Source organism: Polypterus senegalus, chromosome 5 (genome assembly GCF_016835505.1).
Source record: "Polypterus senegalus isolate Bchr_013 chromosome 5, ASM1683550v1, whole genome shotgun sequence".
In the NCBI taxonomy this organism is placed as follows: domain Eukaryota; kingdom Metazoa; phylum Chordata; class Cladistia; order Polypteriformes; family Polypteridae; genus Polypterus; species Polypterus senegalus.
This window is the reverse complement of record NC_053158.1, coordinates 45,531,081-45,603,169: the sequence shown is the minus strand read 5'-3', so window position 1 is coordinate 45,603,169 and position 72,089 is coordinate 45,531,081. Positions and strand designations below refer to the sequence as shown.

The following is a 72,089-nucleotide window of genomic DNA, read 5'->3' as shown; positions in this document are numbered from 1 at the left end:
TGAGGCTCAGTTCGTCTCATTGCTGCGCCTCACGTTTCTCCCCTGTATTTGAACAGGAAATGTGCAAATTGAGCAATTTTTACTATAAAAATGATCAAAATTATTGGAATCATACAGAAAACAAATTTATAGCACAGACCAGTGGACACATGTATTTTATGTTATCATTATGAGTTTTTTACGCCTCCCATCTGCTCTGCCATGGTAATTCACAGTGCCTTTTCCAGTGCATGCACTCAGGTCCCAATCTAGGTGCTTTGTTGAGTGGCGAGTGCAGCAACACACTATCAGCACATGCTCCCAACCTCCTCCTCCTCCTCCTCCTTTAAAGTTATGAGCTGGTATGGTTTTGTCCGAGTTCCTTCCCATGCATTTTCCATTGTGTCTCTGACCTCTTCTATAAGTAGGTTTAAGAGTGCAAGTTGGTTAAATTATAGGAATGTCTGAGTTTGTGTGCAACACTTCAATGTAGTATACAGTGTGTGCCCATGACACTACTACAAGCAACTGGCGCCTCTGTGGGGTCCCAGATACAGTCTGAAAGAGAAACTCCCCAAGTAGGTTGATTTAAATCTACAAGTATTTATTTGGCTGATGCTTTTATCTGAAGTGACTTACAAATCATTGCTGCTTCTATACTTTTGTTGTTAGGGTGCTGGCAACTGGCTTACTCAGTGTCACACAAAGACTCAATGGTGTGGATTAACCAGACACCATCCTCAGCAGTTCACAGTTCATTGCCTTAACTGTTACGTTGCACTCCCTTCAAACTAACTGCTTTACCTTTCTGCATTAAAAAAATGACCTTGAACTAATAATGTGCTGTGAGGATGTATTATTTGACTTACACAGGCCTATTAGGCTTTTGCGCTAATGTATTCCTGGACTGTCCTGAGTTACCAGGGATACTGCTAATCATGTTAATATATAGTGCAATCTATTCCTCTAAATAAATATTGGCAAAGCTAAATGAAAGAAGGTCAAGACAAGAAGCAATATGACTCCAGCAGGAAGAGCATAAATATTTTTCCATATGACCTTATTTCACAAGCACAATTTCTAGCCCTCTCTTCACTGTAGCTATTGTGTACACCCACTTTGTTGGAAGATAATCATCAGACTGTATTCAAAGAGCTCACTGAGGCATTGCTTTATGTGTTCAGACCTCAATTGTGCACAGCAAGAATAGGGAGGAATGACATTTAGTGCAGTGATGGGTGACTAGTTGCTTCCCAGAGGGAGGGTCTCACAGGAGCCAGTCAGCTTCCAACTGTTATGCCAAGAGCTGAGACCTGATTGACATGCATCCATAAGAGCTTTTTTGTTCTTTTTTCTTCCCACGCTGATGCAGCAACTCTTTTATTTCTGGTGAGTGATGAGGTAGCCACTACCTCCCAATACGTAAAGCCCCACATGACCCTGGAAAAAACAGAATAGGCAAAGTTTTAATCTCAAAAGAGTTAGGAGCAAATTCTATTTATATTACAGTATATTTATGGCAGACTCGTCCCTTAGAAATCTGAACACTATAATTTCACAACTGTGCCTCTAATCCATCCATCCATCATTCAGTGACCATACTTTATTCTTTTCAGGGCTGGTGGGAGCTGGCGTCTGTTACATAAACTTTGTCCACAAAATAAGAATCAAAGGTGGAGGAGACACCAGTCCACCCACTTAGACACCCCACCTTAGAGAAGGAGCCTAACCAAATAGGAAGAAAAAATGTTCAACCAGCAAAGAGAACAATGCAAACAGTATTTATTGTTAGGTAGCATTACTTCAAACAGATAACTAGGAATAAACTTTTAACCAGTGGTGCAAGGGTTGATTGTCCATAAACTACTAACTTACTCCCACAAGAACAGAAGACCTAGTTTTCCTCAGACCCCTGAAGTTTGGGCCATAGGACATCTTCTCACATGTCATTGTCCAAACTTCGGGCAGGAGATGTTTCTTGTGTAGTTTCTGCATAGACTGTTACCTAACATCCAGTATGATCTGCTACTGGCAATGAGGAGGACAGCGAGGAATTATTCTTCCCAATCAATAAAAAGCACAATCTGGAATTCTAGTTTTCAGTAGACAATTGAGGAAGCCATGCAGCTTTATTGCATAAATTGAAATCCCTGGGAATTTCATGTAGGCTTCTACAATGACTTTACCAATTTAATCATTTGTCTGTGCCCAGTTTGAGCTCTCTTGTGGCCGTTATCTATAATTTTGGCTGTTGGAATAGAGATGTTACATTTGTTTTTAAATATCCATCCATGTATCCATTATCCAAACTGCTATATCCTAAATACAGGGTCACGTGAGTCTGCTTGAGCCAATCACCAGCCCACCGCAGGGCGCACACACACAGACCCACACAAAAAGCACACATTAGGGGCAATTTAGAATCTCCAATGCACCTAACCTGCATGTCTGTAGACTGTGGGAGGAAACCCACACAGACACGGGGAGAACATGCAAACTCCACATGGGGAGGACCCGGGAAGCGAACCTGGGACTCCTAACTGCGAGGCAGCAGCGCTACCCACTGTGCCACCATGCCACCTGTTTTTTAATATATTAAATCTAAAAAAATTAAAATGATGTTAGGATTTCAGATTTCTTGTCTTCTATAACATGTGTATTTGTTTTTCTTATTTTTTTTCCTATTCCCATGCTTTTGATTTATCTTTTGGTTTTCCAAGGTCTTGTTTTTAATACCCACTCCCTTCCCCAAGCTTCAGGTGCTCCATTAATTCATTTAGGAATGATACAGGAGTCTGGATGTGTATCCAGCAGAGGGCGATAGCTCCCTGGGAATGAATTCTTTTGTAATTGCAGCATGCTACATAACCTGAATTTATATAAATATAATATAAACAGGCAATACCCCTCCCTTAGTGATATGGCGGTATAAAAAAATCACATAGGAGAAATAACTTAGCTTTGTATAACAGACGAAGGAAGCCAATGGAAAGAACCCAGTTCGGGAGTGGGGGCCCAAGTGTAGAGTCCGCCATTTTTGCCATTGCAATGAAAGGATGTTCAGGATCAGATGACGTTATCTTCCATCCGTCCGTTGCCTTCAAAGGTGTGTTGGTCAATGTTCCAAGGCTTTATACTCTTTCTTCATGTGCAGGCCCCCACTTAGGTGAATCATGCCATTCCAAACAAGGCAAAGAGACGATACAGTTTCATGCTGAATTTGACACACAGAAATAGCATACAACAGTTATCAGTCTGACTGCCTGTTTCCCAGTTGTTCCTAACTGTCTCGTCTTATAATGCTTGACTAGCAGTTCTTATATGATGAACCCCCGTGCTAAATCTGGCTCTGTGTCAACTGTGCATGTGAGTAGAAAAAGGTAGATTTATAAAATATATTAGCAAAGAGCACAGTGACATATTAAATTTATAAATTTATTACAAGATGTAGCTGTGTCTTTAGTTTGCTTTGAGCAACTGTGCTTCTGCTTTTGTAAGGTTTGTGGTTTTTAACTATTTTTTTACCTTTTTTGGATTTTTCTGTCTTTCAGTTTTCTGTTAGGTATTGCTTTGGGGATGCAAAGGGCTGAGGACTTTTGTGATCTCTGACTGAGAAATGAGAAATTGTGGTCAAAAGACAAGCAAGAGTCAGAATCCTGGAGGAAATGAAACCAGAACAAGTAACCAAAATTAAAGAGCAAAACAAAAATCAAAGGTAGGATCATGAAATGCTGAGAGCAAGTAGAGTCCTGTGCATCTTTTTTGATGTCATCTCTAATCTGCCACAGTAAAAGCATAAAGCTCTAAGGTGCTTACCTGGTCCATCCCACCCCACTAATTTTCTCTTCACTCTCCTTCCTTCAGTTTAGTTCCACTGACAGTAGGACTACCAGCTTTCATAATGATATTTACCCCCAGTATCTGACATACAATAACTTATCATCTTGACTGTGTTGAAATGTTTTTGTTAGAATGGTTGTTTTCGGGCTGACGGGGTTAGTGCTGATGTTCTCGTTTTGTGTATTTGCATTGATGTTATATTTTTATAGGCTCAGTACACACTAACATGGGCTTATTTGAAAATTGATCTTTTTTAATTGTTTTGGCCTTCCACGCACACTAAAATGACATTTATGACTGCTGAAAACTAATCTTTTATAAAATGCTCTCTAAAGTGTATATGTTTGAAAACACTGGGTATCATGTAGCAGTGCGGATGAGAAAACGGAGCATGACTTCAGTTTTGTCTTGATAATCACCTTTGTCATTTTATTTTTACAGTGGGGATTGTCCTTTCCTAACTTCCCTACATCAGTCGACCTGCACTATGCCTTGAAATATTCAACTATTTTGCTGTGTTCATTTTGGCGGGAGTCCCAGTCATTATTGTCCATTATCTCTGGCAACTTTACACTTATTTATAGCCTTTAAAAGCAGTTATAAGTCATCTTCCCCTACACAGAAATCAGATTTAGCACTTTCGTCAGGTGCTTTTGTTTTCCTCATAAATTCAGCGTTCTTATTTATTTTATTTTTGCTACATTTCAAACATTGCCCTTGGATGAGAATCCATTGTCACACACGTGCGCTTGGGAGGCAGGCTTTGACAAAGTGCACCAACCTTTCTTCTCCCTCTTGTGCCAATCACCCGAGGAGAAACCAGCATAAAAAGCTTCCTCCAGTTTCTGTACCTCTTTCCTTGCCACACCTCCCATCGACATCACTTCCTGTTCTTTGATTTTGGACCCACCTCTTCCTCCCCTGCCTCTATAAGAACCCAGCACCTTCCCTCTTTCGTTTGTCCCTTTTTGGACACAGAACCAAAGAGTACTCTGGAGCCATCATTTTTCTGTACTGTGTGTTATAATTTATTGGGTGGATCACCAAATGTTTTTCTGCTCTCCCTTTTTGCTTTGACACCATACATGCTGAATAGAAAACATTTATGAAGAGTAGCGCCCTAATATACAATATAATGTTGTCTAAGTCTCTAAAGATGAGTCTGGTGATAAGGCCAGACGGTGGGGAGGACAAAAAAAATTCAGTTAAGCTGGAGAAAACCAAAATCTACAGGGGTACCAAGGCCAAAAGACCACCCAGCCATCACTAGGCATTCTACCTAACTTAAATGTTCTTACGTCATTCCTCTTGGTTTCCAATGTATAGCCAAGTATAGCAAAGCCATGTATAGCAAAGCTTTCTATGAGATTATTCGATGAAGTCGGTCTTGTGGACAGCCAGGGCACCCACCTTCATTCCATCATCACAGGAGGCGGCATGGTGCCTTGATCAGATGGTGGTGGTGGCACAAATCGCCACCACAGAAAATCCGGAAAGGACAGCAGAGAAAAAGAGAGATTAGTAAAGACTGAAGATCCATGAAGAATATAGCAATTCTATGCCTATGTAGTCTATTAGGAATACAACTAAAATATACTGTAGCTACGAAAAAGCCAAATTAAGGTAATGTTTTTAAAAGTTTTTTTAAAATGTACCACAGTATTAGCCATATTTTAGTTGCATAATAGCAAAAGGCCGCCTCACCTTTATTTTAAGCCTGGCTCTTGGAATTCTATGCAGACCTCCATTAGAAGATCAGAGTTTATGACTTGGAGTGTAGGAGAGGCAGGCATTCCAGAGCAAGATTATTTAAGGCTTTGTAAACCATTAGTAGTATTTTAAAGTCAATTCTGAATGACATGAGTAACCAATGTAACAACACTAAAACTGGTGAGATGTGCTCAGATTTTCTTTTTCTAGTTAAGATTCTGGCTGCTGTATTCTGCACTATTTGCAGTCGATTGATGTTTTTCTTATGCGGTCCTGCTATAGTAATCTAGTCAACTAAAAACAACAGCATGAACCAAGCGTTTTTTAACATTATAAGAGGTCTCATTTATGTCATATTTCTAAAGTGAAAAAATGCAGTCCTAGTAATCTGGTTAATATGTGATTTAAAGTTTACATCAGAGTCAACCTCATTTTAACATCAATTGATCAATCTCTCCGTCTGATAGTGTCTGTCTCAGAATGTGTTATTACCACGTGTTTTGTCAAGTTTGTCACGTGTACTCAGTACAATGAAATCCGTACTTAATTTCTCAGCTGAACAGATAAATAAAAAAGTACAATGTAACCACCAAGCAATAAACACGCACAATTAAATGTAATATGTACAGTGGATTTAGAAAGTATTCTAACCGCTTCACTTTCTACACACTTTATTGTGTTGTAGACTTCATTTGAAGTTAACACATTTGCCATTTTTACCCATTAATGTACAATGATTAAGCCACATTGAAAATGTGAAAACATGTTTTCACAAAGGTGTACAAATTTATTAAAAATCAAAAACTGAAATCTCGCATTAATAGATGTATTCAGACCCTTAATTCAGTACTTTGTAGAAGCCTATTTGTCAGCAATTTTAGCTTTGAGTCATCTTTACAAGTTTTGCATGGCTTCACCTATCTGGCAAATCTTCTCAAGCTCTATAAATTTGGATGGGATGCACCTGTAAACTGCCATCTTTAGGTTCACCACAGGTGTCCTATGGGATTTAAGCCTGGGCTTTGACTGGGGTACTTAAGGACAGTCCGAGACTTGTCCGAAAACCACTCCAGTGTTGTCTTGGCTGTATGTTTTTGGTCATTGTTGTGCTGAAAGTGAACCGTCATTCCAGTCTGAGGTCACACGAACTCTGGAGCAGATTATCTTTAAGAACTTCTCTATATTTGGCTGCATTCATCCTTCCCTCACTCCTGAACAGTCTCCCTGTCCTCAACATTGAGGAGCACCCTCAAAGCATGATGTTCTCACCACCATGCTTCACCATAAGGAAGGTATATTAGGCATTGGATGAGAAGTATCTGGTCTTTGCCCGACATAGTGCTTGTAGCTTTGCCCAAAGAGTTCAATTGTTCTGTTATCAGACCAGAGGATATTTTCCCTCCCTTATTTAAACTGACACAGGCCTTTAACTCAAGAGTGACTGCCGTTTTGCTACTCTACCATAAATGCCAGATTGATAGATTGTTGCTGAGATGGCCATCCTTTAGACAGGATGCTATCTTAACAGACAATTAAAGTGACCAATGTTTTCTTGGTGCGGAATGCAGAAAGTACAGGTTTTCCTCTATTCTCTTCTTTTCAAAGAACCAATCTTGTAAACCTTTCGCAAACTCAAAAACTTTAATAGGAACAACGGTTAAGCTCTTACTCTGGATAGTCTCAAAGGCTCATCATTAATGGAGTCACCAAAGACAGGTTACTAGCCATGGCACACCTGTTAGATACACAGATATACTCAAGCGCAACTCACCACTCATTCACGGTGGCTTCATCAATTAAAAACCTTACATTTTATTTTATTTTTTTGGGCAATATTTTTGAGAATTATTTCCTCTTTGCAACTAGCTAAGTAAAAATATACTCTTAGAGTATTATTTACCTGGCTTTGTCATGACTCCTCTTCCCGCATCTCGATTCTCACAACCTGTTTTGCTCTCGTAGCACCACGGGGTGATATTCTGCTCTCCATCCCTGAAAGCCTTCCTTTCATTGCATGGTCAGTGTAGACCAATATCTACTGCACCTAATGAAGGATTTTTTGTAATCTTATCTAATCTTTGGTTAAGAACACCAGATCTTTCACTTAAGACAACCCTGTGGTGCAGTAGTCAGTGCTGTAGTCTCACAGATGCAGTGCTCTAGGTTTGAATCCTGTGCATCACTGACAGACTGAGGAGATCGTTCCTCCCCCACAATATGCGACTCTTCAATTCCACCCTGGGAGTAAACGTTAACATTATACAAAGTTATTGTCTGTTATACCTGCACTTTTATCACACTTTAATTTATTATTATTTTTTTTTATCAGTATGCTGCTGCTAGAGTATGTGAATTTCCCCTTGGGTTTAATAAAGTATCTATCTATCTATCTATCTATCTATCTATCTATCTATCTATCTATCTATCTATCTCATTTATAGGGCCAATATTGTGACTTATACCTTGATTTCTATGCCTCGTAAAACTCAGAAATGGCCAGTAGTACAGAATTTGTGACCTAATCCACTAAATGAGCCAAGGCTTTCTTGCTTGCTGGCTCCAAGCTCTAAAAAGATTGAGATTGAAAATGAGGCACAACTATTCATATCAATGACATATCCATCCTATTCCTGTCCTAGGCCTGCGTGAAAACCACCAGTTTGCCAATATGAACTGCTACCACCATGGGACTTGCTATGTCAATGTAGACAACGTCAAGTCAGCTACAGAAGAATGGGTCCATAAGAAAGACAAAATATTACGGTATATTGGATTGGAAGAGAAAGGTTTCAGATTGTTATGACAAGTATATTAGTGTTCATGAGAATTATGTTGAAAAACAAAACAGGTTTCATTTTACTGATGTTTCTCCTAGTAGGTCAGGCTTTAAGGCTTCTGAGTACCCCTTGGAAATATATATGTACAATACCCATCAAAAACTTTAGGACACCCCCATTTTTCCAGCTTTTTAGTGAATTTAAGCAGTTCATATCCAGTAAATAACCTAAAATGATGCAAATCTAAGTGGTAAACTGCAGGGGCTAAAAAATATGTTAAAAAAAAAAGAAAATTGATACAATTTTTAGAGTTATACAAAAGTCCTTTTCAGGAAACAAGTAATGAGTTTACAACGTACAGCTTTTCTCCAGCAGTGGAAGTCAGTTAAGCCTTGAAAGGTGATACAAACAATTCCTAGAGGTGTCCCAACTTGTGTTGATTACTTACAAACCCACTGTCTTTATGAAAGAAGTGTTGGAACAATCTGTGCTGCTATACCTTCTGAATCATTATTTGCATGATATGGTACCTTATATTGATATCATAATGGTGAGAAAAAGGCAACTAACAATTGAAGGCTGACAAACCATTGTAAACCTTAAAAGTTTATGTCTTTCCTTTAAAGAGATTGTGAGTACAGTGTCAGTGAGTACAGCTTCCTATACGATGAAAAAGAACTTGAAAACTGGAGGAACAGGTCTGGCAGACCCAAAGCCACAACAGAATCACAAGATTCTGAGAGTCAAGAGTTTGTGTGATAGGCACCTCATATGACAACAGCTTCACAACAGTCGAAGAAGGCAAGTCTGACTTTCTGTGCTTTAACTGCAGAACACATTATGACATTAAACTCTGTAATTTCAAAAAACAAAAGGAAAAATGGGGGTGTTCTAAAACTTTTAACCATGGTTTGTTACTGCCACCAGACTTGTCAAACCTATAGCTCAATGTCTTCTCTTCACAGTCTAAAGTGAGAGTGTTGTCCCCACACTGCTAAAGTATCTTAAAGCCTTTGTTTCTCATGTATCTTTATGGGTTTTTCTCCTCACACTCTGTTTATCCTTAAACAATCCAAAAATCTAGTGGTCTGATCTTAGTGAATGCTCTCTACAATATCAATTCCTGCCATGTACCCTATGATGGAAGAATTGTTTCTGCCCACTTCCTAATCCTTCTTCACAGTGTGAAGCCCAAGGGCATGTACAGCCGCCTTAACCCCGACATAGATGGGCAGGATACTAATTGCCACAGAGCACACGGTTTATTTACAGTTGTATACTCCACAACACACAAGGCAAAGTACAGAGCACAACACAGTCAGTCCCATCTCTTTCTACGGCCAGTCCTTCCGCCTCCACTCCTCCTTCCTGAGCTTCATTCACTTCCTCCCAATTCAGGCCATTGTGTGGTGGTGACTGGCTGCTTTTATAGAGCACCCAGAAGGAGTCCAGGTGCCCAATGAGCTTCTTCCGGCAGCACTTCCGGGTGTGGCAGAAGTGCTTCCAAATAGGGCCCTGCAAGCATCCAAGTGCCCTCTGGCGGTGGCCACAGGCCCTAGCAGGGTTGAGCTTCCATGCTCATGACCCGTGGTCCTTCCTGTTGGAAGCCAAAGGGGCTGCCCTCTGCCAGTCCGGAAAGGAAATGTCCTGGAAATGCTGTCTCCCCCAGTCCTTCCACATTCAGGGCAACCCTGCCAGGTATAAGCCCCTGCCTTTCGCCACAATAGTGATTATTCAATATAAGACATCTAAGCTGAATTCAAACCACTGTTCTCTATACTATTAGGACAAGAAGTTGAAAATACTCAGATATAAAAGTAAAATTCACAAGCATACCCTTCTATAAAAACACTTTCTAAACTCCCTTTTAATATTTTACTGTCATGAAGTGCACTGAGAAAGGCAAGGACCGGATTTGGATGGGACAACAAGGCAACACAGGGCACACTCTCTCAGACCAGGCCTATTTAGAGATGCCAGTCAAAGTCACCAGCTTGTCTTTAGGATGTAGGAGGAAACGGGGTGTCCACTGAAAACCCACACAAACACCATGTGAATGTATGCACTCCACACAGTCATTAGGCAGCAATTTGAACCCAGGACATGTAAGGCAGTTGAATCACCACTAATGAGCTATGCCATCCGATAACTTCTCTATACAGAAAAGCTATGCACTTTGAGGGTTTCCTTAATCCATCATGAAGCTATTCTTCTTGAAGAATTAACTCTCGTTTTTTGTTTGGAAATTCTACTGTGCATTTGTGAAAGCAAAAAAGATTATGTGCTTCACAGAATAATTTGCAGTTTACGGAAAAGACGCACTAACCTGCTGTGCTCTACTAATATGCCCTTTATAGATGAAAAATCATGCGCTACTTATTTTGCAAAATGGTTTGAAAGCCAAAAGCAGTCATCATCTTGGCAAGGCAAATGTATGATGACAGGTTGCTAGGCAGACCTCCCAGATGGGATATGTGTGCTTCTGCTTTTTTTTGGAATAGGGCCTATGTTTTGATTTGGCTGTAACTGCATGTGTCTGTCTTGCATTTCATGAGAGCTCTTTCTTATGGAACTGGGTCATTACCTTTTCTTATTTATTTTATGCATGGGCTCTTTAGTAAGGACGCTTTCAACTGCCCTTCCCAAGTCTTGTGGATTGTGTCTTTGGCAGTTATACAATCAATGTAAAATTATGGCTGCGCTTTTACTCATGGCATACTATTATTATTCCACAAATCAAAACGCAACATGTAAAAGGGTGATAGACTGAGGCTTGCACAACATATCTAGTTCTACTATTGAGATGTCATGTTAAAATACCCTTGCTGTGATATTCAGATATAAATAATTTTCAGATAGTAAGATACATTTGACTGACACTTGCATAGTAAGAATTTCAGGAAAGCTGTGCTGCTTTCTTATTTTATTTCTATCCAGATTCAAAAATATATCACATGATAAAATGGAGTCCATCTTCAGCTGCCCGCTTAATATCTGCACAGTGTATACATTTTAGCTCACAAAGTGAAGGATTGTGAACAAAGAGAATGTTTTTTTAGTCAAATATCAGGAGTGCAGAGGTTAGCCCTGCCAGATCATGGCTGTGCAAAACCCAAACTAGTCACTTTGTTTTGTTAATTGCCCTCCCTATGTTGGCGTGGAAGTTCCTCTGGTTGATCTAATTCTCCAAACACATAGAGGTGTATTGAATGTTCTAAATTAGACTGGTGTGTATGTGTGGGTAAGAGTGTCCTGTAATGGACAGACACCCCACTCAGAGCTGATTCACGGTTTGCTCCCAATGTTGTGACTTGGCCCTACGAGAGGGGGAGAAAGCAAAACATCTGCTTGAAGTCGGGGTGCAAGGCATCTTTGTAATGTGTCAAGAAGGACATCACCATGAATCCTTATAAAAAGGTTTTAGAACTTATTGTGGACTCTGTATGAGAAGGATTTAGGAGTCATACTTACTGCCAGACAGTGTTCAGAAGCCATTAAGAAGGCTAACAGAATGTCAGGTTATATAGTACGATGTGTGGAGTACAACAAGTCCAAGGAGTTTCTGCTCAAGCTTTATAACACACTGGTGAGGTCTCATCTGGAGTACTGTTTACAGGTTTGGTCTCCAGGCTACAAAAAGAACATAGCAGTGCTAGAAAAGGTCCAGAGAAGAGCGACTAGGCTAAATCTAGGGCTACAAGGGTATGAATTAGATTAAAAGATCTGAGCCTTTAAAGTTTAAGCAAAAAGAGATTAAGAGGAGACATGATTGTAGTGTTTAAATTATGAAGGGAAATAGTACAGTGGATCGAGATTGTTATTTTAAAATGAGTTCATCAAGAACAAGGATAGTCAGTTGGAAACTTGTTGCGGATAAATTTCGCAAAATATTTACAAAGTTTTTCTTCATACAGAGAACCATAGATAGTTGGAATAAGTTCCCAAGTAGTGTGGTAGACAGTAGGACTTCAGGGACTTTCAAAACTCGCCTCAATGTTATTTTAGAAGATGTAAGAGGACAGAACTGTCAAGCTCTGATGGGCTCAATGGCCTGTTCTCTTCTAGATTGTTCTAACATTAAAATGAAGTTCACTGTACTCTGTAAGCATGACAATAAAGCGTGATTTGACTTGACTAGACCATTAAACATAGGCTCTAATTATTTACTGGAAAATACTCTTATAGAGGCCACCTAGCAGAGAGACAAACACTGTCATCATTAGAGAAAAGAGCAATGTTGCTACATAAAGCAAGAGGACAACCAACCCAGTCCATGCCAAGTGTGTCTGACATTTTAACAGAAGAATAATACAGAGGGCAAAATAACATCAAACAAAAAGGGGGTAGCATATGGTCCCAAGTTGGGGGAGAGTTGAGACCATGTTATTCATTTAATAATGAGGACTGGCAGGAGGTCTATTATTACTCTTATGCCCATAAGTGGCAGCATGTGGGTGCTAACTGGGAGGAGGACCATCTAGCCATTTAAGGACTTGACCCGTTAGTGAGAACTGAGGGTTAAGGAGTGCAGTGATATTAGAGGAACACTGGGGCAAAGTTTTAGCCTGGTCACATTGTAACCAGAAAAGGGGACGACTCTGAGCTCAGAAGGGATTCCATTGATTAGCAAATTAACTAAAGCTATTTACTTTAAATATTTCCTTAATCCATTATGAAGCTAATCTTCATAAAATATATATATATTTTTTTTTTACATTCTATTGTACTTGTGAAATCAAAAAAGTTACTGTATGTACTCGCAGATAAGTCGGGGCTTGATTTTACCGTATAGTTTCTGGTATTTTATAATGTTGGTCGTATAAGTCGAATGTGGAAAACTCACACTATCTGTACAAGAGATTATGATATGTTAACACCTACCTGAGAGAGAAACCATGGAGCACACTTGTGCCTACATGACCACACGGCAATACCCATTTACACTGATTTGTGTTTTTTGTATCTCACATCCTCATACACCTTTATCGTAAGAGTATCCCTTATCTACGATGGAGCATTTAATCAGAAGAAAATATGGTTATAAATTAAAAGTCGATGAAGTGCCGAAAGAAATTGGTAACTGTGCTGCTGCAACAAAATGCAATGTGTAAGATAAACTAGTGTGAGACTGGAGGAAGCAGGAAGATGTAAAAAAAAATGAAGTGTCACATTTTTGAATGGGTGTATAAGTCGGAGTCTAATGTTATGATCGATTTTTTGGATTTTAAGACCCCACTTATATGCGAGTATATACAAGTATGTGCTTTACAGAATTATGTGCAATTTAGGAAAAGGTTTACTAACTTCAACCTAGAGGTGGCAGCATTTAGTTTAGAGCCAGGTGAACAAGAAAGAAAAGAAAGAAAGAAAGAAAGAAAGAAAGAAAGAAAGATGAGAGCTGAGTAAGTGCACATACTCTGTAGCAGGAGGAGGAGAAACAGTATTATCTTGTGTACAGACGACAGTGAAATTCTTATTGGCATGTCAGACCAACATTCAACATGTAAAACCAGAAGGTGTTAGGATACATAACGTTATAATGAATAAACTTTGAATGCCTCTATTGGTAGATAGCATTTTCAGAAGCTTTGAGGTAAGGTAGTTCTGCTCACATTATCCAACCCGCTACATCCTAATTACAGGGTCACGGGGGTCTGCTGGAGCCAATCCCAGCCAACACAGGGCGCAGGGCAGGAAACACACACACACACACACACACACCAAGCACACACTAGGGACAATTTAGGATCGGCAATGCACCTAACCTGCATGTCTTTGGACTGTGGGAGGAAACCAGGAGTACCTGGAGGAAACCCATGCAGACACAGGGAGAATGCACAAACGCCACGCAGGGAGGACCCGTGCATGTTGATTAGCACATTCAAAAAGAATTTCACTGTGCTCCCTACATGTCACGGTAATGACTGTAAAATTTATTTAATAGAAAAAACAAATCAGCCTAACTCATCTTCACCTTGCCCTGTATACATATCACTTGTCCAATTGTACTGAGCCCTGAATAGTATGGTTTTATATTAAAAAAGAAAAAACTCCCTACCCCAGACTTACCTCACACAAAAAGGCCACAAATGTACAATACACAATCAAAGAAAGAAGTAATCTTTAGTGAAATGGTGGAAAATGTTGAGAAAAAGCCCAGTAATGCCAGATAACCATAATAATTGAAAAGGCGATTGTATGGAATAGCGGAGAAGTCTATGCAGATGAATGAAAATTTTCCATTTAATAATGTATTAAAAAACATTTTGCCCTACCAGTTGGATTTACTAAGGTTTTCAAGTTTTCTTCCAAGCAACCAAAAAATCCTAGAGAACTACACTTTAACTGGCATAAGTTATAATTCTTTCTTGTTTTATTTTTTCCTTTTTTATCTTTTGTGAAATAAACAGAAACAGACCATGATAAAGAGTTGGGGTATGCCAATATGGTACCACCATATACTTGAAAACAGGTAAAAAAAAAAAAAACAGCAGATTGGCAGATATGTCTTTACAGATGGAGCTCACGAATGAACTGATGAGGTTATACAAAGAGGTGAGGTCAGAAGGGGCGGGTCCAGGAAGTGAGGTCATCAGGTGGAAATTCCTTCTGTGGGTTTGCAGAGAAAGGAAAGGAGAAACTATTAGATGACAGCACCACCCCCAGGTCTGGCAGATCATTACAGTTATCTAAGCCCACAGCTGCCCCCCATGAGCACGTGTGTTTACTGCCGAAGCTCTTCTTTTCTAAATAAGTGCCTGTTTTGTTTACTTACCTCCAGTGTACTTAACAATTCCATTCCTGCCTAAACTCCTGCCCTTACTGCCAAGATATACCACATATCATTTCAACATATCAGGAAATTGTTTTGAGATATCTTAAAATACTGTACATCTCAGATATCATGAAATAGAGGTGTATTCAGATTACTTAAATGCATTTCCATAATCTTAAAATGCATTTTGAGATATCTCTAAATGTTATTTTGTGCATACATACTATCGTATAATCAAAGATAACCTTTCAGCTGTTCGCTTTTGGACCATTCAGTGACTGCATCGCTTACTGTATATTTAAATAAATTACAGATCTGGTGATGCTTATTATTGCAGTTTCCAAACCAGACTCTTCATACCAAACAAAGTCCCACAACCCACTACACAGATTACCGTATTTACTCGTGTACCACACGCCCTCGTGTAAGACGCACACCCTAATTTTTACAAAGAAAATTGCAAAAATCATTTTTCCCCGTGTACGACACACGTTGTGATTATATAGAAAGCGTTTAGAGAGAGAGAGAGCACGAGTGCGCAAGCAAGCGAGCGAGCGAGCGAGAGAGAAAGAGTGCAAGTGCGCAAGCAAGCGAGCGAGAGAGAAAAAGAGTGCAAGTGTGCGAGCAAGCAAGCCCAAGCAGAAGAAGTAAATATTACAGAATTACATTTCCTCGTGTATGACGCGCACCTGATTTTCTAATGCTAATTTTCGGGAAAAAATGTGCACGTGGTACATGAATAAATACGGTATCTGTGGTGGAACATCCGTGCCTGAGAAAGCAAGTATTTCTTCATACCGCAATTCCAGAGCAAATGCCCATTCAACTTTTTTGTTCTTCCCAATCGAGAACAGAGAAACAGGGAGAAAGGGACCCCAACTGTAGGGTTCCTTTCTGCCTCCTGGCGGTAGGCCGCAGCACCATATTAACTGTAAAATGAAGGCCCAAAACTTTTATTAGCATTGCCTTTATAGGAAATTATGATATTTGTGAGCAGTCTGTGTGAGTGCATAATAATACTCTTCTGCTGCTTTGGAGAGAATATCATTGATTCAACTTCTTTCATGTTAAAATTTAGGTCATCCACCCATAGATCAATTCATTCATTCATCCATGCAATTATACTTTATTGAACTCTTTCTTAGAGGCCCTAGGCCATGTCATAGCCTGTTTTGTGGATTGTTCCACTTTTAACAATCAGTAACCACCAAGAAGAAAATAAAGCTGGGTCTGCCTGAAAGAAATCAAAGGCAAACATCTTTCTGTTTTATTTCTGTTCTGTGTTTCCCTGTGTTGTCTCGATGATGCTGTTCTTTTTTTTATTTTTGCTAAAGCAACTTCTTCCAGTTATGGCTTAACAACAGATGGGAGAACTGGCATCATTACAGTTTGATTCTAGAGTTGGGTCTGCTTTACCGCTTCATATGTCACCTCCAAAGCATTGGACACCTGCCTGGACTGTCTTGTCTGTCTACTACAAAAATGGTCCTGAAGGACTTGGATGGTGAGCTGGCTTAAGTCTGTCACATGTTTATTTTACACAAGAAAGTTATATTTAGTTTTGTGAGATGGATTTTAAATTTTCGTTTATATTTCATTCATCCTGGCTTAGTCATTGTCTGTGGTGAGTTTGCATATTCTCCTCATGTGTACATAGGCTTTCCTTTTATCTTTCCTCACACATGCATGTTAAGTTATTGTTGAATCTAAATTGGCCTGATATAAGTGAATGTGGGTACGTGAGTGTGCCTAATAATAAATGGTAAGTAAAACAATTCACATGAAATTGAATCTTTTCACTTTGCAAAACATTTGTAAAAACAAACTGAGTGTTGCCACATGTAAAATTCATTTAATTAGCACATTTATTTTCATCTCATCTATAACCTTCTTTGTTAATGTAAAAAGCACATCAAAATTCATTCTGGTGAAGGCAAAGCCCAGCAGCCACAATCCACTTGCCACTGGAACTATGGACCCGAGATACGCCCAGAATTGGCTGCCACTGCACTTCACTTCTTTTTTAATGAGAAGACATCTCCTCTTGATTCATTTCCACCCCTAATTGCAACAGAGAGCAAATACTAAAAGCAAACAAGGGGGATAGATAATAAACTTGTATTCAGTCATTTTAGTCTTTAACATTGTGAAATATTTATAATGCGCCAAAAGCAAATAAAAGCAAATTGTGTGGCAAATTCAAACTGTACAACCTGGATATTTCAGGAGCTGCTATTGACGATGCTGGCCGATACACCCAATGTCTGTGGAGTTTCAGTCTCTTCAGCTTACATTGCTTCGTCTCAGTGCAAGGGTCTTCTTGGTGACTGTGTTCTTCCTGGTTTTCTTTCTCTCTCTTTCAAGCCTTTCACTATAAACTGTTGAATATTTAAAGCTTTTTTAAGGTAGACAACCCAAGTCTCACTCTGTCTAATGTCATTTTCACAGAATACAGTGGTGTGAAAAACTATTTGCCCCCTTCTTGATTTCTTATTCTTTTGCATGTTTGTCACACAAAATGTTTCTGATCATCAAACACATTTAACCATTAGTCAAATATAACACAAGTAAACACAAAATGCAGTTTTTAAATGATGGTTTTTATTATTTAGGGAGAAACAAAAATCCAAACCTACATGGCCCTGTGTGAAAAAGAATTTTTGCCCCCAGAACCTAATAACTGGTTGGGCCACCCTTAGCAGCAATAACTGCAATCAAGCGTTTGCGATAACTTGCAATGAGTCTTTTACAGCGCTCTGGAGGAATTTTGGCCCACTCATCTTTGCAGAATTGTTGTAATTCAGCTTTATTTGAGGGTTTTCTAGCATGAACCGCCTTTTTAAGGTCATGCCATAGCATCTCAATTGGATTCAGGTCAGGACTTTGACTAGGCCACTCCTAAGTCTTCATTTTGTTTTTCTTCAGCCATTCAGAGGTGGATTTGCTGGTGTGTTTTGGGTCATTGTCCTGATGCAGCAACCAAGATCGCTTCAGCTTGAGTTGACGAACAGATGGCCGAACATTCTCCTTCAGGATTTTTTGGTAGACAGTAGAATTCATGGTTCCATCTATCACAGCAAGTCTTCCAGGTCCTGAAGCAGCAAAACAACCCCAGACCATCACACTACCACCACCATATTTTACTGTTGGTATTATGTTCTTTTTCTGAAATGCTGTGTTCCTTTTACGCCAGATGTAATGGGACATTTGCCTTCCAAAAAGTTCAACTTTTGTCTCATCAGTCCACAAGATATTTTCCCATAGGTCTTGGCAATCATTGAGATGTTTCTTAGCAAAATTGAGACGAGCCCTAATGTTCTTTTTGCTTAACAGTGATTTGCGTCTTGGAAATCTGCCATGCAGGCCGTTTTTGCCCAGTCTCTTTCTTATGGTGGAGTTGTGAACACTGACCTTAATTGAGGCAAGTGAGGCCTGCAGTTCTTTAGACGTTGTCCTGGGGTCTTTTGTGACCTCTCGGATGAGTCGTCTCTGCGCTCTTGGGGTCATTTTGGTTGGCCGGCCACTCCTGGGAAGGTTCACCACTGTTCCATGTTTTTGCCATTTGTGGATAATGGCTCTCACTGTGGTTCGCTGGAGTCCCAAAGCTTTAGAAATGGCTTTATAACCTTTCCCAGACTGATAGATCTCAATTACTTCTGTTCTCATTTGTTCCTGAATTTCTTTGGATCTTGGCATGATGTCTAGCTTTTGAGGTGCTTTTGGTCTACTTCTCTGTGTCAGGCAGCTCCTATTTAAGTGATTTCTTGATTGAAACAGGTGTGGCAGTAATCAGGCCTGGGGGTGGCTACGGAAATTGAACTCAGGTGTGATACACCACAGTTAGGTTATTTTTAACAAGGGGCAATTACTTTTTCACACAGGGCCATGTAGGTTTGGATTTTTTTTTCTCCCTAAATAATAAAAACCATCATTTAAAAACTGCATTTTGTGTTTACTTGTGTTATATTTGACTAATGGTTAAATGTGTTTGATGATCAGAAACATTTTGTGTGACAAACATGCAAAAGAATAAGAAACCAGGAAGGGGGCAAATAGTTTTTCACACCACTGTATATCAGTACACCTTCACAAGGTATGCCTGCATAACAATATCCAATCGTTTCACTTCGCTTTTACGCAAGTGTAAGTCTAGACAATGATCATTTTACCGTTTAAAATTTTGAACTTTCATCTTGCTAAGCTGGCCATTTTTACAGCAGTATGTTTTATTTTTGCTAGGTTAGCATTTGGTCTACTCTCCCCACTAACTCATCCTCTTTCTGCGCTTCAAACTTGCTGCTTTAACAAAAGGTCAAATGTTCTAGAAAAAGAAAAAAACTTACAGTTTTAACACCAAGAAAAATTGTCTATTATCATTCTTAACACTTTAAAGCACAAGAAATATAACACATTTTAATAAAACCAACATTTACCTGCAAGCAATTTGGAAGCACTTCTAACTGCTAAATCCCATTGGCTGGAGTGTGTTACACCGGTGAGCTTATAGAAGGATACTGGCTTATGGTGATGGGGAAAGTGAGTGCAGCTGGTGTTTCCTTTGACCTCAAATGACAACATGAGTGTGTAGGTAGGCAATGCTCGGTGCAGATGAGGGTGCATGGTGCTGCATGGAAGGACGTGTGGAAGATCAGGACAGTGCTTACGAGCAGCTGATGAAGGAGACAGCAGTTTTGGCTGCTAAATGACCCTCATCGAGCAGCATTCCTTGCTTTCCACCCCAAAAAATTTTCAAAATCCCAAATGCCTTTTGAGTTTTGCAGATGTTAAGTCACAAGTGAAGTGAATTTTAGTGGAAATTTCATGAAAGCGTATGCAAGACTAAAATTGGCTGTTTTGTTCATCACTACTTGTAGTAGACTGTCATCCATATGGTCATACATCTGCTGCCGCACGATTGGGCTTTGGCTCCCCAATATCCCTAAATTTGATGGAGTGATTAGAGTAATGTTTGTTAAGATATGCCCTTGAAGCACAATAGTTGCAGTATGAAGTTTGCACATTCTCTCTCTGCATTGGCTGGATTCCTTTATTTACATTGCTTTCCTGTTATATTGCAAACATGTGCATCTTATGATTGCTTGCTTGGTTTTGAAAGTAGATTGTTAAAATGACAGATCAAAAAGAAAGCACACAAAATGCGAGCATGTTTTATTTAGCTTCCACCAAAATGGCTAGAATTTGTCACTATCTTAATTAAACCTAGGACATCGATATTCTCAGGGTGGCGCTGGGTGGCCAGTTGACCCAAGTCTGACAGAGGTATACTTTATGTTGTTTTCTTTGCTTTGGGGTTTGCCAGAGCCTTTATTCTGTATGTTCCTCTGTCTATACTGAGGTGGAGGAGCTGGCATAGTCCCATGTCCTCAACCCAACATGAACTGGAAGATAAGGCAGAGGATGGAATTAGAGGCCTTTCATTATTCGTGATGCAGTAAACAAATAACAAAACACTTTAGCTATGAAGGTTTGGGATCCCAGTGGTCCCTTCACCTATCTTCACCTATCACCATCTCCTCCTTTCCCTCTTCCTTACATTCATACCTAGGAAGCCCACGATACTCCTTTTGGTCTATGCTATTTAGCAATATGAAAAAAAAAAAAAACTCTCATTGGTCCATTCCTTTTGGAGTAGGTAAAAACTAACATGTTATGTCACATTGAACAAGCACTGGAAAATGGGCATCCTCGGCTTGATGCTGAAATATCTATTTGTGTTTGAACTGCTTTTGCAGTTGATTTCCTCTGGACTTCTGAAACTCTGTAATACTATCATTCTCTTCCAAAAGTGTGAATGGACCCTCTTATATAGCTATCAATGCTGTGAGATCTTTTTAAAGTTGTGGATCATGGCCTCCATTCCTCCACTGTCTTTTAGCTTTTGAACTGATATAAGAAACAAAGTTCTGCTTTGCAAAATTAAATAAGCTGCTTACATGGGTTAAAGGTAAGGAATGTACAACACTTACTACATATGTTGTGACCTGTAGGGGGCATTGCAGTACCCCAAACACAACTCCACAGAAATAACTCCCAGTCCAATTTAGAGGTTTATTTTATCCAATACCTTACAAAAGCCTTCTCAACACCTTTTGCACAACCACAATTTTCTCTTCTCTCTCTTTCTTCCCTTTTTCTTTCTTCTCCTCCACTCCTTCCAGAAAAGCTTTGTTTGTCTTCCACACTTGACTCCACTTCGTCTGGATGAGGCTGAGTGGCTTTTTTTTTTATCGATAACCTAAGAGCACCCAGTGCCAAGGCATAGCCTACTGGAAGTGCTATGGGGTCAAACATAAATCGCTGAAAGTAGGGATTACTAATCTCAGCAGCACTCCCTGGTGGCTTGCACGAAATCCAACAGTAATGCCCCATGGGACTACAGGTCCCAGCATGCTTTGCAGGTGTTCACGTGGGAATCCTAACTAAGGAATGCTGCCTTTTAGTGTATCGGGGGAGCCAATGATCCAAATTGATCGTCTCCCCCGTCTATCTTTTATACTGGCCTCCATGCCAGTTAAGGAACTTCAGTCCGTCCATGCTGGGACACCAGCATATTCACTTTGAAGTTGGCACCTCCTGGCAAAGGCAGGGAACAGCCCTGCCTTTCTTCTTGGCCATTCAATACACTGGCATCCCGTCCAGGTAATGAATCATGCGCCGTCCCAATCAGGACGGCAGCCCACACCTGCTTTCCATCAGTACAGCACAGTAAATAGAAATTACTTACATGCAGAATATAGAGAAAAGGGCAGAAATATAGCATAAATGTACTGGAACTTTAAACACGGTGTTAAGATGGACGTTCCTCCTCTCCACAGAGCTGCCATCCTCCTTCAAATCTGAATTTAAAGTTTGTATTTTTTTGAAGAAAAAGTTTTTGTTTTTTTTTTGCAGTTGTGATATACATTAATTTACCTTTACTAAGTAAAGCTGTATTTACAAATTTAAATAAAGTCTCCCCAGTGGCGTATAAAGTACAGCACTAGAAGCAATCTGAAACAAAAGTTATGTTGTTTTTTTCTCCTTTACTGAAAATGCTCATGATAATTTAATTCTTATGACCGCACTTATATTAATATATAACCATTTTTAAATTATTCTAGCAAAAATATCATTTATTTTTTTGACGCCTCCAGAGTTAAAGAACAGGCTTCCCTATTTACTTCGTTTTTCCTTAAGATGTGCATCCACTTTTCACCCTTAGGTGCATCGTTGTTAGTAGAGTTTTAAGAGTGCTCAAGTAGCACTCATTTGATGACATCTACAAATATTCTTTTTGTTTTCACTTCCTGAGCGTACGCATTCCCAGCATACCGTATTTTAGCTTAAACTGGCTCCAATTCTATAGCTTCCTTCAGACGGGTTGCTGTTTGCTTTGTCACTCCATGTGCTTCACTCCCTGTAGGCAGAGAAGAGAACACGTAACAGAATCCTTTCCTCAAAAAACACAGTGCCAAGACTCTGAGCTAAAAATGTATTACTTCCAGCTATGTTCTAAGCATAGCTGCACAACGTGGAAGACATGTCTTGTAAAACCAGAATGGCTGCCAGTTCAAAGTGAATATATTTGGTAAGTTTTAAGGCTTTTGTTTCTGATTTTTCCTGTTACTGCACTGACTGTGGGTGAGAGTTTAACTTAACAATGCAAGTTTGCTATGATTATTTAAAAACAAACACACACAGACTTTACCTTGAAATGGGTCTAGCAGGGTATGATTGTTCTATGCCTTAACTGAAGTGCACTACCTGGCTGTAGAATTACATTTTAGATCGATGTTGACCCTTCAAGTATATAGGACCATTGGGTCATAGCACTTTCTGTTGAATCTATACCACTCAGCTCAAATGTCATTTTAAACAGCAAATATGTAGGATCAGAAATCCCCAAGAGTTTCTTCCTATGACTACCTGATACCATTTATAATTTTTCAGGAAATGTTTGGGTCTGTCTGTAAATCCCCAGGATGCTCCACACTGTGAGTTGCCTAACATGACCAAAGTCTTGGGGACCAGATTATAAATGGCCCTCTGGTGACAGAGAGATCTACCTACCCTGGACTAAGCCACTACACAGAACACTACCCCTAACTCAGCTCTGCCATTCAGGCAAATAACCAGGACATCCTTCTTCTGCGCTGGATTCTGTTTTTGTCTCTTTCTCCTCTTTCTGGGCTTTTTCTTTTCTTGAGAACAGAAAATTAATTCTTGGGATCTAACCATACCTCGTAAAACTTGAAAACTGCTGAAAATGAGTATTGTATATATAAAAATAATGAATAAATGTGTAATATAAAAAACAATAATTACAGTGATCCCTCGCCATATCGCACTTCGACTTTCACGGCTTCACTCCATTGCGGATCTTAAATGTAAGCATATCTAACTGTATATCACGGATTTTTCGCTGGTTCGCGGATTTCTGTGGACAATGGGTCTTTTAATTTATGCTACATGCTTTCTCAGTTTGTTTGCCCAGTTGATTTCATACAAGAGACGCTATTGGCGGATGGCTTAGAAGCTACCCAATCAGAGCATGTATTACGTATTAACTAAAACTCCTCAATGATATACGATATGTTTCCCGCGCAGTGCTCGATTGTTTGCTTTTCTCTCTCTCTCACTCTCTCTGACATTCTCTGCGCCTGACGGAGGGGGTGTGAGCAGAGGGGCTGTTTGCACAGAGGCTGTTTGCCTAGAGGATACGGACGCTCCTCTAAAACATGCCGCTTTATTGCGGTGCTTTGGCATATTTAAAAGCCCAAAAGCACGTATTGATTTTTTGATTGTTTGCTTTTCTCTCGCGCTCTCTCTCTCTCTCTGACATTCTCTGCTCCTGACACGCATTCCTTTGAAGAGAAGATATGTTTGCGTTCTTTTAATTGTGAGAAAGAACTGTCATCTCTGTCTTGTCATGAAGCACAGTTTAAACTTTTGACTAAAAGGTGTTATTTCATGTCTAGAGGGCTCTAATAATGTTAACAGTGTGGGAGAGTTTATAATGGCTTAAAATATATAAAAATAACCATACAAACATATGGTTTCTACTTCGCGGATTTTCATCTATCGCGGAGGTTGCGTTCCAGAACCAGATCCAGGAGGGATTACTGTATACACAGTACAATAAGTTAAATATTTTGTGTTTGTTTGACTTATCTGTGCTAACTATGCCATAGAATAGGTGGACAGACATAACAAACACATTCTACTTGTGAGAAGGCCAGTGGGTATTGTTTTTGCATTTTATTGCACAATAATATATAGCAAAGGAATAAAATGGTTATAAAGATAGTGACCCGTTTTCAACCCTTAACAAACACATCTACATTATATGTCATAAGGATACTGCACCAACCAGAGTTTTGCTAACTATATAGCGCATATGCCACTTGTATGGTGCATTACAAAACATTATCATTAGTGAATCAGTATGTCCTCTGCGTAACACCATCAACACAGAAGTCTCTAAACAGCTTTTAACTAAAATGCAGTCACAGAATTTAACCGTGCAGATTAGTTGGCTAAGTCTGATGGTTCTGTCTCCACTTTCTATGTGATTCTTGGCAAGTCGCTTGACTTGCCTGGGCTCTGGTCATAAAAATATGTGGAAAAATAATCAAAGTTTAGTACCTGTGATGGCATTCACTATATATAAGTGTATTTCTTATTTTTGCTTGGACTAAATTTGCCTATATATTTATTGTATATTCCTAAAAGAGTTACTGAGTAATACATGAAGGCAAACAACCTCACATGAATGACTGAATGATGGCAAATGTTCTACAACAAAAAAGAAAAATACAGTTCCTTCTTATGTGTTGCCCAGTTCAAATTCCCATCTCAGCCTTCCTGTCTTGTGAGACTTGGACCCTAAACACATGTTTGTACCAATTGATATGTTGTAATATAATGAAGACTCTGGGCAGTCCCTTGGGGTGACACCTGGCCGCAGAAGTAGACCAGGACACGATGAAAGCCGAGGTATTCTAAACAGAATAGCATGGATAGCACAGCCAACAAGAAACAGTAGTGGAGGACATCAAAGATGATTGTGGGCACAACACATCAGACAGGACCTTCATCATTTATTGATGTTAATGTTCTTTTAGGTAGCCCATGAAAAACAGAAATAGAAATTGAAATGCCCTGTGAGTACATTCTTATGGATTTATATGTGTGTAGAGGGTCTAGCTTCTCTGGCAAAAAAGGGCTACCGCTGACATCAGTAGATGACCCTAGCATGGCATTTATGGTCACCTCAGGCTAGATAGATAGATAGATAGATAGATAGATAGATAGATAGATAGATAGATAGATAGATAGATAGATAGGTGACAAAAATAGTGGTCTTAGACAGTTATTTTGTGCCTTCTAGATTAGTGTGTAAATAAAAAAGAGCATATTTTAGACTGCCAAACTCCTTTTTTGCAAAAACATGAGGCAATACAATAAGATATTTAAATGTCCTTAAAAAAAGAAACCTCACATATTAATAGACCTATTTTCTCTACAGCCCAGATCTAGGTTAAACACATGTAACACACAGGGGCTAATGATCAATGACATCATATGTGAGTTGAACCAAAGTGATTAACTGAAATAGAAACATGAAAAGGGACAATCTTACTAATAAGCTATGGGTGCAGTAAATGTGGCAGTTTAACCTGCAAATCATACACAGTGGCAAAAGTGAGGATAGCGACATGATACAAGGTAGTCATCCTGCATTACCTCTCCTCAAAAGCAAAAAACTTTGCAAAAGATAGATGTTTCCAGATGTGCTGTCCATGCTCTTCTGTAGAAGCACAAACAAACAGCCAAATTTAAAGACGGCAGATACATTGGTCGGCCACGGAAACAGATTGCATCAAACAAGAAGCTTACCTCCATTCAAAATCAGAAGATGTCAAGCACCGTTATCAGTTCAGAACTGGCAGAAATCACAGGGACCCAGGTTCACCCATCAACAGCCTAGAGAAGTTTTATCAGAAGCGGTCAAACAAACCAAAAAGCCATTCCTCCAAGGTGGAAATAAAGCCAAATAACTCACCTACATACAAAAACATAAGGTCTGGGGTGCAAAAAATGGCAGCAAGTGCTCTGGACTGATGAGTTCAAATTTAAAATGTTTTGACACTAACAGAAGGCAGATTGTCCAATGAAAGGCTGGAGAACTTTACTTGGATGACTGTCTGCAGGCGACACTAAGTTAACAATAGAGGTTCACTGCTGATTTGGGGCTGCATTTTCAGAAACACAGCCAAAATCATAAAAACAAATTCTCTGCAGTGAACAGAAGAACAGAGTATCCTGCAAGAGATGGCATGGCCTCTTCAGGGCCCTGGTCTCAATATCAACAAGCCAGTCTAGGATAATTGGAGAGACAGAAGGAACTAAGACAACCGAAGATGGCAGTGGAACTGTGGCAAGTTCTCCAAGAGGCCTGGAACAATCTACCAAGTGAATACCATCAGAAACTTTGTGCAAGTGTAACTAAGAGAATCACTGCTGCTTTAAAGGCAAAAGAGGCGGTTACATCAAATGTTGATGTCATTTTTTTAGTTTACTACAATTTTTATTAAGATTATTGATTGATAAAAACTTATTATGCCATTAGGATTAAAAGTACTTCCACTTTACAGCATTTTTTCACAAGATGTTTGTACAGTACTGTATATATATTGTAGACAATAGGGGGTATCCTGCACCCTCAGCCCGGACCACAACTACAGTGCACAGGGCTCTGATTCACATCACTCTTTTATTTTTACAAGGATATCTTTAAACAGGCTGTATTCACAGTTCATGATATCTTTTCCTCTCACACATTCCCAATATTTTTTCCTTGTCCGACTCTGACTCTCTTTGCTGGGGCAGAGGAGCTCCTGTTTAAGCTGCAGTATGTCTGGTACAACGGTACTGTATCTGGAAAGCACTTCTAGGTCAGTAGAACATCTACAGGACAGGGGGCAGCTCTCTCCAGTGGCACCCAAAGATCCAGCCAGGCTGCCTCTTGGAACTACAACTCCCATAATGCTCTGCAAGTGTCCAAGTGAGAACCCAATCAGAATTATGCTGCCACCCAGAGTACTGACGGAACACAAGGCTGTGGGAGCCATCCATTATAAAGGCCTCCTGGCCAGAATGCCATCCCTGTCTTCTATGATAATAAGCATATGATGAAGCCATTATGGTTACTCTTTATATCTAAAATAATGTCAAGCAAAAAGTGTATGAAATAATGTCTTTGTTAACTAAATAAAGCACACAAAAGGACACAAAATACATCTGAGCAGATAAAACAGCCTCTTTAGGTCTGCCTATGTCTTTCAGTTGAAGTAGCTCACCTACTTTCCCACCAAAAAGCCACCTAGCCCACCATTTCCCCATCTCTTTCTCTCTCATGTTGTTTAGCCACTGATCTCATACCCCAGCTGAACCTTTGTCCCAGCTCTCACCCCAATGTATTTGGATCTCTGGCTCGAGGCAACTTTCAAATTTCTGCCAGTCAATCCCAAGAACCAAGAACTCAGTAGCCATTCCACCTGCACAGAACAGGTAATCCACAAAGCTAAGCATGTCTGGGCCCGGTCGGTGTTTGGATGGGAAACCGACTATGGAAAGCTGGGTTGCTTCTTGAAGAGGTAATGATGAGGCCATCGGGGGCACTTAACATAGTGACTGTGTCTGACCACCCAATTCACCATTGAAATGATGGAAGGCTGTGCTCTAAAAATTGGCACCTCCTTCAGATGAGGTGTAAAATTGAGGTCCTGACTCTTTTTGGTCATAAAAAATCCCGGGGCATCCTTCCAAAAAAAAGTAAATTGCACCCCCATGTCCTGGCTAAATTGCACACCAGGGCTTGGTTCATTCTGGTCCCCTAATTATCCCCTGTCCCTTATTGGCCAACTATCTTTCTCACACTTTCACCACCTAATAACTAATGTGTGGTGAACCTACTGGTGCAAAAATGGCTGCTGTTGCATCATCCAGGAGGATGCTGCAAATTGATGGTTTGAAGTGGGTTCCCACTGTCTATGTAAAGTGCTTTGAGTGTCTAAAAACTGTAATATAAATGTAACAGTCTCTTCTGGGGTTCATCTTGCCCTAGTTTTGCTCTAAGAGCATCAAGCTAGAGTTCCCTCTAGTGGCCTCTGCTGTTCCTACACCCCAGAACCTTCAATTTCCCACACATCCTCCATGTTTATTCCCTTAAAAGGAGAGTGGTGTCCCTTAGTAGTTGAATAGGAGAGTTCTACTCTTGTGACAGTCATCCCCGGACTTACCTACATTTTGCTACATACTCCATGCTCCTATGTTGGAGGGTTTGGCCTCCCTGACACATGCTGGACTGTCTGCCCTCATCCTTAGGGACCTTTCTACATTTAAACTCAGGCCACAGCTCTCTCTCTCTCTGTCACTCTCTGTCTTCTGTGACTAGCACAGGGTGATCAAGTGAGTCAGAAGTGGTGACAGAGCCAGCTGCCTTGTGACTAAAAGTCTAGAGCCTTAGCCACCGGGTTACGTCATCTACCACCAGAATGAAAACACTGGCAGATTTTTTTGTGAGCCAATCAGCTCTTGTTTCGTCCATCAAGTATGATGAGTCAAAGCAACACCTGCTTATTTTTAAAAAACTGGAAAGCTACAAACTACTGAAGTCTGACACACGATGTGTGAAACTAACAAAGAGCTCATACTCCCTGCTGCCTTTTAATCTCTGAAGAATTAAAAGAAATAGCACGCTGCTCAATGCAATGTCACTTCTGCTGCTTTTATTGTGGCGTGTTTATGTGAGGAATGTATTAAACTGGGCTGAGGCAGCAGCTACTAAATAACTACATAAATATCAAAAAGAAAACGTTCTACCAATGCTGTTGTTTGAAATCATTTATTACTGCTAAAGTGTAAGATAAAGTCATCTAATTTGTTATACCATACAGTTTGAAAAATGGAATTACCAGATCAAATGCCACTTTGCAGACTTAGAATTTGCGTAACATATTGTGGTTTGTGCACCCTAGTGCATACTACAGAAATAAAAATAGCACAATACTGCATGAACCTGCCAGTTGTCTCAGGACACTATGTAGCATAACTCAGCATTTTAAAACTTGGCCACTAGGTGTCTCCCTTCTATTGCAAAGAACATGGCTGAGGGTTAAAGAAAGGACACAAAATGTAAAGGCGCCGGCGTTTAACTGACATTCAAAAACATTCATCTATAATAGCACACTTCAGTATATTATAAAAATATTATTTTGGAACTGACATTCAAAAGCATTCATATATAATAGCACACTTCAATATATTATAAAAACATTATTTTGGCTAAAGAGAATCAAGTCGTATTCTAAATAATTGTTTATTCACCAAAATATTTTTTTGATGTTAATAAGTATGTTTTTTATCTACTGAGTAAGGATGCATGATAGAGCAGTTGTCAGTGCCAATGCTTCACAGGTTCTCCATGCTGAGTTTGCATGCACCCCCTGTGTCTGTGTAAATTTTGCTCAGTAAGAGAAGGTTTATGGATGTGGTGAGAGAGAGGACATGCAGGTGATGTGTGTAACAGAACAAGATGTAGAGAACAGAAAGATATGGGAGCAGCCGAGAGAAGAAGAAGAAGAAGTACTCCAGTTTCCCTCACATTCCCAAAGATGCTTGTATTAGGTTAATTTTTAATTGTAAATTGTCCCTGTGTTGAGTGTGGGTGTGTGTGCCATGTGGGCCCTGCAATGGACTGGCACTGAACCCCATGACCCCGAATTGGATTAAGTGGTTTTGAGAATGCTATGTTTTGTTATATACCGTAGGTACTATGTGTTCTTTCATATATTGTGATTTGGTGTCCAGCAATTGCTAGAGGAAAGGCTATCAAGAAAATGGAATCTTTGCAGGGGTGGGAGAGAATCATGTTGATGATCATGGAACACCTCTGCATATCATATGTGAGAATACTAGGTTTGCTAGCAGGTGGTAGACACAGTTACACAGCAGAGAGACCTCCAGGAACACCTGATTAAGAGAACTGTTCATTTGAAGAGCAAAACACAGGTCACCATTCGTCCTAATAGCCAAGAAACACAGCATACAAGTAGCAATACAAGATCCCTACCTGGCAAAGCTGCGATCAAGTGATACATTTAAGAGGAAGGCCAGCAAGGACATATAGGAAGCCAATACTTTACCATAAAGCTGCTAGGTGGCAGCATAATGTCTCTTATTGGGAAGAGTATGCTCTGTTGCCCCTTTGTGGAAATGGGCAGTTAGGAGCTCAGCTGGGTGACTCTTTAATGGCTGTATTGGGTTTAGAGACCGCTAGAGGGTCTAGCCTCTTGGGCAAAGAAGAGCTACCGCTGACACTTGTAGTGGAGATTGACATAAAGATGACCCAAGAATGGGGTTTATGGTTACTTGATAGATAGATAGATAGATAGATAGATAGATAGATAGATAGATAGATAGATAGATAGATAGATAGATAGATAGATAGATAACAATATTACAGTAATTTAGACTTGAACCTGTTAGTCTTATTACAGCGGGTCATTTATCGCTGTTAAACATATTATGTATTATGGCACTGTGCCTCAGTGTGCTGCTGGGGTTGCTAGGTCATATTATAAAATGAATAAACTGCTAACTGATGAATATAGCCTGGTCCCTTTTTTTCTTTGCACTAAAGCTGTCGGCACTCCAGACAATACAGACAGTAACATCAGCTGCAGATTCTGGCTGCATTCCAGCCACGGAAAACATAGTGAGATTACCGGCTAAATGCCAACAAGAGACAGGGTGGCTAATGGGGTGCAGACATTGCCTCTAATTTAAAAACAAAAAAAAAAAAGGATGAAAAAAAGGTCATATGATAGGGATAAGGGAGCTCTGTACTTTTTATACAGCTGGATTTTAGAAACACTCATTATTATTTACTTATTCAATTTACAATACAACAGACTTCTGGGTGCATGTGGCATCTGGTGAATGGGCAGACCTCCAGGACGGCTGCTACACAGGAGGTAAAGTTGGCCTTTTACAGTACATAAATTAAATACTCCTGCAGGATCCTATTTTGCACAAACGCAGCCTCCTCCTCCTCCACCAAACAGCAAAACTTATGACTCCATCTTATGGTCCAGGAGTTTAGGTTTTTGTTCAATCAAACATTGCAAAAACCAAGGAACATGATATAATTGACTTTGACCTTTGTAACATTGTAGGTGTCATCCATGCTGGTTCAAGAATATACAAAACCAGCACCATCCTGGAATGCTTACACACTGCAAACACTAGAGCTTGCACAGTATCCTGTGAGCACCAGGCAAAAACACCTTGGTTTTACTATAAGGGTTATAGTAAAATGGACGCACTCATTCCAGCTAACAGAAACACCAGAAGCGTTCAAGTAAAGCTCTTTAGTGTGTAGAGCATGCTAAAGGACATCTCTGAATTTCACAACGCAGCAGACATTAAGGTGGAAGGTCTACTACATCAAAAAAAACACATCAGGATTCACTCCTGTGGGGCGAGTACAGGAAGATTAGGCTACACTAATGAGGGTTGCATGGTTCCTTATAGAAGATTTGCTTGGCAAAGAACCATTTAATTTTGGACAGGGTTGTTTACATATGAATTTGGTTCTTTGAACTTTTGAAAAGGTTCCTAATATATGGACAGAACAGAAATCTTTAATGTCTAGTAGGCTATCTAGCAGGATACTAACAGATCGAGAAAACTTGAATTGACTGAAGTACTCCTGGGATTTTAAATATAAGGAGCTACTTGCCTTCATTTGGGAAGTAAAACTCAGGAAGAAGAGAACAAAGGTTGCTGGAGGAGGAGCGGAGTTGGAAGAGAATGAAGAGAAGAAAGAAGGCAGACTGTTATATATTGTACTGTGCTTGCTGTAGGTGGAACGAAGGAAAAGCGTTTTCCTCTTCTCAATAAAACATGTGTTGCTCTGCACTTGTGTCTGTTGTGTCTGGTGTTTAGGAGCTGGAGGGCACTCCCTGGTGACCATAGCACCTTTACCATGATCTACCTAGAGTACGAGTGTGAAATCACAGTCTTCATTTCACCAGCTTTGTACAAGACAGGGAAAACATGTTTCCTCAGCTCTTCAGCTGCATCCAGAGGACACTTTCCAGGATGGTCCCTTATTTTTTGCCAAAGGAGCGTGTGATACATTGTATGAGATCTTTTATTTGTAAGTGCTTTTTGTTTGAGTCATACATTCCATTATGATGCTGTACTTCGATATCTGGAACCAAGTATTTGTTCTTGGAGCCTTAGTAGTCCAATTAACTAGGACCTCCTTTCATCCTCTTTGGTTAGTTACGTTATTTAACGCAGGCACTGTAATATTGTCATTCTCTGTTTAAAAGTTACAATACCCAGGAAATAACAGCATCAATTCAACAAGGACCTGGAAACTGGCTGTGGAGACCTTGGAGTACTGTCTTTGAACATCAACAATGCCTTGACATTGAAAGACAGAAGGTTCAAGATATACTCACTAATCATGGAGCCAGCATGACAAGGTGTCCCATGTAAATTAGCAGAAACAAGTAAGGATTTCACTGTATTCTGCACATGTGACAATAATGACCCTATAACTAGTACAGTCATGAAAGGTATTAGTACAATGGATCCAGGCTTTTTGCTTTAAAATGAGTTTAGCAAGAACACAGGATACACAAATGTTAAAATTCCTCACACACAGAATCCATTACCAAGAAATGTGGTAGGGAGTAAGACTTTGGGGACTTTCATATCTCGACTTGGTGCTATTTTAGAGAAGTTAGGTGGATAGGATTGGCAAGCTTTGTTGGACTGAATGGCCTGTTCTGATTTTCCAGTGTTCTAATCTATTAACATTCCTTAGGGATTTTGTCCGTGGTGGTTCAACAGCATTACTTTGTTCTCATGATTTTCTTTAGCCATTCACTCATGCTGGAAACCTCCTGTTCCTGCTCACATCACAAAATGCTTTTTTAGATTGAGATTTGGGAACTGTGTGAGCATATGGAGACTGTTGTGTTCATGAAGCCATTCTGAGATGATGCATGCTTTGTAACATGGCAAATTATCCTATTGGAAGTACAAAATAGCAGGTCATTGGAGATAACACCCTTCATAAGCCATCTCCCCGTGTCCTTCTACTAAGGAGACATCCCTCACAGTGTATGCAGTCCAGGTGTCCATTGTAATGATCTTGGCCATCCCTCCCAGTGTACCTCCACGCAGTCTCCGTCTCTTTCTAAAGGAGTTCATTGTCAAAAAACCGCTATCTTATCTGAACCACCAACAGAAAGCCTTGGGCCTCTTTATACGCTGCTAGTCTGTCAAGTATGGTATGCATATTAACTAGGGAGACAACACACATTGGTCAGGGGCTTCCTTCCTTTCTGTGCCCCACTTAAATGTTTCCTCATAATGAAGCCCTGATGAGTATATAAATATGTATGTGTGTATTTGTGGTGAAGCGCTGTAGCACACTGGATAACTCGGGGTTCAAATCCTGATGAGGGCACTGTCTTTCTGGATTTTACACATTCTGTTCACATGGGTTGTACAAGGTGACTCAAAATCGTCTGCACTTGAGTGGCTGTGAGATGTCTTGCACCTTTCCCAGAGTTGTTTTTACATCTCGGATACATTGCTGTCAGGACAGTCTCTGACTCTGTGATCCTGAATTAAAGAAGCCGGTTAGAAAATGAATGGATCAGGCCATCAAAGAAAAAACGAGTAAATGGAATTACTCAGGTCTTACCTTCCGCTATTGTCGGAGATCTTCTGAGGTTGTTTCATCTTCACACTCCATTGCAGTCAAGAGCTCTTAGCTGATCCGATTCTGTAACAACAGAGGAAATCCATGTTTCAGCAGGCTTTACATCTGCAAGTTACAGTCTGACCTAAAGGCTGGGGAGCTGGACTTCACACTAATAATCTACAGGCTCCAATCCTACTCCTGACTCACTTTGTGACTCTGAGTAAGTCACTTTGTCTGCCAGCGCTCTAATTACACGGATACAGTGTGTAATTTCTGTTATGATGTGCATTTTAGTGCACTTTGGGCTGGTGCTGGCGATGAAAGGTGCTCATTTAGAGAACTATCATTTAATAGATTAGCTCTGTCAGCCTGTTCCAGAATGCGTCTCACTTTACTACTCTAAACGTCTCCTCATGCTACTGGGCATTTGGCTCCAACATTAGACGGCAAATTCTGGGCGAGAGAAAATGAAAACCACATGTTGAGGAAAAGCTTCTGTTTTGGAAAGCAGTGGGGCCCACTGAGTGAGCAACAGGCAGCGTAAGAGATTTAGGTCACAAAGCCACAACTTAGCACACTACAAAATGCCGACGGAGGCCTAGGAAATTGTTTGATCATGTAACAATTGTTCTTGAACCACTTTGGCTAAATGTAGCAATGTCAATTTGGTGGTGTTTGTATTGCGTTTTTGGGCAAGCAGAGGAGAAAGTGTTCACTGCTGCCTAGAAGAGCTGAACAGCAGGGGCAAGAAGAGCATTAAAATGGCAGGATTGTTTGTTCCTGTGTTGATTAAAACATCAGACAGCAGAAATTACATAAATATATTAAGATTTCCTGAGATTTGTGTCTTAATAAATTGATTTATATTTTAACTTCAACCAAATCAAACTCATTATTCACCATTAACTATGACAAATTTCCCCTTTCATTCTTTTACTTTCCGAACCTCAGACAAATTCAGTTTGACAAAGTAGAAATGAACCACCGGAGACAGTGGCCATCCTATAAATGATGGGGAATAATAAACCAAAGCACAAACTGTCACTCAGTAGGATGCTGAGCTACCGTGACTGGTCAGGATGGGCACAATGAGGTTAACGAGGGTCAGTGACTGCTTGGCAGGAATCTGTCAGTCTTTTTAGACAATTCTGCTTTTTGAGACCCTTCAAGTGGAGAACAATTCTTGGGGACCAGGAATACTCACAGGCTTTCACTCTGGAGGAGAAGGCCACGACTGAAATTAACAGAAAAAATAAGCAGTAAGAATCAAATAAATGTCAATGGAGCCGAAAACAGAGTACATTTCTACATTTTCATGCAACTATATCAGGTAATGCACACCATAGCCAATTTTTTGAAGGCCCCATATTTCAAATCCCATGTGTACAATGACCATCTACATTATCAGTGACAGGTTAATGATGGATTAAATTATTTTTTAAATATAATTTTTCATTTGTCCTCAAACGATACAGAATGAATTAGTTATTGAATAAGTATTTATTTTTTTCGTATATTTATTAGTATAGAATAAGTATTTATTAATACTAGTGGAGGAAGACTGGGGCTCTCTCAAGTTTTCCCTAAAATGAGAATACGGTCGGGGAGGCCAAGAAATGGACAAAAGACATTTATAATTAAATAAATTTAATAAAAACAGGAAGGGATGAACAAGGATTGAAATCTAAGGCTACGTCCAAACTATTACTATTGCATCAATATTTTCACATCGATTTAAAAAGTATTTTTGTCCACAATAAAATGACTGAAAACGCATATGACACAGTCGTCAACCTACACTGGGCATGTGGATATCATAGAGGTCTTAAACTGGGCATACACTGTGCAATTGTGACACAATTTTAAACCTGATTTGCCGATACCAACTAATTTTCTGAATTACCCAGAACTGCAGCTTCATCGACTATCATTTCAGGTGCAGTATGAGAAGGGCTGCAATGGGCCATAAAAAGCCCTTTCTTCAGGGCAGCCCTCCAGTTGCTTATCCTTTTATAGGAACACCTTGGGCCTTTTATTAGTTGCTTGGGGACATGAAGTGTTCTTTGTCAGCCAGGTGGTATTTTACTTGGTCTGACAGTAATCGTCTATCATAGATCGATGTGCCCCTTCTTTCTATTTTCTTCTTAGAGAACCTTCTGGTTCACATTAGTGCTGTTGACTTATGGTTCTAAGGACTGGGGTCTGACTCCTGGTAAATTTTCCACTTTGCTCCCACATCCATGTGTATTTGATTCCTGGTAATCCTGTTTGCTCCTTAGATTAAATGGCTGCTGTAAATATTAAAATGTGAATTGGTCAAGTGATGGTCCATAGTTGATTCCTGCCTTGTTTCAAGTGCAATCTCTGTCTCCTCATGAATCTGTAATAAAAAAAGCTAGCAAAATTATCAGTATTTTAAATTCACAATTATAGTGTCAAATTAACATTTAAAACTGAAAATGAAAGGTCATGTTTTGCAATTTTGTGTATGGATTTACAAAATGAATGGATGTTGTAATGCAGCATAAAATATCAAACACACATAATACTTTCCTTTTGTGAAACGCTGCTCATTGGGGTTGGAATTAGGGCAATGACCTCTTCCATTCAACCTTCTCACCATTTAGTGTGTTATAACTTGAAATCATATAATTGGGATTTTTCACCATCCATAATTATAAAAATCCCAATTAAAATAAACATCTATATTTCAGTGGCTGCTTTTCTTATATATTCATTCTTTTTTAATAATGTAAAGCAAAATAGGTGCTGGTATCTATTTAAATTCTCGATAAGTCTTCGAATTGTTCCAGCAACCTTTAGATATTTTTCTTTAGGTTCAAGTGAAGAGATCCCACAGTTGGTAGTACATGTCATGAAAACAAAGCATCATTTCAAAAAATGCTGAGACAAATGCATTGATGGCGTTCTCTGGTCCCAAACAAGTCATCTCACTCATTGTAAATGTTCTGCACCTTTTTATGTAAAATACTGTATTTTTGTATTACTGTACAAATAAAAATTATAATTGAATAGTGTCATCAGTCAAAAGGGCAGGACACAAAGGAAATGTTGGGGTGCCAGCCAGGCCACCCCGTTTACTTGCAAAGAACTGAAAGCACAATGTGTTAGCAAAATAATCTTTTAGCCGTTGGCTTATCGATAGGCCCTGAGAGCAGTCCGGTCATAGGGCAAACTCTGTAATGCGGGTACCTCATCTCCTGAATGTGACGCTACCTTTCGGGAGTGCCTCACTTCTATAGCTCCTGAACATGAAGGGGTAGGGTGAATTGTCCTCACTGGGCACCATCTTTGAGCTGTGGGCGATAAAAGAGATGAAATGTGTTTCTGAAGCAAGACACTAATGGATATTCTTGTGGAAAAGCATAATAAAAAACGATTTAGGGGAGAATACGATCCACATGAATGTTGTGTTGTGTTTCTTCCATAAATCAGCTGTAAGGATGTTTACTGCTACACAGCCATGCTTCATATGAGACTCATATGCCTGTAACTCTTTTTCCACCTAATTCCAGATTTAAAGGAATACTTCACAAATATATGATACTAGCAGGAGTACCCGCCGTTGCCCGGGAATCTATAACCGGTGAATTTCCCAAATAACAGAAACAGAAAGTAGAAATAGAAAAAAACAGTTTTCTGATTCACATTTTATTGTAAGTTCCTCCACTCTGGATTCTGTCTGGTGTGGCGTTCCATACGCCCTTGAAATAGACTTTCTTGTGGCATCTGAAGTGGACCTTCCAATTCTACGTCTTTTTTTCGGTGGCATGGGTATATTAGTGAAAAGCAGGACAATTATAATGTGTTACATGGTATTACGTACGGAATAAGCACGACAGTGAGATGAATTTACGTTATTTACAATATGTCGGAAAGCAAACAAATTGCACCAATCAGTCAGAAAGAGCAACACTGAAATCGTACCGTGAGTCGGAGCAGTGCTGCGTTTGGGGAAAATGGTGGGTGAAGGATGCTGTCTTTTTAAGGCGAGTCTCTGTTCAAACATGATTGCATATAATGGATGTTGGCAAATGAAATACAACACTATCAGTGGTGTGGGAGTGTGACGTTTGGAAACGCGGGTGTGTCAGCCAGTCAGGCGCACTGGGTTGTTCACATTTTACATCCATACGGCAGTTCCTTTTCACCCAAACAAAGCAGTCGGCCTTCTCATACTTGGACACTTCTGGCATGTGTTGGCAATTTAAAGAAACATGGGTAAAGAGCGACGCACAGAGACCAAAGCTGCTGCTAGATGGTGCCGCGGTGAACGTCTGTTGGAACATGCGGCCATCTTGTCGATGATAAGTACGGGGACGTGTGCCGAAGGTTGTGTCAGTGAAAAGGTGCCCTGCAGTTTACCATGAACATTTTTCCAAACCAAACATACCCCATGACCCTCTCCTGGTCACAAAGGAGCCCCATGCCCGGTGCCGATTGGACGCCCAGTGCAGATTTGTATGGCGGACAAACAAACATACAGTACATACACACATACATCGACTCTGCTTTATATATTAGATTTTGTTGTTGTTTGTGTTACTTACCTCATGCAGTTTGTAGCAGTGCCAGAGAAAAATGTTTATTCTCATGTTTTCATGTAGAGTGGAGATAACAAAGTTTCCGATAGCAAAGGAGTCTATGGTGACCAATGCTAGAAAACAGCTAGTAATATCAAAATGTCCATGAAAAAAATTTCACATTACTCATGTCATATAATTCTCATGTTAAGTCATCCATCTTTATGCTCTCAATGTCCCAAACACATGCAATTTTACTAAAATAATGTTAAATAAAACACTTCCTAAAAATGCTCTAATTATAGACGTGGAGTTAGTAACATACAGTATAATAAATGTCATTGTTGGGTAGAGTATTCCTTTAACTCTATTAGGGTTGATTTTTTCTTTCTGAAAAGCACACAAAATAATAGATTCTCACATAAACCAGCATAAAATGTCTGTTGCTGTGTGCAGAACTGTGTCGCAGCATGTTAGCCATCTCTGGCTGCCATGGAAGCATTAGCGGCTGTATGGGGGTGGCGGCAGCAGCAGCGGATCAGCCCCTGGACTGATCAGCTGATGCCGGTACCTCGCTTTCATTTTAGACCTGGATCTCCAGATCACTTGCACCATATTCGAAGTCTGACAAGTCAGAGTTAAATTCAAAATAATGAAATATACGCAAAACATCGTCCACCGAGTATTTTGCTTTGTGCATTCGCTTTGCTCTATCGCTAGATGTCGATGCCATTCTAGATGTTGTTTACTCTAAGGTACTCATGCACATGCAGGGATTCAACGTCAAGTCAATGAGTCAAACATTCCTCCTAGCTAAGAGGGTCTACCTATAAAGTAACAATGTATTTTCTTGATGTTTACAGCTCATTATCACCCTCAATCCCGTTGTCAACAGAAGTCAACATCAAACCCTAAAAGAGTTAAGTAAGTGCCTTCCATTTACTTACAGTCAGCCTGATCTTCAAGTATGGTCATCTAAAGATGACTGCTGTTTAAATGTCTGCTTTTCATTGCAAAACATCAGTCACATGAAATCAGCATTTTGCAGCTTTGTATGTTTGAAGTACACTAAAGTGTAAGCATATGACTCCCAGGTTTTTATATACCAGCAGTGGACAAGAGCCTCAGAAGAATGATAACATAGGGTAGAACAAGCAGGGATGACTTTACACCATTCACACAGTGGGAAGCACGGGTCTGATTCCTATCTCAGTCACTGCTTGCCAGGAGTCAGCATATTCTTCCAGTTTCGGTGTGGGTTTCTAAAGGTGGAATGAGCGGTTTATCATTTTTGTTGCTTTATTTATGAGTTTATACGTTTATATGGTCATCATTGTCATGTGTATAGAGTATAATGAAATGTATGGACTAATGAACATGTAACACGTCACCACTCTCCGGCACCATGACTATTTATTATTACAGCCTTACCCCAAATCTTGTTCCTTTGTTACCATGAAAAATCTCACATCATCAGCATATTACAACAATAACAAATAAAGAAAACATAATCCATTCGAAATTTTAAAACCTACCATTAGATTCTTACCAGCAATAGCAGCTTTTTACACACATATTTACATTTTCTAACACATTTGTTGACTCCAGGGTTGTAGGGAGTAACTTGTAGGACAAAGACCAAACAGTTAAGGTTTTCTGTTATTATTTAACATCATTTGTTCCAAATATTCTGTACTGTTGATTATAATGCTAAAATAATTCTACCAGGGACCCTAAATTGGGAAAGTGGATTATGAAGTTGAAGGATTGTTTACATGGTCTCAATACTAATGTGTGTTAGTGTGTATTTAGTATAAGTACGCTTAGGAGGCAGTCAACAAGCCCTGAGGTGAGTGAAATATCACGAGACAAGGGGCTGATATATGGTACTAACGCCTCTCTCTCTTTCGCCAAACAAAGGGAAGAAAGAAATATAACTTACCTTCCATACTTCCGGGTTCCCAAGATGGAGTCCAATCGTCACTTCCGCTTTCTGACTCCGGATGATGATGTCACTTCCAGCGACTTTGATATGACGTCACATCCGGCTCCACCTCTGTCTGACAGTTATGACGTCATCTCCCGCCAACTCATTTCCGTCAGCCATTTTCAACTGAATAAAACACCATCTTTTCTCATGTACCAGTGTCAACTACTGTAAAAGTATTTGGATCAGAAATATTGCCTTTTTGCATTTATTGCCCATTGGGCCCAAAGGGGATGGTCCCTGACTCTTTTTCTTTGTTGTGGAGCTCTATTTGTATCACACATCTTTTTAATATTTATTTATTGGGGAATAATAATATAAAACAAAAGGACAATATGGAGGCACAGAAGTTAGTGGCAGTGCCACACAGATGCAGAGACTTGTGTTCAATTCTTGGTACAATTGCTGTCCTCTTTTTTCCTCCTCCGCTCTCATTTGTTGTACATTTCCTGGCTGATACCCCTTTGTCTCTTAGTTCACCTCTTCCCACAGTCCATCCACTTTCTCTTTGGTCGTCCTCTTTTCCTCTGTTCCAAGACATGCATATTCATTTTTCTTCCCCCCACAATGCTTACCTCTCTCTCATGACATTTGTCTACCACTGTAACTCACTTTAGTGTATCTATTTTCCCAACTTTAGCCGAACCGCTCACTTTCTCGTTCCTGATCTTTGTTACTCCACACATCCATCTCAACATCTTCATTTCTGTAGTATCCAGTTTCCTTTCATGCACCTCTTTAACTGCCAAGGTTTCTGATCCAGGTGGCAATACTGGTCTGGCCACCGATTTATACCCTTCATCCTTCGCTCTTGCACTGACTCTTTAGTCACATAATACTCCCGATATGTTTTTTTCAATTTTTTTCAAACTGATTTATTCCTAGAGCTAACTCTCTATGTTATCATTGATCTGAAATATTTGAACTTCTTCACACTGTACAGTCTTTCTCTATGGATGTTAACTTCTCCATGTTGTTCTCATCTCTCAAATCGTAGAGATTCTGTCATTTTCCCTACTAATCTTAAAGCATCTATCCTCAATGGCCCTTCACCACTGCTCTGCTATCCTTTCCACAATATGCTGAATGGTATCACATACTGCTTAAGTTTAATTTGGCTTTCTCTGTTCCTCCATTCTCCTTCACACATCCTAAATCCCAAAATGCGCCCGTTTATTGAATTCTTGACTCTAAATCGGTATCATGCTTGCCTGTGAAGGTGACTGTGCGTGGCATCCCATCCATGACTAGTTCCTGCCCTCAGCTCAGTGCTGCAGGGTTAAGCGTTGGCTCTACACAACCCTATAAAGAAAAACTGGAGAAGAGATCATTCCTGTAACTGCTGCATACTGTAACTCGATATCAGATAATGGTTAAAAATGTTTTGTATCTATTCATCAGATTAATAAAGTATCTATCTATCTATCTATCTATCTATCTATCTATCTATCAGTTTTCAAAACTCACCTATGCAGTTCGGGTAAAAAGGGTTTAGCATTTGCAGAATACTATAATGATTAACAGTGCAGAATTTCTTTATTTAATAATACTTTGAGATAGTAATCATTTCATTATGTAAACTGAGCACGTTTTGGTTTGTTTTCTCAGCTGTTTTCATGGTATGGATGCATGTTGTCATGATTGCATGACAACACAAGAACAAAATTCCTTTTGCACGGTAAGTCAAGTTCAATTTCAATGTGGCCGATTAGTTTGAGCTGAAATACTAATAAAAAAAAAGAGCAATCAAAGAGCAAGTAATGAAACCCGTCCTCGACTTTTCTTGCAGTCATATATGGGGAGACAGGCCTGATTAAAGTTGTCAAAGTCTGCAGGGAATCATCACGGTGCATAAGGCGCCCCTTCAATGACAGCTGTGCTATCTGTAATCTATGATGGGGTCCCGAGAGGCAGGTGTTAATTGCATTAATCTTAAAGAACCAAACTGTGATCAATTAGCAAAAAATCCCCAGCGGACGCTTGGTCAATTTCCTCCTTCAGGACGTCAGCTGGCTTACTTTCTCAGATGGATTCAGGGAATACTCTCAGATCCCAGAGTATTTTTGCTGTAATACAGTTCTGCCTTGGCGTACCACTTTTACATTAGCTAACCTCCCAAAAGAGTAAATATTACATTCAGGTCATTTTAGGGACTTGAACGAAGTAGGCTAAGGCAGCCCTATTAGCTGGCAACTCTTTGCTTCCTGCTTTCCTTAACCCACTGTAGCTATTGAAATGTTATCAATAAATAATTTATATTTGTTTTAATTGTCCTCGGGGAGGCAGGATGAAATGATCATTTTCACTCCTCATGAAGCAAAATTCAGAATCAAATCAATGTGCCTAAGTGCACTGAAGTAGCTGTCTTAGTAATCTTAGATTTCATGTGATAAAGTGAAAATAAATGGCAGCATATTGCATTGGAGTGAAGTCTATTAATTAACAGTAAAACGCAGCAAAAATCATAAATAAAGGTCAAGGTTAAAAAAAATCTGATGCTGGTGATTGTGTGATTGGAATCAATCTTGGTTCTCTTGACAGCCTTGTTTATTTATTCAACCTATCCATAGCACATAAAATAATATTGAGGCTAACAAAATAAAAAAAAAAATCACATCTAGTTTTCTAATGCTGTTAGTCCACATAATTAAATAAAATCCTGCAAATGGAGCAATTTTTGGTATAATTTTAACACCCATAGTGTTTACAAAGGTGACCTTAGTGAAGCAAACATAAAAAGCCTCAGCTGTGTCCCTCAGGTTTTCTGTTGGCTGTTCTTGACTCTAGAGTGACCCCTAATACTCGGAGGTGGAATTGCATCACTCTAAATCCTATAATAAGGTGACAAAAGTGATGCTGCTTCCCGCATTCCTTATTTCTAAGGCACGTAATCATTCGGAAGGCCCTGTTTGGAAACCAATAACCTTCAGTACAGATTTATTGACTGGTTTAAATTACTATAGGAAGAAGACAAATTATGGACTCTTCTGTCAGTAATTGTCCTTGATAGAGGTATCAGTCATGCAGACTTGGAAAGGGAATGAAAAAAAGGCAGATTCTTCTCTCACACCAGCGTATCTCATTTTTGAATGTCATACAAATCAGAACTCACTTGAAATAAACCATAACTAGGAGCCTGTAAATCTCTATATACCAGCTATGGACAGATGTCCAGTTAGTCCTGTACTAGCATGACCTAACCAGAGTGAACAAGAGTAGAATGAATAGACATTGAGAAAGGTACATTCAACCACTAAAAAGAAAGCCAATTTACAACACCTTCAGAAAGAATTCTGACCCCTTCACTTTTTGCACACTGTATTGTGCTGTTGATTTAATATTATATGGATACATTTGCCATTTTTGTCCTTTCATCTATACTCAACAACCTGTTTTTTCAGAAATATCTGCAAATTTACTTAACAATAAGAACTGAAATCTCAATTATATACATATTCAGAACTTTTGCTCCAAATTGTGGTCAATTGTGGTTAAATTATCCTTGAGATGTGTTGATTGGAGGCCATCGATACCAAATTGAACTGATTGGACATTTGTTTAGAAAGGCCCACACCAGTGTATATAAGGTCCCACAATTCACACTGCATGTGAGGACAAAAAACAAATCATGAAGCTCGAGGAACTCTCTGTGGACTTCTGTGACAAATACGTGGTGAGGCATAGAGCACACCAAGGGTATAAAGCCATTTTCAAAGTTATGAGTGCTCCCAGAGAGACAGTGGCCTCAATAATTGTGAAATGGAAGATGTTTGAAACCCCTAGATCTCTACCGAGAGTTTGGTCATCCTGAGTAACCAAACAAGAAGGGCCTTAGTCAGAGAGGTGACCAAGAATTCTATGGTCACTCTAACAGAGCTTCAGAAGTCCTCTAGATAGATAGATAGATAGATAGATAGATAGATAGATAGATAGATAGATAGATAGATAGATAGATAGATAGATAGATAGATAGATAGATAGATAGATAGATAGATAGATAGATAGATACTTTATTAATCCCAAGGGGAAATTCACATCTACTGAGGTAGTAAGAATCTGTCGGAAGAATGGCCATTTCAGCATCATTCCATCATTCAGGTGTTAACCGTAGAGTTGCTAGATGGAAGCCACTTTTGAGTAAAAAGCATATGACAGTTTAAACGAAAGTATGAGGGAAAAGATTCTGTGGTTTGGTGAGACAAATATTAGGCAGAACTCCAAGCACCATGTCTGCTCATCATCTGCCAAAGACCACCCCTATGGTGGTGACAGCATAATGCTTCTCAGTAGCAGGGACAGAGAGACTTGTAAGGATTAAGGGAAGGATGAATTCAGCCAAATACAGAGATGTCCCTCAAAGAAAACCAGCTCCAGAGTTCACATGACCTAACACAGGGGTGACACTTCACCTTTCAGTGTGACAATGACCCAAAGCACACACCCAAGACAACACTGGAGTGGCCTAAGGGCAAGTCTCTGATTGTCCTTGAGTGGCCCAGCCAAACCCCAGAATTAAACCCCCATGGAAAATCCATGGAGAAACCTGTAGTTGGCAGTTTACAGATGCTCCCTATTCAGTCTAATGGAGCTTGAGAGAAACTACCAAGAAGAATAGGATACACTGGCCAGATCCAGGAGTGCAAAGCTTGTAGAGACTCAAAGCTGGAATTGCTGCCAAAGAAGCTTCTCCGAAATGCATTAAGTGTCCGAATACTGATATGAATAAGAGATTTCAGTTTTTTTAATTTCTTACTAAATTTGCAAACATTTATGAAAACAATTTTATTTTATTTGTCATTATTGGTTATTGAATGTAGACTGATAGACATAAAGAGCAAATGCATCCATTTACAATTAAATATACAACATAATAAAATGTACAGAAGGTGAAGGGGTCGCAATACTGTCTGAGTTGGCTGTAAGTTTCTAACTTGCTGTGCAAATTTATACTTTAATGGGGTGGAAAGTTGAAATGGCAAGAAAATCAACAATCGCAATGCTTTCCAAAAGAAATCCTCCCTTTACCCAAGAGACCTCTGCTACTTCAGGCCAGTCATATTACTTTATTGGCTTGGTGAAATTCTTTTTAACACTGCTTATCATCCTGTCCATTCCACAAACCTTTGGACTTGGAATAATTTAGACTTCAATGCTGGAAGCAGAAATGACCCAGCAGTCCCCATGAAGAAAGAAGATTCTACTTAACTTCTACTATATCTTCCTTCACTACTGATACAGCGTTTTTTTTATATAAATTCATATAAGACGGGGTGTCCAACTCTGGTCCTGGAGGGCTGTAGTGGCTGCAGTTTTTCATTCTAACCATCTTCTTAATTAGTGAACAGTGTTTGCTGCTAATTATTTTCCTTTGTATTAGTTTTAATTAACTTGACCCACACTCATTAGCTAGTTGTTTTGTTTTCCTTAATTAGCAGCCAAACCATAATGAGGCACAAAATGAGCCACCACATGACCAGCTAGCCACAGTATCTGAAAATAAAATAAGTTGAAGGTCTCAGTAAGGCTGATCTGCTCAGGTCACCAAAACATTTTGACGGTGACAAAAATCAACAGTTTTGGAAAGGTCTCCTGTGGGAGCAAACAAGCTGTGGAATTAAATAAAGGGTTTAATTAACAACACGAGTCGGCTTCACATTAAGAAACTGCTTGGAGCGAAATTGGTTGGAGTTTGAAGCCCCAATTTAGCTGGTCATCTGTTGGCTCACTTTACATCTGATTTCTGTTTGGATGCCACTTAATGTAGAAAAGAATCAATTCATAGGACTAAATCCTTAAAAACAAGGCTATTAAAATGAAGGGAAACAAAGTTAATTAGCAGTGAAAACTGGTCACTGATTAGGAAGAGAGTTAGAATGAAAACCTGCAGCCACTGAAGCCCACCAGGCCCAGAGCTGGACACCCCTGACATAAGCGATATAGACAAAGACTCATGTAATTTAAAAGGGGGTTAATTTTAGTCCCTTAATCAACTTTTTGACTTAATGTACTTTGCCATTTTGTGGCATTAAATTGCAGTGATAAGCCCTGCTGCTTTCCACCTCCAAAGGCTTAGTTTGAATTCCCACTCCATGGCCTGTCTGTGGAATCCTTCCTTTGTATATGTTTTCTCCATGTTACTTTCCACCTCTTAATGATATGAGCGTTACTTTAGTTGGCAACTGTAAACTGGCTTGCTATTAGCAAATATGAAGGTGTGCATTGTTTTATTGTGCCAGCAGTCATACCACTTGCACTTCAGGACTGGTAATCCACCTGAAGGTAAGCTGGTTCGGGCCTTGCCAGTACTTGGATGAAAAACCGTCTAGGAAAAGCTTGAGTTGCTGCTGGAAAGGATGTTGGTGAGGCTAACAGGGGGTGGGCTTACGCTGTGCTCTTTTCATAGATCCCAATACCCCAGTGCAGTGACAGGGGCATTGTGCTACAAAATGGGCACTGCACTTTGCATGAGACATAAAACCAAAGTTCTGACTCTCTATGGTCACAAAAGATCCTTGGGCATCTTTCTTAAATGGTAGAGTTTAACCTGATGTCCTGGGTAAACTGCCTGTGAAGCAGTTGCGTATCTAGGGGTGGGCAGAGGGGGTAGTCCACCCTGGGCGGCACATTTTTGGGGGCAGCATTATTGGCCAAAAGGCTCAGTACAATTCGTGTGTAAGCAGCAAGGTTCAGAAAAAATTCACTCATGAATGAAAAAAGTTAAATTCTCTGATTTTTACCCACAAATGTTTCAAAGATTATTTTCAGACAGTCCTTCTGTGACGGCATCAGACACAGCAGCTGAAATTTATGAAGCAATAACAAAAATATATATAAACATTACACTGATAATAATTTCTAGGAAGATAAACAACTAATTTAAAATGTATAATTTTGTTTCATTATCGATCCAAATGCGTTCTTGCTCTGCGCCGAAAACATCCCCACCTATCACTTGTACACTACTTCTGGTTTTCGCAGCGTAATTATATTAAACTAATAATCAGAACATGGCCTATCAGTGCATCTATACTATATTCTTGTCTAGTTGATGCTTATAAATAAATTTATGTAAAAAATTATTGCTGTTTCTCTATATATGAATACATCTATGCAAAAGTTATCTTACTTTTCCTCTATATTAAATAGGTTAACATATTCAGATATAATGGAGGGTGGCAAATTGAAGCCCCGCCCTGAGTGGCACAAACTCGAGCTACGCCACTGCTGTCAAGGCCTGGTCATCATGGCACCCCAATCCTCCCCTGTCTCTAATCGTCTATCTCTCTCACCCCTTCTGTAATGAGTGGTCAGCGCATTGGCACAGAATGGCTACTGTTACATCATCCAGGTGGCTACACATTGGGGGTGCTTGAAGTGGCTCACCCTCTCTATGTAAAGCGCTGTACAAATACAATGTCCTCTTTTTCTTCTTCACTGAGATAGCTCATTTTTTTCTGAACTCTATGCTCCCCGCAATCAATGAAGAACAGAAAACAAGATGAACAGGTAATTGTCTTTTCTTGTTTTAGTATGCAATGCATCAGTTTTTGAAATAACCCAATGTGCAAATCTTACTAACCTGTGATATAAACATTCTTGCATTTTTACTTGAGTGTAATTGGTTTCATGTGGTACTTCCAAGTAGCTATTTTTTATTCAGACATACCACATATCAAACTCTATATTGAGCTATACATGGGTCAACTAAATATGGATGACAGCTTTGATTAGCGGCAGAAAGCTATGCAAAAATTAATAGGACGCCACCAGAAAGCAGGCTAGCGATTGTGAGGTTAATAAAATGCAGAAATGGCAGCATAACAGAGTGGTGGTGGCACAGAGTGAGAGGAGTGGGTTAGAAACAAACTGCTGTGACTGCCAATTGAATTGACGAACAGCAGGAGTGTCCAGATTGACACCGCAGGTAGCTGAATCAGTGCAAAAAGAGAGCTGTAGACCTGCTGGGGCAAGCAGGCAAAATGGCTCTTTAACTGGCTGTAAGAAAACGTCCTGAGATGAGAGTGTCATGGAATGACACATGTGAAGGCTCTTGGAGGAAAGGGGCACAAATGGCAGGTGACCCTCAGAAGGAGACAAAGGGAAAAATGTAAAGGGCGATCAATGTATTTGAAAAGTGTGTGGTGTTACCATCAAAGCTAACAGGTTGGAGAAAAGACAATAACATAAAGCAACTGATCGTGCTGGGTGACAACACAAGAAAGGAAGAAGGCTTCAAGTACCTGTTCATTTTTCTTTAAAAATCTTGTGATGTTTCATAGTTGAAAATCCTGATCCAATCATGTTGATAATTATTATGCTTTTCTAACGGAAAATCTGTAATTCATTCATCAACTACAAAAAAAGGACAATTTTACCACCGAGAACAGATTGGAGCTCAGCACTTACTGTAGTAAAATCTGTAACATGAAAGTCTTTTGGTCAGTTGGCTTGAGTAACGCACCCTGAGAATGCTGTGAGATAATGTAAAAATTAATTTGGGCTACTTAGATTGAAAATGATTATTTTGCCTTTAAAAAGCAGTTCGTAATGCTGGTTAATTGATGTTTGTTGATCTTAGGCTAATGGAAATCAGCTTTACATTGTTAAAGTTTAAGAATATGGTCTTAGTACATCATTTTCCTATTGCTGCTCCATTTTTGTTGTCAGTAGTGGGCTTGGGCCTCACCCTCAGCCCTTCCTTTGTCTGCGTTTTGCGTTGAGCCCCTCTTGTCAAATGCAACATTAATCATGCTTCGGTCAGCTGATGGGAGGACCAATGAGAAGTCTTCTCTCTGAGTGTGTTCGCAGCTTTGTGTGAGTGTGAGGCTGGCTATAAAAAGAAATATTGCGAGGCTACTAAATCCCAATCACACCGAGCTTCAAAAAAGTTTATTTTCCAAAGTGTTTTAAATTTTACTGTGGAGACGACAGTTGCAGGCCATCCACTCACAACATCAGCCACTGCTCAGAATTCCCTCTGTTATGATTTGAGTTTCTTTTTCATTTTTCTTGTGTTTCCCTGATGCTGGAATGCTTGACATCGTTTTGGAGGGTTTAACACAAGGAATCCAATTCTGCAACCAGAATTCTGTTTAGAGCTTTGGTTTAGAAGTTTCTTTTTTTTTTTTTTACTATCTTTTCCAATGCCGTTTTGTTTTGGCAGTGGTGGTGTTGTTTTGTAGGTTTTGTGTTGTCAGTTTTCAAGAAGATTCCCCGTGATGCACCAGGGTCAAGCTGCATGCAATGTTACTGGCACACTGGTATGAAGGTCACCCTAAAATAGTCACACTGACTAAACTTAGCATATTTTTTATATTGAAATTTTGTTTTTTCGATTTGGCTCTGACATCTCTCTCTTTTTCACTTTCTAGTATAAGAAGGATAAGGAAAGTATTGTAGTCGTTCAAAGATTCGATGTCGAGATTTTGATGAATCTCGACGTTTAAGAGCTCCCTGACTTCTATGAAATATAAGGAAAGTACTGGAATCCTCCAAAAATTCCATTTCAAGATTTTGATGAATTTCAACGTTTTAGACAACCCTGAGTCCGAAAATACCATTTTTGGAATTATGTCTATGTTTCTGTCAGTGTGTGTGTGTGTGTGTGTATGTAAACACGATAACTTGAGTATGCTTTCACTTAGGTCAACCAAATATTTCATACAAGTATTAGGTACAAAATGTAGATTTCTATCAACGTTTGGGCTATTTCTGCTAACCGAAAGTGCCACTTTACCTTTTATTCATGGAGCTGCATGGTCCGATTTATTCAACTTTACTCTTATAATAATTGTTCAATATATTATTAATTTGATTTGATTTGTTGTTGATGGTTTGTTTATGCACATAACATAAAAATATAATCATTGTCTTGCGGTTTACTCCTCAAATATCCATCCCCATATCTGAGTATACGAGAAAGTCTAGAGGAGATCATTCCCGATTTTTGACCGTTAGTTTTGCCTCTTGCTTTGCCCTCTTTCTCCTGATCCTCAGTCTTTATTACATCTGTTTTCATAAAAAGAGAAGTGGGTAGATGATCAGAATGTATCTATTTAAAATTTCCAAACTGTAAGTATACCAAAGTGAGTGTTGCTTCTTTTTAAAACTCCCTGCAGGACAAGCAGAATAAATCTGCCGCTCATTATAAAGGAACCCCTGTTATGATCTCGGAGAGAATGAAAGAGGCACTTCGATTGGGAGATGGCCGAAAATGAAAAGACAAACCAGAAACTCAAAGCAAAGTCATAGAAAGAAACAGGGAAAGTTGTCTGATAAGAATCTTTTAGCTTCTTTTAATCTTCATAAAATGCTGAAGGGCAGGACAGAGGAGAGTCAAGGTCAGGGACATGGAAAGGGTCAAAATACTAATAGAGATAAGAGGAAATCAAGCGGCAAAACCAAAATGAGACAACAAAAGTCATCATCAAGAATCAAGCCAAAGTTCCTACTGTACTGTCATTTGCTGACGTATTTTAGTGCATTCACAGTACCCCTAGCAATAACCTTTGACACAGCAGCTCTTGGAACATTCACTGTGGAATGGAACCTGTATGAGATTTAGCATCAACTAATTACCTTAATCCTTAAAAACAGCAGAAAAGAATAAACATACACAGTGTGAGCCATTCAACTTCGCTCCGCGCAAGCCTCAGGAAGAAACGCGCTTGTCTGACTCTACAGTCCCCTGCTTGTGTTCTACCTGTTAAGCTTTTTATTATAAGAAATGGAAAAGGGACAGAATCGTAGTTTAAACGCACGTAGTAGAATTTCCCACATAGCTCTATGTAGTCATCCCTTTTCAGACTTCTTATTAATGCAAATAATCACAATCTTTTTTGCATAACTTGTTCTGCAAGAAATACAACTGACCTCAAGGCAGTTTCTAAAGCAAATTAACTAGAAAACACAACACAAGGATCGACAAATAGAAATTTGTAAACCTGTCAAACCTGTCAAATTTATTTGAACAAAGGAACTTCACAGCAATGCTTGTAATAAATGATTGCCTTGGCAAAGTTGAATTGAAGCATGTTTAATCAAATAACTATGTGACATACTGCAATAAACAGAGGCGCACATGAGTACACAAAGTTAAAGGCTGCATGCCAAACTTGATGTTTTGCTCTTTGCATATCCTGGCCTAAGCTCCCGAAATTTAAATTATTGAAAGTTCAGACTTTTTTCTGACTTGCCCATAAGCATGGTTGTAGTTCTCGTCACTCTTAGAATATTTCAGATTTACTGCTATGAATGTAATACCATCATGGTCATAATTTATTAATTTAAATGTCTTTAAGAAGGAATTCTTGCTTTTATAATAAAAATAAAAATATTTCCCAGAATTAAATCATCATGCTATATGATTATCTATCACCTGAAATTTCTTTCCCATATACGCTATGCACCGTATAGATACACAATTGAGTCCTGCTGGGAGTGTTAGCTGGTCAGAAAGACCAGGTTTAATGTTGGAAGTTGTGCCGTGAAAAGCTTGTTCAGCTTACAGTGCCATAACAGTGATAAAATATCCACAAGAACAAAACAAATTAGTCACAACACAAATAACGTGTTTATTAATGTACAGTACTTACCTTGTTTTAAAGAATCTTTCAGCACACAAAACCACAACCATGCTCTGTTGGGAAGCTCCGGGTAAAAGTTGGCAGAGATGAATGCAGAAGTCAACTGAATGCTCTTGGTGCTCCTGTTGTTGTCTTCCCCAGATGTTGTAGGGGTGTGCAGAATTCAAAGAGCAGCAATTCAAAACTCCCAGGTTTGAGAAGTTAAGCAGCTATGGTGCCTCGGCTGGCAGGGACCGTGGAGGCGAGAGCGGCACAGAACGGAGGGTCACGTTGATGTCGGAGGGGGTGCCGAAAAAGGGTGTCCCAGGGGGCCGTGTTGGACCCTGGGAACGTAGTAGGACTCTCTCTGGCGACGTGCTGCCCTTTTGGGGAGTGTCGCTCGGACCCACGTGTCTTCGCTAGCGGTGGGGCACTGTGGTCCCCGGCCGGGCTTGTGCCTCCTCCAGACCACGAGGGGGCGTCCGTTCTGGTTGTGTTGGGGACATCGGGTAAAGGGCTTGAAAGCCCAGCCCTGTAGGCCCAGGCGGCGCCCCGATGCCTGAATATCCCGGGAGCCCAGCACTTCCGCCACACCAGGAAGTGCTGGGGGGAAGACAACGGGGACACCCGGACGGCTTCGGGTGCGCAGCCGGCACTTCCGCCACACTGGGGTGTGGCCAGGATTGATTGCCGGGAAGCAGCTGGAGCCCATCCAGGTTCCCATTTAAGGGGCTGCCTCCCTCCAGTCATTGACAAGAGCTGGGTGGAAGAGTGGCAACGTTTGGAGAAGGGAGGAGGCGGTAGGAAAAAGAGAGAAAGAAAGAAGAAGAAAGAGAAGGCATTGGATTGGCCAGGACTGAGGGGTATTGGGGTTGGTGAGCGGAACTGTAAATGAGAGAAATGGAGAATAAACATGTGTTTGTGGGTGACATTAACGTGTCTGCCTGTCTGTGTCCGGGGCAAGGTTCACAACATATATATATATATATATATATATATATATATATATATATATATATATATATATATATATATATATATATATATGTGTGTGTGTGTGTATATTGTAGCAGATGGCTGGAGATCCTGTCCAGCTGGAACGCCTGGAAGGATAGGGAGACGGACAACACCTCCCCCGAGGCATGAGAGGGTAGCCACCCTGGTCTGAATTGGGGCCATTGGATCAGAGCTGCGAAGCTCAACCCTGTTGGGGCCCATGGCCACTTCCAGGGTGTGCCCAGATGATTACAGAACCTTGGACTGTTGCACTGCTGCCACACCCAGAAGTGCTGCCGGACGATCATTACGGAGCACATCCAGGGGGGCCGCCTCACTCCATTAGAGGAGCCAGAGTCAGGAGGAAGAGGACAGAGCTTGTGAGGAGAGGAGTGACAGCAGAAGAAATCAGGAGAACGGAGGAAAGAAGGAACTGTGAGCAAATTGTGGCTGTTAGATCATTGTGTGGTGTTGTAAATACAAAGAGGAATATTAAACGTGTGTTTTTTGGACATCTGGTGTCTGTCTGTCTGTGTTTGGTGGCTGAACTTCCACTATATATATATATATATATATATATATATATATATATATATATATATATATATATATATATATATATATATATATATATATATATATATACATTGTCGCAGTAGGGGGCAGTAGTACTCCCTTGAACCTTCAGGTACCACGCCAAACACCTGGTAAAAGTGCTACAATGATTCTTTTTATTATAATAATGTGCACCAAGCACCCTCCACTCCACTATATTCATGAACCACAATAATAATAAATCAACAATCCTCCACTCCCAGACGCGTTGCCCTCCTACCACCCAGCTCAGCTCAGTGTCTGGGAGTTCCCAGAGTCCTTTTATTCCTCCTGACCCGGAAGTCTTTCTGCCCAACAGTTCCACAAGTCCTTATTCCTTCCAGGTCAGGGTAAACAGTACTTTTCTTCACCCCGGAAGCCCGTCGCTCTTCCTGTGACGAACTTCCGGGTCATGGTGCCCAAATGAGTCCATTGGCCTCCCGACAGCGACTTCCAGTGGCCCCCAAGGTATCCAGCAGGGCTGTGTATAAAAACTACATAGTCCATGAGGCCCTGCTGGAATTCGGGGCCCGTATATGCTCTCGGGAGAGCTCCTCCTAGCGGCCAGGGTGTGAGGACCGGAGTAAAATGCTGGCAATCCACCACAACATATATATATATATATATATATATATATATATATATATATATATATATATATATATATATATATATATATATATATATATATATATATATATATATATATATATATATATATATACACATATATATATATACATATATATATATATATATATATATATATATATATATATATATATATATATATATATATATATATATATATAGTGACTGAAATAGCAGCTCATTGCCAGCAGTTGCACTCAGAAACTCTGTTAAACAATATTTAAAATAGAAACAAACACACTTCTAATAAGCCCTGTTTGGGATCAGTGGCACCCTTACCGTGTAACATGCTGGTCGCACAATGCTTAGAACATTTAAAGCCGAGTCTTGACTTACGCTTTTGCTTTCTCTCCTGTCCGCTCTTCTTCAGATTGTGTCTAACTCAGCTGTTGCTTCCCAGCTGTTGAACCTTCTTGATGAAGGCTTTGTGTTCTTCTAAGGTAAAGCACGACAATTGCCACAACACTTTGCATGCACAGTGTGGTGAACAGAAAATTGTATTTTGAAAAAAGCCTTGGGACTGCTTCAACTTTTTCAACAATAAATTTATTTTATTGGACTTGATGGTTCTAACTTGGCATGTTACACATAAAGGCACATTGTGACCATTCCAGCAACTTTCAGCAGTAGCCGTATTTACATAATCTTAGCCAGTCAGCGGCGTGCTCCTGCAAAGGCCAGTAGCATAGTCTGACACACTAAGTAACTCACTCCAACTAGTCCATGACTTGCCTTGACACAAATTTTATGTTTAGTCATAGGAGCGGGCTGTGTGTGAATGACAGTGGACAACCAATAAATGCTCTCTGGAAGCACACTGCGTATAATACAGTGATGAGAATAGGAATATAGAGGCATTGGATCTTAAAAATATAAGAGAAACTCATGCATCTAATGTCTCGAAGGACCATGACTGCAGTTAAACTCATGGTACTTGTTAATCCTTTATACAGCACTGGCACCATAAGGCAGCATGCAATTGGTTATTAGAACACTCTAGACAAGAACAAGCCATTCAGCCCAACAAAGCTCGCCAGTCCTATCCACTTGTTTCCTCCAAGAAAACATCAAGTTGAGTTTTGAAAGTCTCTAATGTCTTACTGTCTACCACACTACTTGGTAGCTTATTCCAAGTGTCTATCGTTCTTTGTGTAAAGAAAAACCTCCTAATGTTTGTGCGAAATTTACCCTTCACAAGTTTCCAACTGTGTCCCCATGTTCTTGATGAACTCATTTTAAAATAACAGTCTCGATCCACTGTACTAATTCCCTTCATAATTTTAAACACTTCAATCATGTCACCTCTTAATCTTCTTTTGCTTAAACTGTAAAGGCTCAGCTCTTTTAATCTTTCCTCATAATTCAACCCCTGTATTCCTGTAATCAGCCTAGTCGCTCTTCTCTGGACCTTTTCTAGCGCTGCTATGTCCTTTTTGTAGCCTGGAGACCAAAACTGCACACAGTGCTCAAGATGAGGCCTCACCAGTGCATTATAAAGGTTGAACATAACCTCCTTGGACTTGTACTCCACACATCGTGCTATATTACATTCTGTTAGCCTTCTTAATGGCTTCTGAACACTGTTTGGAAGTTGATAGCTTAGAGTCCACTATGACTCCTAAATCCTTCTCATAAGGTGTACTCTCGATTTTCCGACCGCCCATTGTGTATTCAAACCTAATATTTTTACTTACTATGTGTAATACTTTACATTTACTGACATTAAATTTCATCTGCCACAAATCTGCCCAAGCCTGTATGCTATCCAAGTCCTTCTGTAATGATATATCGGATTCCAAATTATCTGCTAATCCACCTATCTTGGTATCATCTGCAAACTTAACCAGCTTGTCACTTATATTCCTATGTAAATCATTTATATATATTAAAAATAGCAGTGGCCCTAGCACTGACCCCTGTGGAACACCACTCTTAACACTGAACAGTTCTGATGAGGTTCCTCGCACCATCACCCTCTGCTTCCTGTGTCTGAGCCAATTCTGCACCCATCTAAAAACATCACCCTGAACTCCCACTTCTTTTAACTTGATGCCCAACCTCTCATGTGGCACCTTATCAAATGCTTTCTGAAAGTCCAGATAAATAATATCATAAGCTCCACTTTGATTGTATGCTTTTGTTGCAACCTCATAGAATTCCAACATGTTAGTAAAACACGACCTCCCTCTTCTGAACCCATGCTGACTGTTCAGAATAACTCCTGTCCTTGCCATGTGTTGCTCAATCTTATCCTTAATAATTCCTTCCATTAATTTTCCTGTGATGCATGTTAAGCTTACTGGCCTATAGTTGCTTGGATCTTTGCCTGGATATTTGCCACTTTCCAGTCCTTCTAAATCTCTCCAGTGCTCAGTGACTTCCTAAAAATATGTGTCAAGGGTTTATATATGTACTCACTAGCCTCCTTAAGAACACGAGGATAAATATTATCTGGGCCTGGTGATTATTTTGATTAGATAAAGGGGTGACATGCTCAGTGATTTTTAGTCATTAAAATGGACATGGACTGGTGAAGAGATTAGCAACTGCAGTCGTCAGGTCTAAAATACCCAAAAACTAGAAGTGGCATAATGTGACGTCAGCTTAAGTGTGGTTGTGTTCCCCTCAGTAGAATGAGGTCCAGTCTTGCTCTCAGTGTTCACACTATAGATACAAACATCCTGCAAGCCTGAACTAGATTAAGTTGGTTTAAAAATGGAGGGATGTATTAAGTTTTGTTCTTTGTTGATTTCTATAATCTAAAGTTAAGGTGGTTAAGATCAATCATTACAGTATGTGACATGCAGCTCTTCATAACAAGCAACATCATAACTCCCTTTACAAGCTTTCACAAAGTACTTATACACAGACTGTGATGAGAGATGGAAACTTAACATCTCGACCTTGAGTGTTTTATTCCGTAATTAGATAAATATATCTAAGTGTATTTTTGTAAAATTTGTGACTGCAGCTCTTAGGAAATAATGAATATTGTTGTGCTTATGTGATGCATTTGTATTGATGATTATTTGTATGAGCTTCATCCAACCAAATTGCATGCAACTGATGATGCTGTCAAAATAACATAAATAAGATTACTGTAAAAAATATAAAATATAATTCTGTAATAGCCATTTCCACAAAGTGCTGGAATTCAAGTGTCAACAACTTCACCTCACATGTCCACAAACTCTGAATCACATTTTCTTCTTTACTTTCACTTTCATTTCATTCTTTCTTTATTTTGTCATACTGTTTCTTTAACAATCAATCTATACTACTAAAAGACAAAGCCCTCACTGACTGACTCACTCACTGACTCCTCACTAATTCTCCAACTTTCCCGTGTAGGTAGAAGGCTGAAATTTGGCGGGCCCATTCCTAACAGCTTACTTACAAAAGTTGGGCAGGTTTCATTTCGAAATTCTGCACGTAATGGTCATAACTGGAAGCTGTTTTTCTACATATACTGCAATGGAGTTGAGCTCGAAAGCCGTGGGGGGCGGAGTTTTGTGTGACATCATCACGCCTCCCACGTAATCACGTGAACTGACTGTCAACGCAGTGCGTAGAAAACCAGGAAGACCTCCAAAAAGCGCTGAAGAAAACATGCATTATATAATTCAGAAGGCAGCGAAACAATAAGAAGCGAGCGAGTGACATATACAACCATATTCATGAGTGCTGCTACTTCGGAAACAAAGCACGGTGTAAACCTAAACTTAAATTAAGTTCATAGACAGGCTGCCGCTGGCGTTTGTCATGCCCACGGGTAATGCGGGATACAAGTTTAATGAGAGGACGCAGGATATAAACGAGAGTTTTGATCACTTTGTAACTAAGTTAAAATTGTAGGTGAAGGGGTGTGCTTATGCACATTCTGAGAGACTGTGTTTGTGGAGGATTGACAGTTAAGGCGGGTGGGGCAGTCACGTCATCATCTCCCCTCCCAGTCACCTCATTTCGCTCTGAGCTGAGCACACCCTTGGTTTGAGAAGAAGTATGAAAAAATATGACGTTAACACAGAAAAACAGATCACCAGTTGAAGCTTTATGAATAATCGATTCGCCATCAATAATTGTTTTGGTAAAGCCATACTCAGTGTAATCCTATCCACAAGTTAATACACACGCTGTCTCTAGAGTTTCTCCACACTGAATCCTCCAGGCACTACTTACAAAAGGTTACATTGACAATCGTGTTATTTTTAAAATATTTCTTTTTCTTAGCACAAGCACAGCTGAGAAGCTTTGATGCATGTGTTCCATAACGCATTAAAAATCACGCATTTAATCACAAGCAAAGGGGAACTTCTGTCAATGCATGATTTCCTGGTACACCGATTACATTGATCAGCGCTTCCCGATTCATTTTAGACTCGCACCCCCTTGGTTTGAGAAGAAGTATGAAAAAATATGAGGTTAACACAGAAAAACAGATCACCAATTGAAGCTTTATGAATAATCGATTCGCCATCAATAATTGTTTTGGTAAAGCCATACTCAGTGTAATCCTCCTTCCATTTTATAATTTTTCCGCCACTAGCCATGATTAAATGAACGGTAAAAAAGTAAGAGCGAAGCGAGGGTGACTTATTCAGGCAGGCAGGCGACGGCTCAATAGCTCGAATTTGGATATAAGTAGGTTTTATTTAGTCGCCAGAAATATCTTTGTTAGGAATGGAAGTTGAATTTAGTCTTTAAATTTCTATGGTAAAGAAAACGTTATGCAATGATGACTACGTTTAACTATATAAAGTCAAAACTTATATATATAAAGTCAGCGCTGGAATATATAAAATCAAAACTTGAATATATAGCCTAAAGTCATTCCCAAATATATAAAGTCAAAACCTGAGTATATAAAGACGGCGTTGGAATATTTCGGAATATATAAAGTAAGCGCTGGAATATATAAAGTCAAAACTTAAATATATAAAGTCAGCGTCGGAATACAGGCTATAAAGTAAGCGCTGCAATATATAAAGTCAAAACTTCAATATACAAAGTCAGCGCTGGAATATCCACCCATTTCCCAACATGTTGAATCCGACCACAGGGGCACGGGGGTCTGCTGGAGACAATACCAGCCAACACTGGGCGCAAGGCAGGAACCAATCCTGGGCGGGGCACATGCATCATTTTCAAAACATTAACCGAACAGTGTTTTTTTTATTTATTTTTCTGAATACGTTTTTGTTAACTTAGTTCAGTTCAGAGTCGTTTCAATCAATAGATTTTGACTTTCACTTTATATATTCAGGAGTGAGTTTATATACTCCGATGTTGACTTTATATAATCAGGAATGACTTTATAAATTCCGACGCTGACTTTGTAAATTCAGGTTTTGACTTCATATATTCCGACAGTGACTTTATATATTCAAGTTTTGACTTTATATATTCTGACGCCGACTTTATATATTCACAAAATCAATTTATTAGCCTGTTTGGCACCCCATAGTATATGTGTGTATATGCCAGCAACACTCATGACAATGACAAAACAATGACATTGTCAATCATGTTACATTATTATTAAAATGTTTCCTTTTCTTTTTACTTCTCCGTTGCCAAGCGCGAGTATTTTGCTATATATATATAGCGAGAGAGAGAGAGAGAGAGAGATATGACAACAACACTCATATCAAAGACAAAACAATTACATTAACAATCATGTTACGTTATTTTTAAAATTTTTCCTTTTCTTTTTCATAACTTGTTTAACACACTACTTCTCCGCTGTGAAGCGCGGGTATTCTGCTAGTTATTTAGTAAATCATAATTACAGAATAAACTTATCTTGGTGTAACCACTAGGGGCCACCACTGAGCCACAAACCACAGACATAGCAATAATCAACACAACTCCACATTCAAATAAATTATTTTTATATGCCAAAACACCTTTTTCATACAGACACCAATCCAAATAAATAATTCACAATTCTCCTTCCTCCTCCAAAAGAGTGTTGCTCACTGCCCCCAACTCTAACAAGTGAGGCAATGAGCTTTCTTTTAAAATGAACTGGGAACTGATTGTCCAGAGCATTTTCAGGTCATGTGGCCACTAGGGGAGTCCTCCTCCAGCAGCAGCCCCTGATGGTCCCCAAAGACCCCAACAGGACTGTGTTTCCATACTCCAACTCCCTTGTCACTCTGTGGGTTTCCTGATCAGGTTTAGCCCTGAGGAACACTGCCACCAGTCATGTGGGGAAATAAGCTACTCCTGGTAAGCTTGTTCACCCAGTCCATCTACAGTATTTTGGCCTCCTGGCCAGACACAAATTCTTCCTTTATCCCAGCCATTCCACTCTGGCACCTACATTTGGTAGTCTGCTTTGTAACTCTGTTTTTTGGTAGATAAATTGTTTAAATCGCTCTAAACATCTTTCCTGGAAGCATTGCTCCAGATGAGCCCATAATTAACCATTCAGTACTGAGGAAGTGTGTGTGAACAAAGTTTAAGGCACCCTTCAGTTTCTTTAATTTTCATGAAACCATTTTTGGATCGTTATGGAGGAACCAAATCTGAAAGTCTATTTATTCCTGTTATATTATAGCCAGAATTCATTCATTGGCTTGTGTGTAGTTTCACTTTTTAATGTAATTTCTTAATTATTATTTTTCATGAGATTATGTAATTTCTGTTTATTATTTAATATTTATCTATTGAGTATTTATATTCCTTGTGTTTTGTGGGTAATATCCCCAAAGCTGGGGCCACCCTGATGTCACTGCTAAGGGACTGCCCTCAGACTTTGAATTTGAAAATCTGGATAGAGCACATTTCATGAGGGTTTGAATTTTCTGATTTACTTGTTCAGCTTTTGCCACTACTTATTTCTGAATTGTAAAATTGAACTTCACTGCTTTCTATTGCCTTTTCAAATCATTGCCATCTTTGTCCCTCTTTTGACATCTTTTGGTCTTTTTTGTTTAAACCACATAAACATATTCTTTTATCAAGAGTTCATATGGGACTTGTCAAACCAAATGTTTTACAGTTCCACTCCATTCAAGGGGTTTGTTGTATATTTTTGGATTATTTATATGTATATGTTATATATAACATTTATATATTATATACAGTGGTGTGAAAAACTATTTGCCCCCTTCCTGATTTCTTATTCTTTTGCATGTTTGTCACACAAAATGTTTCTGACCATCAAACACATTTAACCATTAGTCAAATATGACACAAGTAAACACAAAATGCAGTTTTTAAATGATGGTTTTTATTATTTAGGGAGAAAAAATCCAAACCTACATGGCCCTGTGTGAAAAAGTAATTGCCCCCTGAACCTAATAACTGGTTGGGCCACCCTTAGCAGCAATAACTGCAATCAAGCGTTTATGATAACTTGCAATGAGTCTTTTACGGCGCTCTGGAGGAATTTTGGCCCCCTCATCTTTGCAGAATTGTTGTAATTCAGCTTTATTTGACTGATAGATCTCAATTACTTCTGTTCTCATTTGTTCCTGAATTTCTTTGGATCTTTTGAGGTGCTTTTGGTCTACTCTGTGTCAGGCAGCTCCTATTTAAGTGATTTCTTGATTGAAACAGGTGTGGCAGTAATCAGGCCTGGGGGTGGCTACGGAAATTGAACTCAGGTGTGATACACCACAGTTAGGTTATTTTTTAACAAGGGGGCAATTACTTTTTCACACAGGGCCATGTAGGTTTGGAGTTTTTTCTCCTAAATAATAAAAACCATCATTTAAAAACTGCATTTTGTGTTTACTTGTGTTATATTTGACTAATGGTTAAATGTGTTTGATGATCAGAAACATTTTGTGTGACAAACATGCAAAAGAATAAGAAATCAGGAAGGGGGCAAATAGTTTTTCACACTACTGTATTTTTGACACTTTAAGAGACCTAAGGCTGCTTTTTAGACCGGTGAATGCCGAAGCCTGACTGTGGTGACTGGGACTGGCTGCCTGTGGTGAGGCCATATCTGGGCAGGCTAATGAATGTCCTGGCCTGCTTTGTGGGGCTTTATAGAAGCCTGACACCCTTTTGCCATGTTTGTGTGTCCCTTTAATTACAGCTCAATGTTGCTGTTATTAATGTGAACATTACAAACACATATTTTCTAAGGTGGAATTAATCTTTGATAATTTCCCTTTGCAGATGTATGCTGACTCAGCCCTTCACTAATTCCACTTACTGATGTGAAATAAACACCCCATTCATTTATCCAAAATGGCACCTGCACATGCTTTTTCAAGCTTGTGCAGTGCTTCTTATCTGTAATCAACTGAGACAACCACTTTTATGGTGCATTGATGGATAAAAGGAGAGTTTTAAGCTGGGTCAGACTCATAGTGTCAGTGATCCATTTTCTAAAGCAGTTTCCCACTTACAAGGGTCCCTGTGCTTTCTGAAGTAGTCACAAGTAGGATGTGATCCTGGATAGGACACCGTATGCACTTGTATTCATGTATCCTGGGCCAGTTGCAAAATCTGATCCATCATTTTAGGTTACTCTACTGCAAGCATGGCTTAAATCCACTGACCCATATTCTGGAAGAAAAGCCAACAACTGACCTACCATCAAAAAGGGAAAAATAGATACGTATAATAGAACATTTCTCTCAGTATGCACACACTGGGCAACTTATTAGGAACACCTGTTCACCTGCTTATCCATGCAAATATGTAATGAGCCAATCATGTGGCAGTAATGCATAACGTATAAAATCATCCAGATACAAGTCAGGAGCTTTAGTTGTGATCACATTAAACACCACAATTGGTAAAAAGTGTGATCTGAGTGATTTTTACCGTGGCATGAATGTTGGTGTCTGGCAGGCAGATTTGAGTATTTCTGTAACTGCTGATCACCTGGGATTTTCTAAAGTCTATAGAGTTGATTTAGAATCCAGTGAGTGGCTGTTCTGCTAACAAGAACATCTTGTTGATGAGGGAGATCAGAGGAGGATGGCCATAATGTCTGAAGTTGACAGAAGAGCAATGGTAACTCAGATAACCACTCTGTACAACTGCTGTGAGAAGAAAAGCATCTCAGAATGTTCAACACATTGAATCTTGAGGTGAATGGGTGACAAGAACAGTAAAGCACATTGGATTCTACTACAATCAGCCAAGAAGAACAGAAAGCTGAGGCTGCAGTGAGCTCAGGCTCACCAAAACTGGGCAATTGAAGACTCAAAAAACATAGCCTGGCCTGATCATTTTAAGGCAGACAGATGGTGGGGTCAGCATGTGGTGCCAACAGCATGAATCCATGCACCTAACCTGCCTTGTGCCAACAGTCCAGGCTGGTGATATTAGTGTAATGCTATGGGTAATATTTTCTTGGCACACTTTGGGCTCTTTAATCCCAACCAATGACCACTTGAATGCCACAGCCTATTTATGTATTGTCACTGACCGTGTGAATCCCTTCATGGTCTCAACCTACCAGCCTTCTAATGGCTACTTCCAGCATGATAATGCACCATGCCACAAAGCAAAAGTCAAACTGGTTTCATGGACCAGAAAATGAGTTCAGCGTTCTTCAATGGCTTTCCCATTTACCAGACCAGAATTCAATAGAATACCTTTGGGATGTGGCAGAACAGGAGATTCATAGCTTGAATGTGCAGCTAACAAATCTGCAGAAATTGCATGATGCACTCATATCAACATGGACCAGAATCTCAAAGGAGTGTTTCAAACTTCTTGTGGAATCCATGGCCGAGGCTGTTTTGAGGCCTTAGCCAATATTAGTATAGTGTTACTAATAATTTGCTCAGTGAGTGTATATTCTGAAACAGTCATCATCAAGGTGGTTTTCCAGTCTACTGGGTCCCAGCATAACACTTCTAAGGTGCTATATAAATATGTATTATTATTATTATTATTATAGCTTCTCCTCCTTCACATCCTAGATAGCCTCTTACTGCTTGACAGTCCCATTTTAAGTCCTTTGCTGACTTCACCATGAGTGAAAGGGAAGCTAACATCCACCTGGTTATCATTTCTGCTCCCTCCACCCCCACCCGTGCTGTCTGCCAGCTGCCCAGCGTTACACTGCCCCCGAGGTAACACACAATCCCACTTCTAAAAAATAATATAATGACATACCAAGATGGATGCTAGAAGCAGCTTCAGATCAGATACCGTCACCTCCCTCAGCTGTTCCACTCTGTGGCACAGTTACTAACGTGCCACCACCAATGTCTTCCTGATAGCAAATCCTTGAGAATCCAAACAAAAAACAACAAACAGTACATCCTCCTCTACCTCTGTCTATTCACTAGTTAAGTGCACATCCCCCCATCCTTTCTCTTTCTCTTTCCCTCTTAGTTATAACGTCCCATTACTAACCCCCAGTACTCGTTTCTACACTTGTCAGTCTGTTGCTCTCCTGCTTCCTCTCTTTCTCACGCTAGACAACCTCTTCCCACTCATCAGGCCTTTTCCTTTGCTGGCGTCACCATGAGTGGAGTGGAAGGGAACACCCATCTAGTTAAAATTTCTGCTGTCTCCACCACCACCGTTGTGGTCTGCCACCTGCCCAGCATCACACATTTGCTAATTCAAACCATTCAGAATTAGTATAGGTATTTCCACAACCATTTGGTTGTAATTTAGAGCAATGTTGTGTTGTTCTGCTTCTTTTCACTTCGAAGGGCTTTAGTGTTTTTAATTGGAACCACTGCATCTGATATATGAGGTGTTATGTGAAAAAGCAGATTTTAAAGATGACTAAATGGCTCTTAACACTTGCCCTGTCATCGCACATCATATAGCACTATAAAGAGAACTCCCAGCCATTTGTATTTATTGTTACAAACTGGCATTTACATATAGTCAGCAAGGTTGATTACCCAATAAGCATTCAATGCCAGGAATACATTTTTTTCAGGTTTTCTCTCCTTAGATTAGTCATACATAGTCATTATTGTATATCAGTTCTTCCAGTAACCCAGAAATAAAATAAGAGTTTACTCCTTGTGACTGAGCCCTGACCCGATCTCTGACATACTCATCTACTTTAGCACTACAAGCCTAAACTGAAAAAAGAAAGGCGTTCCATCTGGCGCATTCGGTTAGCTATTGTGTAACCTCATCCAGAGAGAAATGGCCAATTCGTGAGAAAAACACAACAGCAACGGTGTACATAAAGATGGAATTAGATCTTTATTGTGTTGTCAGAGATTGGTTATCTGATCTGTACCTTTTTGTAGTAAAAGTCTCTTTATGTTAAAACTGTTATAATAGTCCTATACAAAAAGAACTATAAGAGTAAAAGTACTTTGCAAAATATTTGTGCGTCTGGCACCAAATATCCCAGGTTGCTCATGGTGGTACCAAGTGGGTCCTCCATCACATCGTTTTACTTCCCATTGTTTTCTAAGCTTCTTTCATTTTCCTTTTCTATATATATATATAAATAACTCACACCTGGACTATACAAGAAATGTAACACCTAATGTACAGATGTCCTTTGGCAGTCATACTTCTGTTGCTTTCAACTGTTAAAAGGGAGAGGTACTCATGACACATTTTCATAACGTAACAATAAGTTAACAAAACAATTGTAAAACAAGGGAAACAAATGCACAGATGCTGACTCCTGTTTATATTGTATTTCACAGCATGGAGATCCCATTAAAATCCGATTTGTCTTTGGAGTTTAAATAAGTGTCATGAAAGCTGCCTCAAAAGAATACAAGAATTAGCATATACAGTTAATAAACAAATTAATCAGGCATCTCTAAATACTGGAAAATCACATCTTAACAGGGAGGATAATGTAAGCAAAGATAACCAAATTGCACTGATGTTCACCCCGGAGCACCTAATTACCAACATGCAATTAACTAAAAGCCATTCATTGTTTGAGAAATCTCATATTCCAGACAAAGCTCTTTCCAAATATTCAAAATTATTGTTTTATTGGTACCACAATTTTGGGAGAGTAATGCAAGTACAGTAAATATAATTATGCCTCCAACAGATGTATCACCTGCGATGAATGGAAAGTGTGAATGATGATTTCTTGGGTGTTGAAAATTTGATAAAAAAATCACATAGTTTTAACTCTTTTTATTATTATTTTGCACAGACAAAATGCATAAATTGTAAGCTGTCAGCTCCCTCCAACAGAAACATCACGAGTATGTATATACTTGTGTATAAGTCGGGTCTTGAAAGCAGAAAAATCGATCATAAAATCAGACCCCGACTTATATGCCTGTTCAAAAATATGACACCTAATTTTTTTTTTTAACATCTTCTTGCTTCCTCCAATCTCGTACCAGTTTCTCAGATACGTCGAATTTTGTTGCAGGAGCGCAGTTACCAATTTCTTTCACTACTTTTAAAACCAGCTTCATATTTTCTTCTGATCGAACGCTCCATCGTAGATAAGGGATGGTCTTACGATAAAGGTGTATGAGAGTGTGAGATACAAAAAAACACAAAACAGTGCAAACGTTGCTTCGGAATAGTTTGGTATTACAGTGTGGTCATGTAGGCACAATACATAGAAATAAAGGCAGTGTGCTCCATGGTCAGGTGGACATTAGCATATCATAATCTCTTGGATCAATAGCGCGAGTTTTCTGCATTCGACTTATATGACCGACATTATAAAATATCGGAAATTATATGGTAAAATCAAGCCCGACTTATCCGCGGGAGAACTTATATATGAGTATATAAGCAGCATACATGAACATTCAGGTTTTAATAATCATACATTTTATGACATTTACAAAACAATACCTAAGGAACGTTCTAAGAGCAACAGCTGACTTACTAAAATAGTACAGACAGCAGCCAAAGCACACTCACTTTTAACGCAATAGTTGTTTAAATATCCCTGCTGAAGAATCTCCCATTTCGACACTTCCACACCAAAACCAATGTCACATCACGTGATTTCTAGTTGTGTGGCATATCACATTTGCCAATCGCTTTCACTGATCTCATCACCGGACCCTTGCACTTTAAACATCTGCAAACTGCTGCTTATGTCTAACTTACTGAATGAGTGCTGATCTTCCAGTGCCGTCAAGCCACTTTTTCTGACAGCCAATAGCGTGTGGATTCACAAACCCTGTGCTGTGCGAAGGTTTACCAGCTGTAGTGAGATTTTCTTTTTACAATTCTGTCATAGTTCATAAAACACAAGACATCAGACAGTCTAGCTGTTATTCTGTTTGTAAGCTCCAAAGTCCCCCAGACTGCCTGACAGAGCCAGCGCTGTGCAAAGGTTTAACAGGTATGGGGAGTTCAACTGCAGTCTCAGCCCTTTTTTTCTTTTTTCAGTTCTGTTTTATTATATAAAACATAAGACATCAGAAAGGCAAGCCTCTCTTCTGATTGCAAGGTTCAAACCACATGTGATCCATATTCCTTGTCGGGACACTCACTGCTTCATTCACTCTATGCATTGTACTTCTGGGTGATTGTTCACTGGATGTCAGCTCTCCTGCACACACAGCCGGCCCCTACAACTAAAGATAAAATCAAACCTAATCGGTGTCACTCCTTGGGCATGTCACATTAGGCGATCGGGTTCACAGTAGCATACCGCCTACTTGCTAAGATTATGTAAACAAAGGCTACAACAGAAAATCAACGGAAAAATTGTCTAATGTGACGCAGGCTTCACTGAGATGGTACAGGTGAGATATCAACCCATGACATTGGGATTAAAAGTGTTTGCTATGATATGGTTCACATTTTCATTTTTTACTGGACTGGTTTTCTGAAATTTCTTTCGATGTGACCGGGACTGATTTTACTGGCATGGTGCCAATTACATACATTACGCAGTTGCAGAAAGGAATACAGGTAAACATCATAATGTGAACGATGCTTTAGGAAACAGTTCTCCTTATTTTATATCCAAACATTAAATCTCCAAAATAATCCTTTGCTTTTTAAAATTTTGGCCATTTTTGGGTATAGGAAATTCATTTATTTAATTATTTTGTGAGTTTAAAATAATTTTAAGGTCCAAAAAATATTTCACCGGCATGACACAATGCTGTTTTGCTTTTTCATTATTTTGGGAATAGTTTTGTATACCACCATTGCTAGCTTCATTGCTATTGTGGGACAACTAGAAGTCACAGCATGTGATGTCACTGTTCTGTCAGTATAAAAGACAGAACTGTGAATTGTACGTTTGCTCAAGAATCTGAATCGTAACCAAATAGATAAGCTTTTGGTGTATAGAAGTGGCTTTGTGAGCCAAGGCTTTAGAATTTTGTGTTACTTTGACTACAATTTAGGATTACATATTGAGTTTCATTTTATGTGGTTTTCTGACTTTTTTGACATTTGCCTGTACTCTGGTGACAGTTTCTGTCTAGTCCGTTTCCACATGCCATGAACGTCTCAGTCCTAACAGACAAAATCACCACTATTTCTGTTGCTCAGCTAAATCAGATCTCCATTAGATATTTGCAGATCTGATTCTTCTAGCTTATGATGCCATTTTCTCAACTATCTAAAACCAAGTTCTTCAGGCTAAACATACTCTTATAACGCTGGACACAGAGAACATAATCCGTGTATTCATTTCTGGTAGAACAGACGACTGAAGTGTGTCATTTGCAGGCTGCTCAGATCACTCAATTTCTAGTATGACCACATAACCCCTGTTCTGAAGTTTTTAGAAACCGCAATCCTGTGGTCTGAAACAAAGACTGAAACAGAGTGAGAAGAACCGTGTGGGTTCACACATTGTTCACTGTCACTGAAGCAATAGTGAAGTGGTAATGAGTTGTAAGTTTAAGCTGCAAAAAAATCTACACGGATCCAAGATCGCCGTTAAAAAGAATAAAAAGCTACAGCCGCCGAAGGCCTACAAACATGTAGCGGCATTGGAGATTAATCATAATATACAGCATGTTACTGTGTATTTAATAAGCTTAGAACTCTCATTATGCCTGCTGTGATATACTATTCTTTCTTAAATTATATGTAATATACCTAATTTTATTTTTACTTTTTGTTCTTATTACTATGTTACAGTTCTTTATGTTCCTTTCTATTATATGTTGGTTGGCTTTTATTTTCATTCTTGTGTCATATAAATCTGTAAGAGATCTGACAGTAGAAATGTCAAGAAGCTTGTATGTCTTCTAGAAAAATGTATAGCTAAACTCTAAGTTAGACACATATTGGTTTGTTGTACGAAAACAATATTATCTTAACGTTACAAAACATGTAATTCTGCTCCGAACTTTTAAAATTTTTATTTTTATACTGTATTGAGGATTACTTGTGTTCTTTTCTGTGTATTGTCTTGTATTGACCCCTTTCTTTTTGACACCCACTACACGCCCATCCTACCTGGATAAGGGTCTCTCTTTGAACTGCCTTTTCCACAATTTCTTCCATTTTTTTCCTATAAGGTTTTTTTTTGGGGAGTTTTTTCTTGTCTTCTTAGAGAGTCAAGGCTGGGGGACTGTCAAGAGGCAAGGCCTGTTAAAGCTCATTGCGGCACTTTTTATGTGATTTTGGGCTATACAAAAATAAATTGTATTGTATTGTACTGTGTTACCCCATCCTGGCATTTCAGACCCCACAACCACTGGACACACTGGAACACCACCACCACTGACCTGCCCCACCTCAGGATATCTGAATTGTGGGCCTCTGTAACTCTTGAAACCCCTCCTGACAGCACCTGTGCAAGACAACAGCCTGTGCATTGAGTGCACCTCAGCTAACAGAGAAACAGAAAGTGAGCATCCTGTCCACTACAGGAATAATCAGTCAACAAATATTCAATGGGAGTCACTTAGGAGTGCCTAACATGGATTGTATGCTGTATTCTTTAACACAAGCTAAGTACAAAATTGTTATTTGTGCTGTGATTGGTCTTTGTTTTGTTTGGTTTGGTTGTGGTTATTTATTGCCACTGTTGTGGCTGTGAGGTGGCACTTTCCACAGTGCATTTCTCAGCATTGAACCCGGTCCATCCATGGAGCTAATGGTCTCTGCTGAACACAACCGTACTCTACCAGCTGGGTTGACCAACCCATTTTCCCACCATACAAGAAATGGAAACAATGTCCTTTCTCACCCTTCCTCAATCTATTTGGATTAGTGATGAACAAAACAATTTGCATCAAAACTCAATGCTTCACTCCACAGAAAATTTGTGAAATAAATTGTGTTTTGCTTCCAGAGACATGTGTGATATCCACACAAGAAGAAACTTGCTTACTTCCTGCCTGGAAGTGTTTTCATGCATTAATCCTGCATGTATCTGCATGTCATATGATATTTAAATAAATATATATAGTGGAAAATCAGCAGGTGTACATATCCTCAACTAGGATAAGATGGTTGCTAAGTAAAGGAAGGAGTGGTTTGACAGTGTTGACTTTTCATGTAGTAGGTTTCCCTGTGGAGAAAACATAGTAATGGTCAAAAATATTTAAGAAAGTCCTGCACTCCTCCGTGTCAATGTGACCGAGACTAATTTTACTGGCATGGTACCGATTACATACATTACACAGTTGCAGAAAGGAACACAGGTAAACATTGTAGTGTGAACGAGGCTTTAGGATGCAGTTGTCTTTGTTCTATATCTAAACATTAAATCTCCAAAATGATCGTTTTAGTGATCTGTTCACAAAATGCAAAAATATATGTGAATGGAAACTCACCCACTTTGTTCATCACTAACCTAGATCCTCGTCTTGCATTTTGAGCCTTCACCCCATCTTCACGTCTCCGACTCTAGAGTGAGGGTCTGGCAAGCCTGTTTCCTGCTAGGCTGCCTATCAGCATGACCCTCTTTGGCCTGTAATCAAATATCTCTCTATCATTTTGGCTGTACCCCTGCCTATTGCTCTCCCGGGGTAATCTGCTGAGATGCAGGGCATCCCAATCCTGGGCACCCACACTGGCATGAACAGAACTTTCTGTGACTTTCTTGGAGGATTTCAGCAGAACTTAAGCTTTCTCTATACAAGCCTGGCAGTACCACTCACAAAAGGTGGAAACCATTAAAACCGTCCAACATTAAGAAGCATGAAATTAAAAAGCAACACAAGAGAATAGTGTATAAGACAGAACAGGGTAGGCACAGTCAGAAGTAATCAGATCATTAAACTCTAAAAATAAGGAAAAGAAGGTTGTTAAATGAAGCAGATAATGAAGAGAAAGGGGTTCAGTTCACAATGTAGTTGTAATAGAGAAAGGGATGGAGACGAGGCCTGGCTCTAGTAGATCATGCCGGGTAAACACCGAAGGCAGCTAATGTCTGGTTGTCTGATTCTTAAGCAGAACAGGAAGTCCACTAGGCCAAGCCAGCCCAAGAGATTGAGTGGCCATGACAGGACTCTGGCAGCAGCATTTTTAATAACCTCTAGGCTGTTAATATCTCGTGAAGCAAGTCTGTTGAGGACAGAATCACAGCAATCAGCGGAGGAAGTGGTGAAGACCAAGTAAAGCGCACTTTGAGCGAGAGGAAGATGAAAGGATTTACTCAGGAGATTACATTTTATAGGGGGGCAGGAGGAAGTTTAATGGCAGCTGAGACCTGTAATTTAAAGCCCAGCAGTTAGCATCAAATTGTAATTAAAAATACTTTTTGCTCTTTCTTATCTTGCGTTGTCTTATTGTCTGCTTGCTAGTGCTCTGTAATGAGCGCTCAGTGCAAAATGAGCTGATAAAAATAAATATCGATTTTAATGTTAACAACACTTTTTCTTTACTTAGTACCATTACCTTTTCCCTTTGCAGCAGCAATCTGATTTAAAGTTCACTATGAAGGAGTAAAAGAGCTGTGACTTCATTGTTGGTTAATAGCTGGCTATGTCTTTAAGCTTACAGCATTTGGCTATTTCTTTTTTCACTTTTTTAAAGGCATGCTAATGGACCGCAACATT

At 39.5% G+C, this 72,089-nt stretch overlaps 1 long non-coding RNA gene across 1 annotated transcript; it reads right to left on the bottom strand.

Moving 5' to 3' along the window:
• Positions 1-14,800: 14,800 nt before the first annotated feature.
• Positions 14,801-34,042, bottom strand: LOC120530248. Its single transcript, XR_005633930.1, has 3 exons — positions 33,875-34,042; positions 17,295-17,459; positions 14,801-14,915 (listed from the first exon to the last, which is right to left on the bottom strand). It is a non-coding gene; the product is annotated as an uncharacterized LOC120530248 (long non-coding RNA).
• Positions 34,043-72,089: the final 38,047 nt, after the last annotated feature.